At 30.9% G+C, this 52954-nt stretch overlaps 6 protein-coding genes across 8 annotated transcripts; all 6 read right to left on the bottom strand.

The window, feature by feature from the left end:
• Nucleotides 1–2427: 2427 nt before the first annotated feature.
• Nucleotides 2428–6294, bottom strand: LOC137837041 (receptor-like protein EIX1). Its single transcript, XM_068645867.1, has 2 exons — nt 3275–6294; nt 2428–2748 (listed from the first exon to the last, which is right to left on the bottom strand). Exon 1 carries the CDS (start codon nt 6164–6166, stop codon nt 3284–3286), a length of 2883 nt encoding a protein of 960 aa, XP_068501968.1. The 5' UTR covers nt 6167–6294; the 3' UTR covers nt 2428–2748; nt 3275–3283.
• Nucleotides 6295–16707: 10413 nt separating this feature from the next.
• LOC137837040 (receptor-like protein EIX1) lies at nt 16708–20444 on the bottom strand. Its single transcript, XM_068645865.1, has 2 exons — nt 17083–20444; nt 16708–16912 (listed from the first exon to the last, which is right to left on the bottom strand). The coding sequence occupies exon 1, from the start codon at nt 20020–20022 to the stop codon at nt 17092–17094; it is 2931 nt and encodes a 976-aa protein (XP_068501966.1). The 5' UTR covers nt 20023–20444; the 3' UTR covers nt 16708–16912; nt 17083–17091.
• Nucleotides 20445–21424: 980 nt separating this feature from the next.
• LOC137837039 (biogenesis of lysosome-related organelles complex 1 subunit 2) lies at nt 21425–22981 on the bottom strand. Of its 2 annotated transcripts, none has more exons than XM_068645863.1 (3): nt 22798–22981; nt 22033–22213; nt 21425–21876 (listed from the first exon to the last, which is right to left on the bottom strand). In XM_068645863.1, exons 2-3 carry the CDS (start codon nt 22141–22143, stop codon nt 21595–21597), a joined length of 393 nt encoding a protein of 130 aa, XP_068501964.1. In that variant the 5' UTR covers nt 22144–22213; nt 22798–22981; the 3' UTR covers nt 21425–21594. The 2 variants fall into 2 exon arrangements, with proteins under 2 accessions (XP_068501964.1, XP_068501965.1); XM_068645864.1 differs by having other exon boundaries at nt 22033–22334; nt 22798–22928.
• A 2680-nt stretch (nt 22982–25661) lies between these two features.
• Nucleotides 25662–31670, bottom strand: LOC137837049 (uncharacterized). Its single transcript, XM_068645904.1, has 6 exons — nt 31452–31670; nt 30979–31078; nt 30136–30209; nt 29944–30047; nt 29691–29756; nt 25662–26105 (listed from the first exon to the last, which is right to left on the bottom strand). The coding sequence occupies exons 2-6, from the start codon at nt 31041–31043 to the stop codon at nt 25842–25844; spliced, it is 573 nt and encodes a 190-aa protein (XP_068502005.1). The 5' UTR covers nt 31044–31078; nt 31452–31670; the 3' UTR covers nt 25662–25841.
• An 899-nt stretch (nt 31671–32569) lies between these two features.
• On the bottom strand, nt 32570–34955 carry LOC137837048 (ribosomal RNA-processing protein 8). The gene is made up of 9 exons (XM_068645903.1): nt 34730–34955; nt 34582–34643; nt 34396–34447; nt 33638–33752; nt 33448–33542; nt 33196–33302; nt 32995–33109; nt 32881–32925; nt 32570–32769 (listed from the first exon to the last, which is right to left on the bottom strand). The coding sequence occupies exons 1-9, from the start codon at nt 34850–34852 to the stop codon at nt 32698–32700; spliced, it is 786 nt and encodes a 261-aa protein (XP_068502004.1). The 5' UTR covers nt 34853–34955; the 3' UTR covers nt 32570–32697.
• Nucleotides 34956–39668: 4713 nt separating this feature from the next.
• LOC137837037 (uncharacterized) lies at nt 39669–44505 on the bottom strand. 2 transcript variants are annotated; one of them, XR_011085357.1, is made up of 6 exons: nt 43916–44505; nt 43270–43306; nt 41521–41757; nt 41181–41429; nt 40141–40589; nt 39669–40046 (listed from the first exon to the last, which is right to left on the bottom strand). XR_011085357.1 is itself a non-coding variant. In XM_068645862.1 (6 exons), the coding sequence occupies exons 1-6, from the start codon at nt 44212–44214 to the stop codon at nt 39974–39976; spliced, it is 1143 nt and encodes a 380-aa protein (XP_068501963.1). In that variant the 5' UTR covers nt 44215–44505; the 3' UTR covers nt 39669–39973. The 2 variants fall into 2 exon arrangements, 1 of the variants encoding a protein (XP_068501963.1); XM_068645862.1 differs by having other exon boundaries at nt 41382–41429.
• Between the last annotated feature and the right edge of the window lie 8449 nt (nt 44506–52954).

The raw sequence follows: 52954 nt of genomic DNA, 5'->3' as shown, positions 1-52954 counted from the left end.
TGGTGTTAGTTCAATTCATACCTCTCTAGAACTCGGTCTTCAAAAACTATCATATTTCAATCAAATCTAAAAGTGTATCATTTAAAGGTCATTGATGAACATAGTTTTACTCACACTTTCAAGTTTTAATCATAGATTTTTATGACTCTAATCATGAATAAATTTGATCTTTTAACTAATATTCATCTAATTGGGTTTATTTAGACCTAAATCGTTATTTATCCTAATTTTTTGTTTTTAGACGCAATAAATCGTCTAATATTTCACTAGATAAAAGGTATGACTAGACGGTCTAGTGGTTACACATAGTAGATGGTTCAATGACACATCTACCAAGGTTCAAGTAAAGAAAACACCTTAGAAACATCAAGTGTAATAAAGATAAAAAGAGTTTGATGCAAATTATGAAGATTAGACAATTTGTTAGATGGTCTAAAGGAAATGTCTACCACTGATAAAGTAAAAGATCAAGTTTCTTCTTTGAATCAAAATGAAAAGCAAAATCTAAGTAGGAGAATAAAAGAACAAAATCCATAATATCTCAGAAATAGAATTAGAAGCAAGTCATCTGCGAAAATACGAAGAAAAAAAATCGCAATACAAGACAAAAAAAAATGAATTTTCTAGAAAATTGAAAACTAAGACTATATTTTCTAGATCCTTGGAGAAGAAAACTTTAAAAATGATTCAATCCCCAAGAAGAAGAAGAAAAGTCTCCATAGCGGAACACGTTCGAAAAACTTAGCATAATAGTTTTCTTAATTTTCTTCGTTGTAATTATTTTGTTTTGCCTTCTTCGTATGGAAGACTAAATCTTTTGAGTTGATTCTCCTGTGATTTCACAATGAATTTTGAGATTACTATTCAATAAAGTTTTGTTCTTCAATTTAGTCTTTCTAAAATCTGATTTATGTTACAAAATTTGTTTTTTTTATCGCTTATTGATAATTTAGTTATTTTCTTTAATTAGATATGTTTGTTTGTTCGCTTAGTTTTAGTTAATCTCTTGTTTGATTAGTTACGTTTCACAAATATACTCACAGATAAGTTAGATACAAAAATGTATCACTAGACATTTGTTTCAATTTGATCACCTATTATAATTATGTGTGAGAAGACATATGACATTTTAGAAAATTGAAACTCTTCCTATCACCTCCTTTTTAATTAAAAATATAAATTTTAATTATTCAAACAAAAGTTTCTAAGCAGGTTTTTCAAATTAACAAAATATATATATAAAGCATTTAGTTATGGCGAGTCGATTGATGTATAATTTGAGTAATTTATACAAGTTATAAATTAAAATATATGGTTATTGAATCCAATAACATATAATTGCTTAAAAATCACAGTTTATTTTACATAAGGTTTTTTCATTAGCCAAATAAATTCTTTGTTCATGTACAGAAAATTAAAACCTGTATAACAGGTTTCATATGATATAAATCTTTAAATAGACTAACAGATTAATAATTTCAAATAAGTTAGAACTAAAAATAAAAACCTATAATAAATAACAAACTAGAATCAAATTTGTAATTGATACCTATGAGGCTCAGACACCCATCTTAAATGTGTCGGACACACGTATCAGACACTGACACTCGTACAACATTTATAGGATACGCATAGGATGAAGTGTCAAATTTAAAAAATATTTGTTGAATTTCTGACAATTTTAGCACGGTTTTAACACAATTTTAAAAAGAAGAAATACATTAATTTTATAAAAACTCAAACTTATTGTATAAATTTTTATTATGATTATAAAAATAAGGAATAAATCTTTTTGAACCAGTCATGAGAAACATCTTTCTGCTAAAAAAAGAAAACTAAAACATACTTGTGCGCATAAATCTTTATTATTAATTTATATGATTCATAATTATATAATATATAGATTTGTGTCCTCGTGTCCTACATTTTTGAGTTTATACTATATGTATCTCTGTGTTCATGTTTGTGTTGTATCGGTGTCTGTGATATATATTGATACCTTTTAAAAAAGAATGCCACCAACAAGATATATTATTTTCTCAAAGCATATTAGATAAAATGTCACTACACTATTTTTAACGATATACAATATATTTTAATAATAAAATAAATTTATTAGTTTTTTATTTATGAAACCGATTATAAGAGTATGTAACATATGTGAGTTTCACAATATTTATTTTCATTTTAGTTATTAATATAAAAACTTATATTCATCACCATTTTTTTCAATTTAATGAGTATGGACTTTATATTTCATCTTGTTCTCTTTGAGTATCATCTCTTTTTATACTCGTATTTTTTTTAAAATAATAACCACTTTCAAAGAAAACATATTATAAAAATTATAATGATAAAAAAATATGCATTTTATTCCGATATCAAATAAGTTGAAATGATATTAATCATCACATCTGAGGTGTTGACCACTTTGAAGTTCAGAGAGTACTGGTTTTATCCTTAAAAAGCATCATAATGAAGTTAAGAAGAAATGTGTATATAAATTATCATTGACTTTGATTCTTAAACTATGTGGGACTATCAAACATACCAGAACAATATAGTCTCATATCACATAGGAAAAGAGTTCAAAAACAATTTATATACATTTGTCTTCTTTAATCATCTGATGCGTCTTTTAAACATAAAATCGTGACGGAACACTGCACTTCAAAATGTACAATACTTCGGATGTCTTCCTTCAAATCAACCCAAACATTGCTTTATATCCCTCTCACCATGCTTTCCCTACCAAATATTAAAAAAATGGAATCTCATCATTTCAAATTATAAACAAGCATTACTCATTGAGTGCAAGTTTACTAGTAGATTTCAAGCTTATCAACAAATCTTCTTTTGTCACCCCATACTAAATGTAAAAATACCATTTTCTCCTTTTTTTTTTGTCACCTCCATACATAATTCAGAAGTGTTCTTGAGATTTATAAAATCTGGAACTTTTTTTTGCATTTGAAATAAGCCTATGAATTATGTAATCAGGAAGCTAATCACACATCTGAAAAAAAGACTTCTGGAATACATAATCCGGAAGCTAATTTTATGTATAGAAAAGACTTCCAATTATGTAATCCGGAAGCTAATCAAAAAAGGCTTCCGATTATATAATCCGAAAACTAATTCTGGATCTAGAAAAAGACTTCAAAATTATGTAATCTGATATATTGAAAAATGATAGTTTTGAAATATAAAAAACATATGGGAGTGGCGCAAGAAGGAATGGAGGTGGAGGAATAAGAGATGCCAAAATCTTTACCTTTAGGTGTTAAATTCGGAATCTTGTTTTCACTCTGGCTGTAAAGATAACAACTGTCGCATACATCCAATCGCTTACGGTGATGAACAACTGAAAATAAGCACGTCTCCATGAACTTTTTACCATTAGAGTTCCACAAACACTCCAAAATCCAACACAAAATCCCAATCCCAGACTGAGATAAAACTCAAAGCTTAAGACTTGATCCTCATTTTTTTCAACTCTTCCTCTTGGTGGAATCACATCTCCTGGGCATTGGTTTTCGAGTGGCAAGCCACAAAGCCCGATGTTCTCAACATACGAAGAGTTATCAAAGGTGTCTAGTTGGGGGCCTACAGGAACCAATCCTGTTAAGTTGTTGAAAGACAAGTTCAAGACCGTGAGAAAATGCAATTGTGAAAAGCTTGATGGAATTCTACCATGAAGATGGTTTCTTGACAAGTCAAGTGATTCCAAGTTCACCAAACGACCAAAGCTGTCGGGAATGAATCCTGTAAGATTATTTCTTGAAAGATTTAAGGCTATTAAACCCACTAGTGATGTTATACTTTGCGGTATCTCTCCTGTTAAATGGTTATCAGAAATATCAATGCTTTTAAAAATTATTGGAAGATCATAAAATTTCCCAATTCCACTATCATGAAATATTAAAGGTGCAGACGTTCCAAAGAAAGTGTAATCTACTCCAAATTCCACATATGACATCTCATTTATGTCACCGATGCATTGTGGTATTTCCCCTGTAATATTGTTTGATGAGAAATCCAATAATTTAAGAGATAATATATTGCATAGACTTGTGGGTATGCTTCCTCGGATCCTGTTACCTCCTAGAAGCAATACTTCCAAATGATCCAACTCTAACAGTGTTTGTAATGTTCCTTCAAGATTATTATCCCCAAAATCAATGAATCTTATTCTTTTACAAAGACTCAGAGACGGAATCTCACCAGAGAAGTTATTGCTATTTAGCTGCATCCACAAAATACTTTGTAAATTGCCAAATGACTCTGGCACTGTCCCTGATAAACTGTTATTTGCCAAATTCAGAATCTCCAAATTTTGAAATTTCTGCCAACAATTTGGAAGGGGGCCCGTGAGTGCGTTACTATAGAGTTCAAGATAAGTTACAAACAGTGGGGATGTTTCACAAAAGGAGGATTCAAACCCCGTGAACATATTATTTGAGAGAAAGAGTTTATATACTTTTGGAGGAAAAGGAGGTAATGGGCCAGACAAATTGTTGAAACTAAAATCCCATGTACACATAATCCCTGTTTTAATACCTGATAGTGATTTTGGTAAGACTCCACTAAGTTTATTATGGGAAACATTTATGTATAACAAACTTGATGATATGTCCCCAAACCATTCAGGAAATACATCCATAATGTGGGTATTAGAGATTTGCAGCACCTGAAGTTTCCTTTGCTGTTTAAGCCACATTGGAAATTGAGGCCCCAAAATGCAGGATGATGCATACAATGCCACCAATTGGAAAGGTGGAACCCAATCTGAACTCAAGTTAAATGAAAGAGAATTTTGACTCACATCAAATATCTTCAATCCAGATAGTTTCAATAAATGCTCTTCACTAATGTTCCCATTAAACTCATTTGAGGAGATGGACAAAAACCAGAGATTAGAAAGTTGTCCAATAGTATACGGAAGTGTCCCACTCAATTTGTTGTGTGAAAGATCCAAAAAATGCAATGAGGAAAATTTGGTAACCTCGAATACAGGCAATGATCCACTCAAATTGTTTAAACTAAGATCCAAAGCTTTAAGACGAGGCAAGTGACCAAATGATAATGGCCCAACAATACTGGTATTTTCAAGTGATAGTCTTTCCAAGGATGAAAACATTGAAAAATCAGGAAGCGACCCATTACCAAATGGGTTGTGGTCGAGATTCAACACCTCTAAATCTTTTGCAGAACAAAATTCTGGTAAGTAATCACTGAGTAGATCAGACAATTTGTTGGAACCCAGGTACAACTTCTTCAGTTGACACAAAGAGTTAAAGGACTTTATTATGCCACCATCAAGTTCATTATGTGAGAGATCAAGAACTGTGAGGACTTTGCTAACATTCAACACCCATGACAGAATTGAAGAGTCAAAATTATTTCCTGATAGACTGAGGATTTGGAGGAAAGTGGAAGAATTGACGTGGGAGATTGATTTAGGATTGACTTGAGGGAGTCCACAGTCATTTAAATAGAGTTCAGATAGAAAAGGGATTTTACTTATTGATGATGGCCAATCAATAACTGCACCAAGATTGTTATTTGAAAGATCAAGGTATCTCAAAGTAGAAAGGTGAGAAAGCCAATTAAGGTCACTTGCAACAAAATCATTTTTCCTAAGGTCAAGATATTGCAAATTAGAAAGATTTGACAAAGCATCTGAAACGGAATTAAGACCATTCCATGCAAGTTTTAGATGTGTCAATTGACCAAGTGAACCAATGCATTTTGGGATCTCTCCCACTAAGTCATTATGACTGAGATCTAAGAAACTGAGATGCTGCAGTTCACATATTGAAGAATCTATCCTACCTCCCAATGCTGTAGTGCCACTGAAAAATTCCATCACTGGCATTGTGTCTAGAAGATAGTTTAAATCTTCAACTTTTGTAAAATTTGAAAATGTGAGATGAAGTGAGGTTACATGACCTGTTAAATTATTGCATGAAACTCCTTTCCATTTGCAACAATCATCACCGTTCCAGGAGGATAGAAGCTCCGTTTGATGAACAAAACCTTCCTTCAACTTGAGAAGAGCTTGCTTCTCTGTCTCCGCACACATCTCTGCATGGAAACTTGCATGAGATAAAAAGATGCATAAAATGGTGGCCACACAAAACTGATAGAGTCTGCTACTAAACATGGTGATGAGCTCTAACTTTTGTGAAGATTGTAAGAAGTAGATATGAAGAGAAAGTAGTGAGGGCAAGAGATTTATAGACAGCAATTAGAAGAAGCTGAGAAAAAATGCATGAAAAATGCTCATTTATGTTACAGTTGGAAGATGTTTGATTTTAGGGTGTTGTGTAAGTTCTCCCTATATTCCTAGTATTTTCCAAGTCTACTTAATCAGTCACCTAAACATGTGCTGCTCGGGGCAAGACTTTTCTGCAATACGACACCAATAGCTGACCAAAAATCCATATCCGTTTATCATTATTAATAAATTTTATTTAGATATTTTAAAACAAATTAAGTAATCAAAATGAAGGTATCCATGAAGTATTGAAGAATTATTTAATATTATTTAAACTTAAGAAATTGAAGTTGTTTTTAAAAGGATTAATTTTTTAAAATTTATATTTCATGGTGCAACTTATTTACATTTATCTTTTAAAGAAACCAAATTTATCTATATCAATATTTTATTATGTAATTTTATTTTAATTATATTTCAAAATTAATTTTTTATCCAAATTTATATTTTAAAGAATTGTTTTCAAATAATTTTATTTAAAATTATAAGGTAAAAATAAAGATATATGCAAGTATCTAAGCGTGATATAAACAAAATTTCAAGTATTTTTTCAATGGTAGAAGATAATTTTTTAAATGGAATGGATGACAGATAAATAGTAAGCAAGCAAGATATTCCTAGACCCTATTTGTAGGGATATTGTGTCTGGAAGCATGATAATTTCAACCAAAGAGTGTGAGGAATTAAAGTAACAAGAAAAAGAGAATGATACCAGAATTTTTAGGTGGAAACTCCTTTAAATAGAGGAAACAAGTTTATGTTTCTATTTGTTGTGTTACATTAATTGAAAGAAGCCACTATATATAGTGGTTCTAGGAGACAACAATAATAAAAACAATTAATGGTAAGTAACCTCTCTTTGATAACAATGAATTGTGGTAAGTAACCTCCCAATTATGCCAAGAAAACAAAAAATGTGAGTCATAACCCACACTATCATCATTAAATTTTTTTTTAAATCACCTGGATTTGAAAATCTGAAGTTCAAAAACAAAAAAAATCACAAGTCAAAATTTAGATTTGGAAAATGAAATCCAAAATGCCAAAAATACATTTTGAAGAAAAAAATGCAAAACAAAAATCTGAAAAAACATTTTAGAAAAAAAATTCTGGAATTAAAAAAAGTAATAGTTTATTTTGACGACCTTATCCAACGTACCATCGTTATGTTTGTGGGTTATGACTCACCTTTTCGTTTTTTTGGCATAATTGGGAGGTTACTTGCCACAATTAATTGTAATCAAATGAAGGTTTCTTACTACAATTAATTGTCATCAAAGGGAGGTTAATTACCATTAATTGTCTTTATTATTGTTGTCTCCTAGAACCACTATATATAGTGACTTCCTTCTAGCAATGTAACACACACAACAACACACATTTGTTTTCTCTCTCTTTTCCTATACTCTCTATTTCTTCTCTTGGGTGTAAGTGTATAACCCATATAGAGAGAATTTGTTTTGGGGCTATTTATCTATTAGCCTTAGAGGAATTCATTGTACTCCCAATACCATTATAGTGGAAGTTTTGGCTCTCTCGTCGATGGTTTTTTACCTCTATTCAAAGGGGTTTTCCACCTAAAAATTTCTGGTATCATTCTCATTTTTCCTTGTTACTTTAATTTCACATAATCTTTTGGTTGAAATTATCACGCTTCCGCACACGATATCCCTACAAATTGGCATCAGAGCTTTTCGATAATTCAACCAAATCTGTTGTTCAATAATGTCAAAATTGGATATTGAGAAATTTGATGGTAAAATCAGCTTTGCTATCTGGCGAGTCCAGATGCTAGCTGTTCTCACCAAGAATGGTTTAAAGAAAGTTTTAACAGGTAAAATGATGAGACCAACCACTATGACGAAGGAGCAGTGGGATGAGATGGATGAAAAGGCATTGTCTGCAATCCAGTTATGCTTGTCCCGTGAGGTGTTGCGTGAGGTCATCAACGAGAAAACTACAACAGGCATATGGAGTAAATTGGAGTCTCTATACATGACCAAAAGTCTTGCAAACAAACTCCGGTTAAAGGAGCGACTCTTTACACTCCGAATGTCTGAAGGTACTCCCATCCAATCTCACCTTGACGAATTTAATTCCATCATAATTGATTTGGAAAATTTGGATGTTAAAATTGATGATGAGGATAAAGTCGTTCTACTTATTGTTTCTCTACCACCCTCACATCGACAATTCAAAGAAATTATGTTATACGGTAATTATCTTACCTTAAGCTTTGATGATGTCAAGACTAATTTACTAGCCAAAGAAAAATTTGATACTCACTTTCATTATGAGAGTTCTGGTGAAGGATTAGTAGTTAGAGGGAGAAACCAAGAGAAAGATAGGAACAATAAGTATAAATCTAGGTCAAAATCTAGAGGCAAGAACTCCAAATATTGTCGTTATTGCAAGAAAAAGGGACACGAGATCTCTGAATGTTATAAATTGAAAAATAAGCAAGATAGAGAAGATAAGGGAAATGGTAAACAACCAGAAAAATTTGTCGAAGCTAGTATTGTTGAAACTGAATCTGATGGGGATTGTTTTGTAGCTTCCAACATTAAACAAAGGTATAAAAATGAATGGATTCTTGATTTTGGTTGTACTTTTCACATGCCTCACTATAGAGATTGGTTTACCACATATGAACCAGATTATAATGGTCTTTTTTTGATGGGAAACTATGCTCAATGCAAAGTTGTTGGTGAAGGAACAATCAAAATCAAGACACATGATGGAATTGTTAGAACTTTAACAGGTGTCAGATATGTCCCTGAGTTGAAACGAAATCTCATTTCCTTAGGCACCCTTGAATCTCATGGGTGTAGATACTCAGCTGAAGGTGGAGTTTTAAAAGTGTCTAAAGGAGCTCTTGTGTTACTAAAGGCAATTCGATGTGATAGTTTGTATGTGCTGCAGGGTTCAACAGTTACAGGTTCTGCAGCTGTTGCCTCACCCAACAAAGATAACACCAAGTTGTGGCATATGAGATTAGGCAACATGAGTGAGAAGGGAATTCTAATCCTCAAGAAGAAAGGTCACCTTGGTAACCACTGTACTGGAAAGGTTGATTTCTGTGAACATTGCCTTTTTGGTAAGCAGAAAAAGGTTAGTTTTTCTAAAGCCATACACATAACCAAAAGTACTTTGGATTATATTCAATCGGATCTTTGAGGTCCGTCAAAAGTTCCTTCCAGAGGTAAATGTCGTTATATGATAACAATTATTGATGATTTCTCACGAAAACTGTGGGTGTATTTTCTCAAACATAAGAATGAAGCATTTTCCACTTTTAAAGAGTGAAAATTATTGATTGAGAATTAGACTGGCAAGAAGATAAAAAGGCTAAGGGCAGACAATGGCCTTGAGTTCTGTTCGAATGAATTTAATGACTTCTGCAAGAAAGAAGACATTTCCAGACACCTCACCATCCCAGAGACTCCACAACAAAACGGGGTTGCAGAAAGAATGAATAGAACTATCCTAGAGAGAGTTTGTTGCATGCTCTCCCATTCTGGTTTGAACAAATCTTTTTGGGCTGAAGCGAATTCAACGACATGTTATCTGATAAATCGTTCTCCTAACAGATCAATTGATTGCAACATTCTAGAAGAAGTTTGGTTAGGTAACCCTGTTGATTATTCTAATCTTAAAATATTTGGTTGCCCTGCTTATTCTCATGTAAACGAGGGAAAATTAGAACCTCGTGCTAAGAAGTGCATTTTCTTGGGTTATGGCTCAGGGGTTAAAGGCTATCGTTTATATGACCCAGAATCTCATAAAGTAATTCACAGTCGGAATGAGACCTTTAATGAAAATGTTATGCTTTCTTCTGTAAAAGATACTGTCATTTCCTCAATTGATACAGGTGACCAGGAAGATGCTTGAGAGAAGGTGGAGTTTGAGATTAAAACACCCGCTCATGAGGAAGACGTTCCCAATTCCTCCAGTACTCAAGGTGATCAAGTCACTGCTATTGATGGTACAAATGAACATTTGAGTCCACATGAGCAATGTCCACCTAAACGACGAGGGTTACCACAGTCATGGTCTGTGGCTCAAGAACTTCCACAACAGAGACCAAGAAAACCAACTCAAAGATTAATTGCAGAATCTACCAACATTGCTTATTTTTTAACTCTTGCACAAGAGATGGGTGAAGAAGGTGAACCCAAGAATTACTTTGAAGCTATCTCTAGTGACGACTCAACAAAGTGGATTGCTGCTATGCAAGAAGAAGTTGAGAGTCTTCTCAAAAACGAAACATGGGAATTGGTGAAGTTACCAAAAGGAAAATGAGTCATTAGTTGCAAGTGGATCTTTAAGAGAAAAGAAGGGATCCCTGGTTGAGAGTACAAGGAATAAAGCAAGATTTGTTGTAAGAGGTTTTGATCAAGAGAAAGGTTTCATTCTTCCATGGCCATTGGATGCATAACTAACATTGTCCTCACTTGACATCTCTTCTCCATGTTAAACCCATATTGTGTAGTTAGGCTTAAAACCATATTGTAGCAAATGAGCCCTCACATGAGATGGTGGAAGAATTTTCTCACAGACACACTTTATGCAAGGACACCTTATCCCTCATTCCAAAGTAAAAAAAGTTTGATCCATTGCCTTTGAAACAAATTCACTCACTCCAATAATGAATGGTTTGCTAAGTCTCCTTGAAGGATCAAGTCATTCATACATCCAACTTCGATCCATTTTTCTGCATGGAATATATGTATATAGTATTGATGAAACTATTAGCCAATATAACACTGCTCTATGAGTAATGATATATAAGAATTATCAAACAAAACTATCATACCATGTCACAATGGTGTGAAATCAGTTTTGACTTGTAAAGTGATTTTCAACTCAAAATATTGGTAATAAATTGGTTGTAATCCGGTTTTTTTTAATTGGAGGGTCTTGTGAAGCCACAAGATTTGTGTGTTTGCTTCAATAATATATTAGATGGAATAAACAAAACCTAAATACTTATCTCAATAGAAAAACTACAAAATTGACCTGAAGGGCTTACCACTGGAGGAATCTTATAAGTGATTTTTGAAGGAGTTGAAGTCCTTATGTGTTTAAGAGACTCGACAGTCACTTCAAATTTGCACCTGCTAACCTGTAAGTATAAACAAGATATAAAAAATTCATTGAAGGAGTTGAAGTCCTTATGTATTTATGCATTCCTCTAAAAACTAAAGTTAGACCTGATCAACAACCATGTGTTACTTGTACAATAACCATGCACTTGCACTTGTTGCATGCATCAAATTCTTTTACCAAACATAGTCAAACTTTGATACAAAAGATAGACTTAAGAGATGGATAAAAGAAAACAAGAAAAAAAAGGAACCTCATAATTTTCAAACTCCTCCACTGAACAAAATCTCAAGCATGTAGCTCATTGGAGCTAGTTGCCTCTTTGAGTTGCTTGAAATAAATTTTCTAATATCAGATCAAATAAAAATATTTTGATATAATGATCATAAAATATATATTTTTCATCTTCTTTAGCATAATATAACTGAACTCGTGATTAAAGAGTCATAGCTTTAGTATATTAAATTTCGTAACAAATCATGAATTGCAATAACAAACTGACAGTAGTGAAATTGTTGAGAGACATGCATGCTTAAATAGTTGCCCTGATCTTGGTGACGTGGCCTTACAATAACATTACAAACATTGTGCTCTAAAGGGTGATTATTTACTGAACAAGAATATTACTTGTTGATTCATTCTCTATAGTTATTTTTTCAATATATAAATAAGAGGAAAGAAAAACGAGAAGAACAAAAAAAATAGAAAACGTGCTGTTAATTTTTTTTATACAAAGAAGAGAACTCATTATATACCTACCTTTCCTCCTATTCTACTTTATATTTCAGGTATAGTGAAAGATAAATTAGGAAGTATATTGCATTAATTTTTGTGAAATAAAAAAAGAAAAAGAAAAATAAAATTTCTCTGAACTTTCTGTTCCTTTTTTTTTTCTACTCTTTCTTCTATTTTATTTTCCATCATGAAGAATATGCTTTTACAGAAGCCAAGGAAAGTTGAAGACAACAAGCATGAAGATGAAGACAATGAGACCGAGGAAAGTGACCATGAAGATGATTACTATGTTGAGTCTGGTGTTGGAAGTGGGTTTGGTGAAGGATACAGTGGAGAGCAGGGTTATGAGAATGAGAAGCAAGTGGCTCCTCAGTATCCTAGTGGATATGGGTTGGAAGCTGTGGACATTTGTGAAAGCTAACCTAATCTTATTCATATACCCTCATGTAATTAAATACTCACAAGCCATTTTCTATTTTACATTTTAGTCTAAAAAAATATGATCAACATCAAACACAGAATAAAATTCAGCACTAACCTGCTATCTTGGCCCTCTGATGTCAGGTATTTGTCCTCAGACTTCTAGCAACAATCACTACATCACTGGATTGTATAAGTAGACACAATCTGAAATCAAGAAGCTAGGGTTAGTGCGAAAGATTAAGAAAGGAGAAGGAAAACTCACTATGAGTACAATCGCTCAATCGCTCTCGCTCAAATGCTCACGGTCCACTGCTCAATCACGTTCACGGTCACGTTTCACTACTCTCGCTCAAATGCTCCACTGCTCAATTACGCTCCATTGCTCAAATGCTCTCATTCACTCAAATGCTCTCAGTCACGTCCACTACTCAGTTGCTCAAATGTTGAAGCTCAAATTCAAAATGAGTTTACGCCCTCAAAAATGGAACCGTTTGTTGCGTACTTTGATTTTCACAAATTGTTTATTTAAATTTAATTTTAAAATGCATAGGGCTAAACCTTCAAAAATTAAAATGGAGATAGTGTGGACTTAAACTTCAAATTTAAGTAGGTATAGCGTGGCTTAACCTTCAATTTTATTATTATTAATTTTTTTATTTTTTTTTAAGTTTGTGTGAGGATAACCCACACTTTCCCACACTTTATTTTATTTTCTTTAATTGTGAAGGTTAAGCTGACACTATTTAGTGTCCACAAATGACACCATCACTTTTTTTTTCAGCTAAATGTAATTTTCCTTGTAGTGAATTATATTATGAAACTTAAATGAATAATAGTATCTTAACCAAACCGGTACCAAACTCAAAGATTCAAAACTGTTTTCAAATACTAAACATATATAATTTTTTGGTTATGCTAAGTTTTTAATTTAGGAATCTAAATATCTATAAATACATACTAATGTTAAAAAGAGTATCTTCTTATAAGTGTTCACGTTTCAAAATATCAAACTTAAATTCTCAAAGATCTCACTCTTTTCGACCGGAAAGAACAATACTTGACCATAAGAATAATCAATAGATAAATCATCAATAGAATGCTGAAACAATTTGATTAAATTAATTTTTCTTTCATAATAAATATATTACTTTTATTTTGCTTATTCGTGTATTTCTTTTTCTATAAGGAGTTTTTAACAATTGAGTCATCATTTTCGATGAACATGATAACATTTATCTTATCATGAGCATAATTTAACTCATACTTTCAAACTTTAATCATAAATTTTTATGAGTCTAATTATGAATAAATTTGGTGTTTTAACTAAGATTAATCTAATTGAGTTTATTTAGGTCTAAATTGTTATTTATCCTAATCTTTTATTTTTATACACAGTAAATGGTCTAATATTTCACTAGATAGAAGGTCTGACTAAACAGTCTAGAGGTTACACATAGTAAATGGTTTAACAACACATCTACGAGAGTTCAAGCAAAGAAAACACCTTAGAATCATCAAGTGTAATAAGATAAAGGTGTAGAACGAGTCTGATGCAAATTATGAAGATTAGGCACTTTTGTAGATGGTCTGGAGGAAGCGGCTACAGATGATCAAGAAAAAATCCAAGTTTCTTCTTTGAATCAAAAGGTAGCGTGACATGCAAATCATTAAAAAGACAAACATATACAAAGAAGAAATCTTGTGGGGCGTTTTCCCGACCATGACAGACCTGATCGGTGTGATTACAACTATCAGCTGCAACCACGTTCGAGGGGGAGTCGAGCTTCAAAATCGACACTTTAGACAAAAAAAAACCCGTCTAAAGCATTAGGATCCCTACAACAAGTAGGGATGTCCAAAACGTGTGGGTTAACTCACTCATAGTTCGGACCATCAGACGGTCAGCTATCAAGGTTGACCACCTGATCTGAACCGCTTACATCTCTCAAACCGCCAGATGCGGAGTGAGTACACTCGGAAGACGAAGAAGAACTTGAAACAATACTAGCAGACCCAGCGAGAAAAGACATTACTAACCTTTTTGAATGAAAGTGCGAAAGGAAGAAAGTTGAACAAAGACTCGACACTTGGACAAACTCTTGATAACTCAATCATCGTGAAAGTGACAGTAAACATTGCAAGTTCACCAAACGTTTCTATTTATAAAGAAGCAATGAAGAAAGAGAGTGAGACGCTCGCCTCTCGGCACCGTTAGATTGCTTTTCATCCAAGGGCACACAATACTCGACATTCGAAATGACATGACTTCACCACCGTTAGATCTCTTTGATCAAACAGTGCACGCTCAAACGACGTGTTGAAAAGACGCACTTCACGTCTCTGACAGTGCTGCATTTAATGGGTCCTAGTCACGTCTCACCTCGAGCATCCAAAAGTCATATCTTGACTCTTCAAAAATAATCATTCCTCAAGCCAGGGGACAAGTGTCTCGGTTGGTACCGATCGAGCCAGTCACTCGACCTCAGTGACCAACTGACTGCATCAGGGTACATTTAAGATGCTTAATAAATGACATCAATGACAATTATGGAAATTCCATATGAATCGAGATCATGTTCCACCAAATCCGGATGATATTCTCGAAAAGTCAGCAAACACTGATTTAGTGGAAGATATTGATTTATTAAAGATATTATCAAAATATACCTCCCTATAAATCAGGGAATATTGCTAGAAATCAGGCAACACTGATATTTGACAGATTTGATTCCATCACAGCATAGGCCCATAATTAAACACTATAAATAAACCTTCCACAGAGGTGTAAGGTACATTTTAATTAGTTTTTCACTATATACTCTTAACACATAGTACTTACTTGATCGTCGGAGGGTCAACCCTGACCGAGCATCAACAATTTAAGGAGAAGACTTGGAACGAAGAACGAAGAAACAATTGACACATCAACAATTATAGGTACTATCCCCACTTTTTCTATACAGTACAAGTACAAGACTCATATGTAAGACTCATATATGATCTTTTGTACTCAATTTTAACGATTCTTGCTTCTTGCAACACTTTCGTCTGATATTTATACTAAATATATACAATCTTCATAAATATGTGTCTAAAATTAGAAATACATCCAACACTTGTGAGACATCGTCTAGACTTTACTTGTGCCATTTTGGCTTAAAAAATATCGTCCAATCAACAAATTTGTGTGTAGAAATTTGAATTCATATTTCACCTAATCAATACTTGTTATGATTATGCTTATTTAATCAAGTCTCATACTTGTTCCATACTAAATGATTTTGGATAAACATAATTTTTTTTTATCTTATTTATTATCATCATATCAAGCTGATAAAAAAAAAATTGTCATCATATCAAAATATGAGTGTTATATATACGGTATATCTAATTATGACAAAATTCATCTATGCATTATCAATAAATATGATCAAATGTTTTTTTTTCTATTTTTTATTTGATAACCTAATCAAATCGAAGATCAGTTAAATCTAGGCAACCAAATGATACCAAGAAATATACCTTTTATACCTCATTTCTACATTGTACGGCAAAGTAGAATTCCAACCTTTGAGGGATAAAAACAAATAATTTTTTTATAAGAACCAAAGTTGAATTTCATTAATTTATGGAAATAAAGATATAATTAAGTCATTTTAATTAAAAATATAAATTTTAATTATCTAAGCAGGTTTTTAAAATTAACAAAGATATATATATATATATATATATATAACATTTAGTTTTGGCTGGTAGATTGATAGATTGATGTATATTCGAGTAATTTATACAAGTTCTAAATTAAAATATATGGTCATTGAATCCAAAAACATATAATTGTTGCTTGTTTAAAGATCGCAGTTTATTTTACATAAGGTGTTTTCATTGGCCAAAGAAATTCCTTGCCATGTAGACAAAATTAAGCACGTCTCCATGAACTTTTTATTTATTTGTTTAATAAAATTAATAATATTGAATAGCTTTTCTTTATTTTAAAATAATTATTTTTTTATTTAAAATAATAGCTATATAAATTTTTAATACTATTTTTACAAAATTATATATATTGAAATATCCTACTTTTTAAAATTAATTATTTATAAAAATAATAAACTATAAAATTATAAAATTAAATTTTAATATAATAAAAATAGAAATACACATACCCAATAGCACATTTAAAATATAATAATACCACATAAACTATATAGAGAGAGACACACTCATAATGTCTTAACGATGAAACAGTTTGGGAGATTAGGCACAACTAGAAACTTATTTGTGATTCCTGTGAAGTTGAAATGGAATTTATGTCTTCCTTGAAAATCAACCAAAACATTGCTTCATATCCCTCTCACCATGCTTTCCCTACCAAATATTAAAAAAATGGAATCTCAATCATTTCAAATTATAAACAAGCATTACTCAAAGGGTGCAAGTTTACTACCAGATTTCAAGCTTTTCAACAAATTTCATCGTGTACTACAAGAATTAAAAAAGGATATGGTATTATAACAAAGAGATGCCAAAATCTTTACCTTTTGGAGTCAAATTCGGAATCTTCTTTTCATTCTGGCTATAAAGACAACAACAATCACATACATCCAATCGCTTACGGTGATGAACAACTGAAAATAAGCACGTCTCCATGAACTTTTTACGATTAAAGTTCCACAAACACTACAAAATCCAACACAAAATCCCAACCCCAGACTGAGATAAAACTCAAAGCTTAAGACTTTATCCTCATTTTTTTCAACTCTTCCTCTTGGTGGAATCACATCTCCTGGGCATTGGTTTTCGAGTGGCAAGCCACAAAGCCCGATGTTCTCAACATACGAAGAGTTATCAAAGGTGTCTAGTTGGGGGCCTACAGGAACCAATCCTGTTAAGTTGTTGAAAGACAAGTTCAAGACCATGAGAAAATGCAATTGTGAAAAGCTTGATGGAATTCTACCATGAAGATGGTTTCTTGACAAGTCAAGTGATTCCAAGTTCACCAAACGACCAAAGCTGTCGGGAATGAATGCTGTAAGATTATTTCTTGAAAGATTTAAGAAGAATAAACCCACTAGTGATGTTATACTTTGCGGTATCTCTCCTGTTAAATGGTTATTAGAAATATCAATGGCTTTTAAAAATCCAAAAAATCTCCGAAATTCAGAGTTTCTTCCTTTCCATGTCAATGATAATTTATCACTAAAAAACCCAATTCCACTGTCATGAAATATTAAAGGTGCAGACGTTCCATAGAAAATGGTTTCATCTTCAAATCCATTATCTGACATAGCACTTATGTCACCGATGCATTGTGGTATTTCCCCTGTAATGTTGTTTGATGAGAGATCCAATACTTGAAGAGATAATATATTACATAGACTGGTGGGTATGCTTCCTCGGATCCTGTTACCTCGTAGACGTAATACAACCAAATGATCCAACTCTAACAATGTTTTCAATGTTTCTTCAAGATTATTATCCCCAAAATCAACGAATCTTAAGCTACTTTTACAAAGAGTCAGAGATGGAATCTCACCGGAGAAGTTATTGCTATTTAGATGCATTGCCGAAATCCTTTGTAAATTGCCCAATGACTCTGGCACTCTCCCTGATAAACTGTTATTTGCCAAATTCAGAACCTCCAAATTTTGAAATTTCTGCCAACAATTTGGAAGGGGGCCTGTGAGTGCGTTACTAGAGAGGTCAAGATAAGTTACAGACAGTGGGGATGTTTCACAAAAGGAGGATACAAACCCTCTGAACATATTATTTGAGAGAAAGAGTTCATATACTTTTGGAGGAAAAGGAGGCAATGGGCCAGACAAATTGTTGAAACTAAAATCCCATGTACTCAGAATCCCTGTTTTAATACCAGATAATGATTTTGGTAAGACTCCACTAAGTTTATTACGGGAAACATTTATGTATAACAAACTTGATGATATGTCCCCAAACCATTCAGGAAATACATCCATAATGTGGGTATTAGAGATTTGCAGAACCTGAAGTTTCCTTTGCTGTTTAAGCCACATTGGAAATTGAGGCCCCAAAATGCAGGATGATGCATACAATCCCACCAGTTGGAAAGGTGGAACCCAATCTGAATTCAAGTTAAATGAAAGAGAATTTTGACTCACATCAAGTATCTTCAATCCAGATAGTTTCAATAAATGCTCTTCACTAATGTTCCCATTCAACTCATTTGAGGAGATGGACAAAAACCAGAGATTAGAAAGTTGTCCAATAGTATATGGAAGTGTCCCACTCAATTTGTTGTGTGAAAGATCCAAAAAATGCAATGAGGAAAATTTAGTAACCTCGAATACAGGCAATGATCCACTCAAATAGTTTAAACTAAGATCCAAAGCTTTAAGACGAGGCAAGTGACCAAATGATAATGGCCCAACAATACTGGTATTTTGAAGTGATAGTCTTTCCAAGGATGAAAACATTGAAAAATCAGGAAGTGACCCATTAACAAATGAGTTGTGGTCGAGATTCAACACCTCTAAATCTTTTGCAGAACAAAATTCTGGTAAGTAATCACTGAGTTGATCAGACAATTTATTGGAACCCAGGTACAACTTCTTAAGTTGACACAAAGAGTTAAAGGACATTATTATGCTACCATCAAGTTCATTATGTGAGAGATCAAGAACTGTGAGGACTTTGCTAACATTCAACACCCATGACAGAATTGAAGAGTCAAAATTATTTCCTGATAGACTGAGGATTTGGAGGAAAGTGGAAGAATTGATGTGGGAGATTGATTTAGGATTGACTTGAGGGAGTCTACAATCATTTAAATAGAGTTCAGATAGAAAAGGGATTTTACTTATTGATGATGGCCAATCAATAACTGCACCAAGATTGTTATTTGAAAGATCAAGGTATCTCAAAGTAGAAAGGTGAGAAAGCCAATTAAGGTCACTTGCAACAAAATCATTTTTCTCAAGGTCAAGATATTGCAAATTGGAAAGATTTGACAAAGCATCTGAAACGGAATTAAGACCATTCCATGCAAGTTTTAGATGTGTCAATTGACCAAGTGAACCAATGCATTTTGGGATCTCTCCCACTAAGTCATTATGACTGAGATCTAAGAAACTGAGATGCTGCAGTTCACATATTGAAGAATCTATCCTACCTCCCAATGCTCTAGGGCCACTGAAAAATTCCATCACTGGCATTGTGTCCACAAGATAGTTTAAATCTTCAACTTTTGTAAAATTTGAAAATGTGAGATGAAGTGAGGTTACATGACCTGTTAAATTATTGCATGAAACTCCTTTCCATTTGCAACAATCATCACCGTTCCAGGAGGATAGAAGCTCCGTTTCATGAACAAAACCTTCCTTCAACTTGAGAAGAGCTTGCTTCTCTATCTCCGCACACATCTCTGCATGGAAACTTGCATGAGATAAAAAGATGCATAAAATGGTTGCCACACAAAAGTGATAGAGTCTGCTACTAAACATGGTGATGAGCTCTAACTTTTGTTGAAATGTTTTGGGATATCAAATGTGAAGAATGTAAGAAGGAAATATGAAGTGAAAAGTAGCGAGGGCAAGAGATTTATAGACAGCAATGAGAAAAAGATGACAAGAAGTCAGTGAAAAATGGTGATTCACGTGTAAGTTCTCTCCATATTCCTAGTATTTTCCAAATCTGCTTTATTAGTATAGTCACCTAAACTTGAGCTGAGGGACAAGACTTTTCTGCAATACAAAAGCAAAAAGCTGACAAAAACTTCCATATTCATGGCTACAATTCACACTTCTTTTCTTGAGAGGGTGGCTCTCGGCTCGGATTCAACCCTACCCACAGATACTTACTACATGCTCACTGCTATTATTGTTGTTAATAAATTTTATTGAAATATATTAAAAATAAATTAAATAATCAAAATAAAGTTATTGGTGAAATATCGATGAATTGTTTAGAATATAATTTATATATTTTTAATTTAAACTAAAGAAATTGAAGTTGTTTTTAAAAGGATTGTTTTCATGGTGCAGCTTGTTTAAATTTATCTTTTAAAGAAACCAAATCTACCTATATCAATATTTTCTTATGTAATTTCATTTGAATTATATTTTAAAATTATTATTTTTATCTAAGTTTATATTTTAAAGAATTGTTTTCGAATAATTTTATTAAACATTAGAAGGTAAAAATAAAAATATCTGCAAGTATCTAACCGTGGATATAAAAAAATCATAAGTTTTTTTCAATGAAAGTAGGAGGATGAATAATAGAAGATAATTTTTTAAAAATGGATAACACCTATACAGGAATGTGTATAGGAAATTGCTTCCTGCACCCCCCAATGTGGAAGTTACTGAAATGATTGTGATTCTAACACAACTTAGACCACTATAAGAATTACATAAATTTCATTTCCCACAATTTCATTCGTCTTTCATACATCTACCTAAATTTACTTAGCCTTAAAATTGATTTTGAGCTATAATTTCATTATAAAATTTAGTAGCTTTTCTATAAGAAAAAACAAAGGTTCAAAATGGGATCAACCTTACATCACAAAAGTTCACAACAAAGTTTTGAATCAAAAGTTTACAAATATTGGTGAGTTCATTATAATCTAAGAGATTTAATAATGTGATGTGAATTTTGTTTTTGTCAATCTACATATGTTAGTTTATTCATCATCTAAGAGTTTATAACTATTTTTGCAAGGATGATCACTAGTGGAGGAACAAAAAAGATGAAAGATTGCAATACATGCTTTAATTAACCATTGTACAATGTTGGTCTTGTGTTTACATATGGAAAGTAAGATTGATATTTAAACATGATTTTCTTGATGTATTTAATTATATATTCTGTTGGATGCTAGTGTTCGGATCTTTGAATGAGTTTAAGAAAGAGAAAGATTATTGAATACATAAATCATGGTAGGCCTTTCAAAACATTTTGTTTTGACAAAGGTGAACATATGAAATCTACAAGATTGTAAATCTAGCAATTCATTCACTTGAGACTAGGAAACAATTTAAATGTTAATAACGAAAAGTAAAAGTTTTACATTATTGTTGATTAGGAAGATGGACTTTGGGTAGGTACACAGATTGCACTTTTGATTCCAACAAAGCGACATACTTGTCAAGCATAGACACCACAGCTTCAAACTCAGTCACCTGCTTCTCTATGTTATCAATCTGCTCAACATATTCATTGAAGTTACCACTCTTGCATTTCAACTGCTCCACAAAAACCCTCAACCCTGAAGCCAAGTCACCAAACCCTTTGTACTCTTCTCCCACCCTTACATTCATCTTCTCCAACAGCTCTAGGTGATTATTTGTCCCCTAACATAAAATCTCATCACACTATAACGAAACAAGTAAATAAAAATCACAATAAACTTTTCAAACAACGATACATTTCAATTCACCAAGTGTTTCATTGAGAACATATGAAAAATAGGATGTCAGAGGGAAGGAAGAAAGAATTTGGAGTTTCACCTGAAGCTCGGATTTGATCATGGTGGAAATGCTACAGAATAGATCATCGAGTGATTCAGCAAGTTGATCTTGCTTCCCATCTTGAGGTTCTTCTTTCTTCATGTTATCCATAGTTGGAGAGCATATATTTGACCAATTGACAAGCCGACAATCAAACCAAGAGTTGGTTTTGAGGTCCAAACTGCAGTAATTTGAAAACAACAACAACCCAATGTAATTGCAAGCTCAGAAATCGAACACTAACAATCTTCTCATAAATTGGATGAAGAGTTTCCATACTGCACCAAAACCCCATTCTGCTTCTAAAAATTTAACAGAATAAAGGGATCAAAACATATAACATCATATCATATAACGCACAATTCATTCACTAATAGATAATTGCAATTCAAACAAATTAATAGCGACGATTTAGGGTAGTGGCCTATGCAGTTCTGCTAAAATACTCTTTAAACGCTAAGATAGAGAATTGAAATCCAACATTCAGCTACGGACACTCTCGCAATTCACACAAACACCAATGCTAAAGTCTGAGCCCGATTCAGGAAGTGAAACCCGATCAATTGACTAGAAATTGTTAATTTAGTTCAACACAGAAGCGTAAGAAATACACAGAGCAATCTCTCAATAACCAGCTAAAATCGACTTGGAGTTGCCATTATTTGAATCGAAAATTGCGAATCAAATCCGATTCGAAAGAAATATGAGCGATTGAAAAAAACAACGATACCGGATTTAAGAAACGAACTACTGAAAAACCTTTACCTTCTACGACGCTGTTTGATAAATTGTTGTTACGCGGTGCGCGAAGAACACACACTTCACACCACCCTTAATTTTAACAGATCTTCTAAACATAGGGAGAATCTCCAGAATGTGTGACACGCCGATGAAATACGATCTGGTACCGTTAGATATATTTATATATTATAATAAACGGTTGTGATATTATTACACCTGCAACTGGTTTGGTGAAATGTATAGAGGGTTCCATGTTATCCTTTGTTTTTGTTACGAGAAAGAAAATCAATTTTTGAAGTTTTAAATATTTATTAATATTTTTTAAATAACTCAAATTTAAAAAATTGAATTAAATGGTAAATTATTTAAAATCATTTCTGATAAAATCAAATAGTGCAAATTCTTCTTCTATGCATTTTGCTCTGCTCACCACACTAATGCTAGGGTTCTTTTATAGAAAATAAAAATCTATAATTTTTTATTAAAGTACAAGTTGTTTTACTTATCATTCTCATATTTGTTCTTTTTCCACTTAATTCTATCAATGGATAGAAGTATATATTTATCATTAAAAAGGTTGCCATGAATTATTCTAAAAAAAAATATTCTATTTATATCTTAACATTTATTATCTCAAATTTATTTTCACTACTAAACAATGGTAAGTGAAATCAAGCATTAACGAAAGTGTTGATGTTTCTGAATTTTAGAGTTTATTTTTTTCCATGCCTAAATAATTTTTCGATCCCTACTTCCTTCTTCAATTTTTTCTTTTATAGATAATTTTTTTCTTCATCCAAAAATTTCTTCATTTTTCTTTTTTAACCGACTAGGATCATGGATGAAAACTACTTTTCTTCTTTCATAGTTGATTCAATCCTTTTTTTTTTCGTTATTATTGCATTTAAACAATAAAGAAAATCATGTTTTTGTATTTCTGCTTTTTTAAACAAGATATTGGGATTGATATTATTTTGTTTTGAGAATATATTGATCGCCTAACCTTCGTTTCCTTGTGTTGTTCATCATCGACCTTTGTCTACTCATGTCCTAGGTTTTATTCGAATAAGGGTTTTTAAGTCTCGGACCTCCTTAATACCGACCAGGGACAGGATAACATAGAAAGTAATTGTGTTTGCAAATGATCAAAATCACGAAGGTGTATACTACATAAATTATGATACTTCTAAACCAATCTACAACAAGTTCTTCCACAAACCTCAACATATCACTTCTACCGTAATAATAGTTTACTTCGACGACTATATCATTATGTCCTTACTTACAAATGTTGTAACCTTAGAATGAAGTCCATTTAGTACTGGTTCGGAGTTTAGGGTTTAGTCTTTCTCTCAATTGTTTCACAAAGTCACTCAAGTACTAAACTATGAAAATTGTAAAAAAGTGACAAAAATCAACTACCAACATTGGATTCAAATTGCAAATAAAAAAATTATTCATGACGCAATAGAAATCAAAACTAACATTAATGTCACACATTTAATAAAAAAAAATACAAGCTCTTCACCAAAGTTTAGAATGTGAAGAATCACGAGACAAGATTAAATTACTTATCCAAATAAAAAATTTATAAAGATTGACACTTAAAAAACTTAAGAAGATGATTTATGACTTAAAAAAGAAGATAAAAAATTTATAAAGATTGACTTAAGAAGATGATTTATGACTTAGAAAGGAAGATGTTTCGTGACTTAAAAGACAATATACATTGACAAACACACGATAAAAAGGTCAATATTTATAAATATAATTTCAATCATATTTTCAAATTTCTTTAAATTTTTCAAATTACATTTTTGTTATTTCAATTTCATTTTTTTATATGTATCTTTTACTTTAAGAAAACGTTAATTGATATAGTCTTATATTTTAGTATTCTGTATGTTAAATAATTATTTTATGCAACTTAAATGAATAATAGTATACCAGACTCAAAGATTCAAAATGTTGCCAAATACTAAACATAGTCAACTATAACTTTTTGGTTATCTAAGTTTTTAATTTAGGAATCTAAAAATCTATAAATAAATAACAATGTCAAAAAGAGTATCTTCTTATAAGTTGACGTCTCAAAAGATCAAACTTAAATTCTCAAAGACCTCACTCTTTTCATTTGGAAAGAACAATACTTGCTCGTAAGAATAATTTTCAAAATCATTAAAGTTTAAGAATTTTTTTCATATAAATCATCAATAGATATATTGAAACAATTTGATTAAATTAATTTTCCTTTCATAGTAAATACATTACTTTTATTTCGCATATTCGTGTAATTTTTTTTCTATTTGTAGAGATTGAAGAGTAGTTTATAACAATCCAGTCATCATATTCAATCAACAAAGTTGAATCTGTTAACATTTATCTTATTACTTAAAGAGAAACTATAAATAAAATAATTAATAATATATACAGATTTTCTTTTTCACATCTAATAACATTTTATAGTTATAATACAAAATTCACAATAAAAAATATTAATATAAAAAATAAAGCATAATGAAGCAACTGAGGAACTAGAAAAAAAAAAACTATTATATCTTGTACTTTTTTTATTTGATAAATGAGTCACCTTAATTTCTAACTCATTAGCTTTAGAGGTCCCAACTTAGGTGTGGTTTAATAGGTTTCTATACATAGTAATACAGTCTAATATGAATAGTAGAATAAAAAAAAAGATAAATATATATATTCGTAATTAAAAATTAAAATTTTTAAAAATAATATATTTATTTACATCATTTTATATTTTTCAGCTACATTAACATATATATAACATCTATATATACCAAATTACTTACCATATGATAAGCCAAGTTAATTCAACGTTTTAGTTTTCAACAAACCTTGCAGCTAGTTCTTGCCGATCATAGCCAATGCCTCTTGAAATATAATGAATTATTGTTTGACGAAACAAAAATGCAACAAATCTTACATTCTACACCATATACATCAAAATATCCATGCAAACAAATAGCTTTCATGACACTGGAATTAGCATGAACACCAATTGGCATGTCCTACCTTATATGGATATTATTATTATTGTCTCAACAAACCCACAGGCTTCCAAGGGCTTCTTCATGTGCCCGTTTCCTACTTATTTCTACACTCCATCCTCCAGCTCTTGCTCCTCTCTCAGCTTGTAGCCTCTTTGCTTCCTTTTCATCACCTGCAAATCCCAGCATGTCACCTCCCAGTGGTAAAGGTTGTGGAGCCATACCTGTGGGTCTAGGCTGTCCTCCTGCAAATGTAGGTGCATACTGTCCCTGAGGAACAGCACCAAATCCTGTTTGAGAATTTTGGTTTGTGGCCTGCATCAAGAGTATAGAGAGTTGTTAGTAGGATATTAAATATACTACTAGAAGCGTCCTAATAACTATCAGGATCTTAAATGTAATAGTAGAAGTTCATAGAAGTTGTAGAAGATTCTAAAGATCTCTTTGGAATAATTACTTTAGGTTTAGAGTTCTCTATATATCAAGACTGGTGTACTATTTCAATTAATTCAATTGAATAAAAAAAAATCTTCTTTCATTCAAATTATTGCCTTTCAAGTTAGTAGAGCTCCCGATCTTGGGAACATTTCTTCTTTACCATTTTAGATACTATTCTTTTTAGGGTTGCTTGAAGTGCACCCATTTCCTTTGATTATTGGGCTTGCCTAAAGTGCACCCAACTAGTGGTTCTATCACCACCCACAGCCATCATTGCTGCAAGATCTGTCACCAGCACCAGAGTATTTTTTTTTTTGTCTTACTATTTCAATTTACTGAGGGAGACTAAGAAATCCATATTATTTATCTTAGCATCGCAACTCCACTAAGCAATGCTGATTTTCCTTCATCCTCTTCAATTGAAGATGAAATGTCTGCATTACGTGCTGACATTGAACATCTAAAATCTCTCTTGAAGTCTATCGGTAAACCACCTTCTGGTACTCACTCTCTAACCATGACTAGTAAGAACTCCAATTCCTCTTTTAATGTTTCAAAAATCTTATATAAGGACTCTGGGGTTTTAGACTCTAGTGCTATAGACCATATATGACCCCTCACTCATCTCTTCTAACATCATGTTTCCCTTATTGGTAATCACATTATTATTGTCAATGGGACTTGTATCACAATAGCTAGACATGGTAATATTTCTCTTATGTCATCTCTCAACCTTAAAGATGTCCTCAATATTCCAAAACATTCTAATAACCTCATTTACGTTCAAAAACTTACTCATGACCTAAACCGTTCTGGAACCTTCTTTCCCACTCATTCTGTTTTTCAAACACTTGTCACGGGGAAGACGATTGGAACTGTTAAGGAACAAGGAAGGTTGTACAGCTTTAACAACTTGGGAACTAAGAATAGAATCAATAGACAAGCACCTAAGGAATCGGTCTTGTACCAAGTATCCCATTTCTTATTTTGTGACCACTAAACACCTTTCTACGCAACACCAGGGTTTCCTTTCTGCCATTGATGCAATTAGAGTCCCTACATCAGTTCAAGAAGCATTGAAGGATGAGGATTGGGTTCAAGCCAAGAAATGAATAGATGTGTGCCTTAGAAAAGAACTAGACATGGGAAATTGTTGACAAGCCACAGAAGAAAAATGCAGTCAAATGCAGATGAGTTTATAATGCAAAATATAAAAATGATGACTCATTAGACCGTTACAAAGCAAGGTTAGTTGCTAAAGGATATACTTGAACTTATGGTGTTGATTATGAAGAAAAATTTGCTCTAGTGGCAAAGACGAATAATATTAGAATCATTCTCTCATTATCAGCCTATTTTGGTTGGGAATTACTACAATTTGATGTGAAAAATGCTTTCCTGCATGGACAATTAGAGGAAGAAGTCTACAGGGAAATCTCTCCATGTTTTAGGTCTTCAGAAGAAGGGAATAAAGTGTACAGGTTGAAGAAAGCCTTGTACAGACTCAAGCAGTCTCCCCGTGCTTGGTTTGGTCAACTCACTTAGGTTATTATCTCCTTAGGGTATCGACAAAATCAAGGTGCCATACCCTGTTCATCAAGCATTCCCCGTAAGGTAAACTCACTTTACTCTAGGTCTATGTTGATGATATGATTGTTGCAGGAGAAGATGAACATGAGAAACAAATCTTGAAAGAAAAGCTTGCTACTAAGCTTGAAATGAGTGTAGTTAGTCAATTTATGCATGATCCAAGGGAGAGACACTTACAAGTTGTGAACATAATCCTTCAATATTTGAAAACAAGTCCAGGAAAGGGATTATTGTACAAGAGGAATGAAAATTTAAGAATGGAAGTATATACTGATGCGGATTATGCATGGTCTATCACAGATAGGAAATCCACCTAAGAATATTGCATGTTATTGGGTGGAAATTTGGTGACTTGGAGAAGCAAGAAACAAAATGTTGTTGCTAGGTATAGATAGTACAGAGGCTGAATTCCGAGCTATGGCACATGGGGTGTGTGAATTGTAATCGTTGAGAATTATTCTGAAAGATCTTAAAGTGGCATGTGAAGAGTTTATGATTCTTCATTGTCAAAATAAGTCAGCTATTAGCATTGCTCACAATCTAGTTCTACGTATAGGACCAAGCTTATAGAGATAGATCAGCACTTTAGTAACGAGGAAAAGGATAGTGGCCTTATCACTACTTCTTATGACCCATCTAGGCTTAAGTTAGCAGACTTGTTTACAAAAGGTCTTTCCATTGAATGATTTGATAGATATCCATTCACTAGCCTAGGGGAGTGTTGTTAGTAGGATATTAAATATACTACTAGATGTTGTTAGAAGCTGTATATTTTAGAGATCTCTTTGTAATAATTACTTTAGGATTCAAGTTCTCTACATATAGAGGCTGGTGTATGTTAGGCTGTCTGGGAACCTAACAGTGTACTATTTCAATTGAATAAAAAAAATCTTTCATTCAGATTATTCCTTTCAAGTTAGAGAATAGAGTAAGTTAGGTGTGTTCTTAAAACTGTTGAAATCCAGTTGAAAGGACAATTTCCACTTTTCAATGCAAAAGTGTTAAGGCGAGAGTGTTAGATGAGGTTTACCTTCAACATAGCTGCAACACAACACTTTTGAAATCTCACATATTAATATTAAATTTCGCAAATGTGCTCCATGATTGTGTAGCAAACTAGATATTGGAACAAAACAGAGAAAACACTTTAACGTGCAAATCATATTGGCTAATTCAAACATAGTTAACCAAAATAAAACTGCTAAAAGAAAGAAAAGGCTTCAAGCAAAAGTTTTACTGGTATTGAAGGCCACAGTGATAAAAAATTTAATTATACTGGTTATTATAAAAGTTTCAAATTAAAAATCTCACAGCTGGGGTATGCTAGCAAACCACAATAATAATATATGTTATCGTTATACACACTTGCATCTACAATGAATCCAAATTTTCACAGTTGCTTCATATATAGACACGAGCAACCCATCAACCATTAAATGTCCTAGAGTTTTTTATGTAACTGTTGGCCAATTTATGCCCCAGAGCTTGTTATGTAGTGATAATTTGGCTCATTTTATCTTTTTTAACAACCATATGTTTTTCTTTTTAAGGGAATCTGATTGTGTTGTATGGGATTTCGAGGATTCATACTTTTTTCCTGTCAAATGTGGATCAAAAAGACACCAAATGCTGACTTAAGGAAACACAAACAACAATTTTCACAAATGAAACAGAGGAAGTAGTTGTATTAAGAATCAGTTAGTGCAAATATATATATATATACACACACACACACACACACACACACATATATATAGAGGAAGTAACATGATAAAACTAAAGCCCAATCCCATATAACAGTCTAAGCTAAAGAAAGTTTGAATACTGTGCCAAAAAGCAATACTAATCAATTTATAGAAGTTCAATGCTCACCACATCGTTATCAGTTAGTGCAGGTTGTCCCTTACTTGCTGTCAGAGCTGCAGCCAACTCTTCAGCCTGATTAAGTAATATCACATTAACAACATATTAAAAATAATGACAGGAAACTATACTTGCATAACAAACTTAAATTGCACTCTTTTTGTGATTGAGGAAAAGATTCGTATGATTCTACATTTTACTGAGATGTATAAAGAGCATGTATGAAAGAGACCATAAATGAAGAGTCTAATCTTAAATGTACCTTCCGAGCTCGATTAATCATTATTTGTTCTGCATTTTCTTCCTGGTATTTAGCAATTTTTTCTTCAATGGTTGAAACATCTATTCCTTCAATCAAGTTAAATGCTGCAATGGGGAAAAAGTGCGAAAAATCATGAAAAGAAAGCAAAAGTTATCAAGTGAAACAGATGTTAACAAGACAATAGAAGCTTACTCATGTCCTCTACTTCCTCCAAGTAATCATTATATTCTTTCAAAGATGGGAAATCATCTTCACGTTTATTAAATCTATAAATTTAGAGTTTAGTTAGCACAATTAGACAATTGAATGAATTTGAATTAAAATGGCCAAACACAGTAAGAATTAAAATGCTGAATATAGTGCCATAACAAGATCATGATACTTATTTCTATAGTACAAAATATGTGTAATTTAGTATATCTATTCATTAAGACCTCTAAATATGATTGAGAAAATAAGTTAGAAGGCATGGCTCTCGAAACAAAAAAAAAAACTCTACATTTCATGCCAATATCCCAGCTCTTCATTTCCAAGACACAAAACCAACCAAAGTAACCAAGCATATGGTCCTATGCCCTGCACAATTGGACCCTTCAGCAATGAGTAAACACATTCTGCAAATTTGTATAGGTTTTTCTATTTGAATTGATTAATTTAATTGGAATTTTTTTATGTGAAAATTGGTGGGGAATCAGTGCAGCATATTATAACATGAAATAAAGAAAGAAACGAAAGCAATAACTAATGCAATACTACCTACCAATAAATGACATTATTCTAATATACGCTATATCAACTTCTCCAACAACTGCAACTTCAATATTTTTCATAAGAAAGTAACAATTTACCGTGAAAATTCTGCAGAAATATTTTAGTCTAAATTAAATGTGTTTGCATTATTTTCGTTCTACAGGATGAAAACCAAAGAGACACATCACATCCGATGCATTATTAATTTCGCATGTCAGATATACTAAACAAGCAAAGAACAATCATTACAATGCAATAGAAGATAAATAAAAAGAAAACAATTACATGCTACAAATCCTCCTCCTGATGGCTATCTCCTTGTTGTGGGGATTTGTACTAGAGACCACCATACCGTTAATGTGAACTTCTTCTGTGAATACCTTTCCTGTTTACGAAACAATTAAGTATTGTGAATGCAACGAAAATAATCAAGATATAAAAATCTAGGTAACAAAGGCCTCAACAAAACGGAGAGCACAATACATTGAGTTCTAAGTTCAATATTCAATATCCAGAACAATTGTGCTGATAACATGTAATTTCAAAGGGATGGTGGAACATAAACAAGATGGATCACAAACTCACGACCACTGACCTAAGTAAGTTGTGTCATTAACAACAAGGACGCTAGACTCGCACACAAAATGGGAAAACGAAATTAAAATTAAACAACTGGAACTCAAATCATCCCAACTAGGGCAAATAAATAATCCATGTTTATTGGGGAATTACAGAAACAGACCGATAAGGTAACAAACCTAGAGAATAGGACTCGGCGCGACGGAGGGAGGGCGGCGGAGGCGAAATGCGGCGGAGGGAGAAGAGATGATTAGATCTTGCGAAATCGCCACTTAGCCATCTACCACATTAAACCCTCCAATTTTTCTCCCAGATAAACCTTTTCTTCAAAAAGTTTTCCCAACCCAGATTTTTACCCAATTCACCTCTTTCTTTTTTTTCAACTACATTTAAAACTCGCTTAACTTCAAGTACACTTCCAATTTTTAGAATCCATCATTAATGTGTACAATGAAAAATAATTTAATTTAATTCACATTAAGAAAGTACTAGCACATTTTTTAATTTATATTTTGATATAAAGTTATTCAGAATTTAAAACATTTTATAATGTTATTATTATTATTATCAAAATGTATTTATAAAGTAATTATTGATGTTGAATCCGAATTATTTTATTTAACCATTTTTAGATTATTGACATAATTATTGATTCAAATCATTTTTATGACCATAACAAATATTTTTTTTAAATATTTATTATAATAAAAGTTATGTAAGTATCAAATAAAAAGTATAAAACGTTCAATTAAAAAATAAAAAATAAAATTTTTAATATACTTGAAGAATTTTGAATTTATACTTAAATAAAGAATTAGCAATTTTGCTGTTATTAATTTAAACTAATTTATAAAGTTATTATTATTAAGCTAAATGTACTTCTATTATTCAATTTGTCATGTCAATATTAAAGGTAAAAATATTGATAAATATTATTACTAAATATTTTTTTTTATTATTATTATTAAATTATATTTTATACGTTTCTCACAAATAATTTTTTTATTGAGTTAAATTAAATTACTTTACTAAGTGTTACTTTTAGCCCTATATCATGTAAAATGGTTTGTTATGAATATTATAACTAAGCCTTTTCATACTAAAATTTGCTTTTTTAAATTATAGTTTTGCTTAATTTTAAATATTCCTTTCCCTGCTCACACCTAAATATATATTTTTATGTAAGAAATAACCATTTTAAATAACAATTTGATACTAAACACAACAATATATACAAACTATATTCATTGTTAACAAATAATTAATTTATACATTTATACAAACACAAGTTAAAAAATTGTAAAAATAATTGTTTATTACGTTTTAATTTATATAGTATTCTAACGTTAAAAAAAGATGAACCATTTAACTGATCCAGGTAACACTTGAGTACATCAGAGAAAAGGAAAAAAAATTATTGAAGTATCATCGACGCTTATACAAACAAGGTTTAAGTGATGGCCATTCAATCTCCTTCCTATTAGGAATTTGCTTTTCCTACACACATAACAGTGAGCTGAATCAGTTCGAGGATTACATGCTGCAAATATATATAACAGAAGAGAGAAAAAAACAATGAAATCATATTCAGTGCAATTTTCTGCATACCTTTTTTGTAAAGTAGAACAAAATAAACATTTTATTTGAGAAGTCCTGCATAGCAAATACCAGTTAGCACAACTCAAATCCAAGTTAATTGTAAGGAAATGAACATATCCACACCTTCTTTACAGAGTTGAAACCAAGCTCAGAAATGGCATTTGAAAACTTTTCAGGGTCTGCTCCTCCAGTATTTGGATCAAACCTACTCTTTACTTCTGCTATCAAAAGCCAGCCACTGTTAAAAAAACTACACAAGTCAGATCCTCAGTGGAGAAGCAATGTCCACCAAGAGAAGTTAAGATCAGACAAAAGAAAACAAACCCTGGTTTTAACACCCTATTTGATTCTTCAATGTAAGTTTGATAGTTGGTTCCCATCAATGAAAGACAGAAGACCGCAACATTAACAGATTTGGAGACAAGGGGAGTCTGCCAATATTTCACAGAAGCACTAGTAAGTAATCTGGTTATAACCATAAAGTATTCAAATAAATGCTTAGAGACAGTTCTACTTCACATATTTTGAAACTCACAAAATATGCAAACCTGAAGCCTTACAAGAAGGAAAACATACATTTGCCATGTCACAAGCAATTACATTTGGATCATTGGAGACAAGATCCAGAGAGAAGACTTTATTCTTCACACTTTTAGCAATGAGTGCATCCCCTAGAACAGAAACATGACGGTACTAAATATGAGCAAAAGAACTTAGGCATTTGGTAAAAGTTAAAATTTGCAATAAGATCAGAGTAACTTCTCACCACAACCAAAATCAGCAATAACAAAAGAAGGGCTCTGTTTTTTCAGCCACTTGATAATTACATTAACCGGCTGTTCAGGCCAGTTGGACATCTGAGATTGGTATCCTGCATGATACTAGCCAGATAAATGAAAGACAAATTGAGACAGACAATAAGAATGGACTGTATAAAAAACATTAAAATCCATGCCAGAAAAATTGAAGCAAGTTTCAAGGATAAGACTAACAAAGAAGAGGTTATGCAGTTCAATCACTAGTCTAGCAAGACAAAACAAATCTGACCCAAAAAATTAATTCATCTGTGAATTTCAAATCCAGTTTAATGAAACTTCAACCAAAACCCCTCCCTTCTTTCACTCTACACAAACCTCTTTTAATTTATATAATAAAAAGCAAATCATACTGCTCCCAGTAACAGAAACCTCTCCTTATTCTCAAGAACTACAAGGACTGTGCTAGGCCAATGTAATGTAATCGGTCAAAGTTTGAATAAACCTCAAGGAAAGTGAGTTTAATTAGCCCTTTATATCAATAACAACATACATTTTTGCACTTTAAACAACAAATACAGGTCATTATATTTTTGGAGTCTAAAATTGTCACAACCTTTCAGTTTAATGTTCTTCCATTGATCGAACTACATTATCCATTTTGAAGGCTAGGGCATGGCCTTAGATTCAACAAGGTGATACGTTCAATCAGACAAGAAATAGTGAGCTTTTTTTTTATCTAAAGAAGGTAAACTAAAACAGCCCTTACCATGTTAAATAGCGATGGTTCTTCCTGGAAATAATCTAGAGCCTCCTTCCCACTGAAAAGACATGACACAACACAACAAACAACATATGACAAATAATCTAAATTTCAGGGTTCACAAAAGCATTGAAAATGCAGAAATCAAAGAAGAAAATAAAACCGGCGTACAAACAACAGAAAAGAACATACGTGCAAGTGTAGAGCTTCTCGTTAATCATCCTGAAGTGCCCACCAGACAACCTCGCTCTCATCTGCGACAAAGAACCCATTCTCATCAAACCCAGAAAAAAAAACACAAATTTATCAAATAAAAGGTTGTGTTTTGGTTATGCAGTACCTTTTCCAAAAAGGTGGAGGATTCCTTCGACTTTGTGCGCTTAGCAGAAGGAGAAGGAATAGTCTGCTTCTCCTCCTTACCCTTTTGGCTTCCGCGTCTCTTTCGTTTCTTACTTTCACCCATTGTTGAGATTTTGATTTAGCTCTGCAAATTCTTCTTCTCTGCCCTTTGCTAGGGTTCTTCTATTGAAAACAAAAACCTATTATGTTTTATTAAAATAAATGTCGCTTTGCTTATCATTATCATATTTGTTCTTTTTCCACTTAATTTTATCAATGGATAGAAGTATATATTTATCACACAAAAAATGGTCTCATGCATCATTTTCAAATTTATTTATTCTATCTATATCTTAACATTCTTTTAATTCTGAAAATATAACTATAATGAAAAACATTTATAATAAATGTATGCCTAATTAAGTTAATCAGTTGAATTTTTTAAATAATAAACAGATATTGATTTTATGATTAAGACAATATTTATATCACAATTTTATAACAGTTTATTGTAATAAAACTAAAATCAGGTTAAACATTAATTGATTAAATAAATCTTTAAAATCTATCTTTATTCATATATTTTTAAGTAAAATTACCATATTTTAAAAATAAAATATATTCATATATTCTAATTAAATTCTTTTATACAACTGAAAGGAAAAAATAGAATAAAGAGAGACTAAAGAGCTAATGTGAGTGACTACACTTATTTCACTAAGCATAATGGAAGCTATGGTAGAAGGGTAATGTGACCATGAATGAATACATTCTTCATGATAAGAAGAAGCACACATATGGATGAAAGTTTCTAATTTTTTTATCAACCATTTCCAATGGCAACTTCGAATCAATTTCTGAATTCCATAAAATAAAGTGATAAGAAATCTATAGGTAGGTATATGTTTTACATAGTTTATTAGAAATTTTGTACCTTAATGTTAGGATCAAGTATTTTAAAAAAAATAGCTTGGTAACTATTTTTAGAATACATATATTGGAAGAACTTTTATTAGTTTTAAAAAAATAAAATTGTTTATTTGTAAAGTAGACAACACTTTTGATTGTAACTTTTAGAATTAAAATTTATTTTTTATTATATTTTCTTTCATTTGTAAAATTGGTATAAATATCAATTTTTGTTTGAGCTTAAATATTGTTCACGAAGAGAGTTATAATTAGTGAGGAGATCATCAAAAGAAATATCATTAAACGATAAACATGATGTATCATATGTAATATCAAGGTACAAATCAATTTTAGACGACGTCTTTTATTTGTTTGCCATAAGACAAATGTTGGCATATTCATTTGTGTGAGTCAAAGTTTTCCTACGTAGTCATTAGACTTTGCTTACTTGGCCCATGCTTTCTTCTTATCTAGAGACATTCATGTTTCATGTATCCAGGCTAATTGAATTTGAAGTAGAAAATGTCTTCTAACGAGTCTTCATCCTTTTGCCTATAAAAGTATTATTTTCTTTTAATAGGAAATATTTTGTTTCTTTGTTCCCTTCTTTTAAGCGATTGCTTAAACCTTTTGTATATGAGAGAGACTTTGTCAAATGTTGAATAATTTAACTCCTTTTCATATAAGTCCCTTGTTTTCCTTTCGATTGGTGATTGTATGTTTTGAGAAGGATTTTTCTTGTAGTCATTTCTCTATAATGGTCATAGTCTCCTTCTATTCTTTGTCTTGTATGTGGATTTCATGAACTCTCAAAATGCAAATAAGTTCGTCCTATTTAAGCTTCTTAAAGTATAGCCTCAACAATGGTTGTTGTCTTGTTCTCCTATAGTGACTCTTTTTGTCTTTTGCTTTCGGTCTTCACGGCATACAAGTGCAATGATATTTGATTGGTTCTTCCCTTCACCGAATGAGTTGGGTGAAACCTGAAAAGGCACTCTGATGATCAAGTTAGTCCAAGTACAATGTGCAGGTGAGTCGAGAGAAAAAATTACCTTAGTCGCTTGGCTTCTTATGATATTTATACCTTTTGGATGGGCTTTAGCTGTCATAGGTCTGCTCGTGGGTCCAAAAGAGGGTTCAATCGTGCCTTAATCACCATTTACAACTAAATTGACTTAATTATGGTTAACTGTAGGTTTACGGGATGTGTTTGGATTAAGAGAGTCATTTGACCATGTCGGTCTTCTCGGCTATCCGGTAGTACACAATTTCAGATTTATCTAAACCTTGAAATAGTTATGTCCAAGGGCTTCCAAACCATTTAGAAGAATCTAGATTCTTCTAAACATGTCATCCACACTTTCTTCTTCCTTCTTGGTGAAGGATTCATATTGTCGAGTCTTCATTTCCTTCATAGTTGACCACTAAGGACTCTCATATCTCCTTTGTAGTTTTCAATCTACACACTTTCTTGTATTCGTTTTTTGCAAAGCACACAAATAAGTGTATACTTATCTTTATTGTTAAGTTGCATCTTATTGTAGTCTTCTTCATCCCAATCCTCTTTTGAAGTTGTGATTTTTATATTTCCTTTTATAATGATCTACCACACCACAGTTGATATGTGAATCTTATGTACATTTCCATTCTATCTTTTCAATGTGGAAAGTCCTCTTCAAGGAATGTAGGAGGTATGGATAGTGAAGTTCCTTCTTTAATTAGTTGTGGTTTCATGATTACAAAAAGGATCTTTTTCCTCGACTCAACCTTTTTAGAGGTCGAGCTCTAATACCAAATGTGAAAAACAAGAAATAACACAAGAAGGAAGAGTTGAATTGTGTTTTGAAAATTTTACCATTTTTCGTTAATATCGTTTGTTAAAATGTTGTCAAGCGATAAACATATAAGTAGAAGATTTGAGAAATCTTGTAAGAATTAGTTTAAATTCTTCCTTCCTTCTTTTAGTCCGTTAAACAACAAAATAACTTATTCAATAAAGAAAGAAAAAAAGTTACTCAATATTTCTTAGAATCTGTTTTTTTAGTCTACACAAAAGATAATATCTTCTCACTAGATGTAGCTTGATCTCTTTTGAGCTTTTCATTTTCTAAAGTTAAAAATTTAAACTTTGTTTTAGTTTAAGATGTTTGTTAGAGATAGAGTTAAAACTAGTGAAGAGATCCTAATAAGACATATCATTTTGATGTCTTAGTACGCTAACTTAATGCATTTGTTATTAGGGCTCTTAAACCCTATTCTGAAACTAGATTCCTTCTTCTTCTCCTGCTCAGCTTCCACCATACTTATTTACAACATGTTAACATAAGAACAACGATGAAACAACATATTTGAATCCATAAAAGAGATACAAACTTTTGTAATTGTTTTTTATACGTTTTTCTTTTTCTTTGTCATCTAATTAATTTTTTTTTCATTGAATTTAAAAAATAAAATACACTTTTCAATCTCTATTCACGTTACACTTGTTGATGAGTAAAAATCTTCTTTTACTAAATATTTAGTACCCAAAATTTAGATTAACTTTTATTTTAGTTACCCAAATTTGCTACTGGTGTTTTTAGTCCTTCGTATTTTAAAATTGATATTTTAAGTCGATCAAATTTAGAGTGATTTTTTTAGTCCTCCAAATTATAAAGTTATACTTCTCAAATTTATGAGTGGCTTTTAGAGTTTTCTAATTTGAAAACAATTCATTTTAATTTTTAAAGTTAGTATTGTTGTTCACTTAGCTAAAACGTTTTTTTATTTGAAAAAGATTATTATAATCGTGTTCGAAATATCTTTATTACGTCTCTCTTTGAAAAATCATTTTTGTTTTTAATTTGAGGGAATACAACTTCAATTTTAATTTTCGTGGACTAAAAAAATCAAATTTAAAGTTTGAAGAACTAAGAAAATCATTTTTAAATTTGAGAGATTAAAATAAAATTTTACCTAAATTCAGTGAATTAAAAAAATATTTTAACCAACAAATGAAAAAGTGAATTTTCATGTTATTATTTTAGTTATATCTATCATTATTAATGTGGAAATGGTTAGTCTCACCAACAACAAGAGCAACACCTACAGTGCCAAGGGGCCAATGTGAGTATTTTAAGAAATTAAGAACTAAAAAAGATAATTTCTAATATGAATGACTAAAAGAAAAGGTGACCTAAATTTAAAGGCTAAAAGCATGTTTAAACCTAGATCAATTATTAATAAATTGAAAAAACACTTTGCACTATGATTGTAATTAAAAACATAAAAAACAGAGAAATAGAAGGCTATTCCAAAGTGCTCAAGCCAGGTTAATACAACAAGCTTTGTTGTACAAACTAACTTGTACCAATTGAAATAGACACAACTTTCGTTGTCCTTATCGCCAAAGGCAATGAAGAACAAGAACTTGTAGTTGTAGTTTATATGTCAGTGGTCACATCAGTACAAACACAATTTTACACCATCTGCTAGTTTTCTCAGTTCATTTATTGTTGAGTTGATATAATAAACGGGTCATCTTTGACTCTTGGCAATTGAGGATATCATAGATTTGTACTACACTGTGTGCATGGAAATATAGTGCTTCACCAAACCAAAATATCAACATCTTTGCACAAGTTCATAATATTAGATATTCTATAGAGGATAAAACACCATAGTGCTTGACCAGTGCAGGTTTCACCTGTTGAGAGGGTTCACATTTTTAATTTGTTGAATTTGCTGATAATATATATTGAAACATACTCCTTTCTTTCTGTTTTTGGCTCAAGAACATATTCCTTCTTTATGGCAACAAACATTAAGTCTACAACATAAGATTATAAATTTTTCTTTAACCAAAATTAACCCAATAAACGAAAAGCACCTGGGTAGAGGCAACCCCTTGCTATAAGATTTTGATCCCACATTCGGTTGGTCAGACAGCCAAAATCATCGTGGTAAACTACTAAGACTAGAATGTTTGGCAAAGCTCGTTTCAATTGAAAAAACAAAAAATGAACTTATGTAAAGCTAATTTAACCCAAGAATAGAATCAAACTCAATGCATATATGTTAGCATGACCACAAAGGTTAGATTATTAGCTTGAACTCGAAGGTGATTTTTGGGCTACATGATCTACTTGGTTAAATTACTTTCCTATCAATCAGACACAATGAAACATATACCTAACCCCAGACAACCCACCAACCAATCATATATATATTGGGAAAGAGAAAAAGTTAAAGGGTAGGCTACCTCTTTCCAAGGTAAGGGCACAAAGCCTTGGCAAAGGCAACCAATCAAATAATTAATGAGAAAAATACAAGCTCTGCATACGCTCCACCATCTTCTTTATGCATGAGTGGCTGTGGGCCTGAAACAATCGATGTTGCACAATCCAACAGATCTCACCATCTCCCCAAAGCTGCAACCACAAAACAGAAAAGTAAAAAAAAAAAAACATCATCACTGCATCAATTTAACTCGCTAAACTACATTGAACAAGGTTTGTATCTGACCGGTCAATACTATTTCTAGCTTTTTCAGGTATATCTGCTCCATGATATGCCTTCTCAGGGCGATCTATACTCTTCCTTGATTTATCTCTCCGGTCTATGCTGGCTCTTGACTTCTCTTTATGGTCTGTGACTGTGCTTGCACCAGGCTTTTCTTTGTGATCAATACTCCTCAAATTCTCCCTAAGATCCATGCTCGGTCTGGATTTCTCCCGAAAATCTATGCTGTTCCTAGGTTTGTCCTGTGGATCAGGAATATGACCAGATCCAGTTTTTTGATGTAGTGACTTCTCGATGACTGTAACGAATTTCTTGAGGTGCTTTATATATTGAGGGTAAAGTTCCAAATCACAGTGATTTCCTCCTTTAATCCACAAGGGCTCATACTTTTGTTTACAATTTTCCCAAAGTTGCTTCCCATGGGAGCAATCCACTACATCATCAGCTGTTCCCTAAAATATAAAAGGCAATACAAAGAACCATCACACTCTATAAACACAAGTGAAGTTGAAACACAACCTTTAGTTGCATCTCACAATTCGTATGCACACTTACATAGTTGAGCAAGGAAAGAAACAATCTAACCCATAAATATGTTACCAAATATCTAAATAAATACTGACCATATGCACGCAATTGGTGTACTCACATCACAGTTGATCACTCAAAAGAACATTCTAACCCATAAATATTTCCAAAATATATAAATACAAAGACTGGCTGAAACGCTGACCAATAACATGATACCATCATACTAATTGGAGCATGAATTTCAAATACTTTGGCCTATTTGAGACAGACAAGTTAATTGTGGCTGGAAAATGCATATAGGAAGCTCAATCAGTGATCAGCAACAACAATGGTCAAGAATCAGCAATTGACCACCTAATTTATAATCAGAATATCTAAAATAACATTAGCAAGTTCATATGGTCCAATGAATTTATTAAGTGGGAATGATAAGAGCATGTACAGAAACCAAACCAAAATTATAAACACCAGCTACAAATATAAGTTAGGGAGAAGTAGGAGGAGAAAGTGACCTAGTGCACAAGGCTCCTTCATATTGGGGTCTGGGGAGAGTAGACGTAAGCAAAATACACACTGACCAAAGAAGTATTTAACAAGAAACTATAGAAAAGAAGTCATATAATTACTCCAATATTGCAGCATCTTCTATGCAATGGTATATCTACTTTCTAACTATAAATATAAGTACCGTCAGAAATGAGAAGAATACTCACGTGAATCACAAGAACGGGACAACTCACCAAGGGAATTTTATCGATGTTCTGCATCAAAAGCAGATCAATAATATTAAAATGGACGAAAATTGAACATTGTCGATTATGTCAAACCGATTAGCATTGAAATAGGTTAAACCTTATAAATGTCAAACCAGTATGTGCGCTTCACAGGATACATAACACGAAGACCAGATAAGATTGGACTGTGGAGAATCACTGCCCTAAGGTTTGGTAAACGAGAAGCCAAATCTATAGTTGGTCCACTACCAACAGATTGCCCATACAAAACAATATCTTCCTCTTTTGCACCATACTTCTCCTGCAGGCATTTATAAACAGCTTCTATATCTGCATAAGTGTTCTGCTCACTAGGCTGCCCAGAAGAAAAAGTATCAAATTGTTAACCCATGCTATGCTACCATGCAGGAACCAATCTCTCATTGATTTATATACCCAATTTCTTTCTTCATTTTTCCTCTTCTGTCATTATTAAATTTTTTCAGTCAAAAAACTTTATTAAATTTAAAACAAATTACTTATCTTTTTCCTAAGAGATTCTAAAATTATACTCTCCCTCCTTTTCCTTTAAATATACTGTCCCCCTAAGAGATGAATGAGTTACACTTTAATCCTTTTCAATACATACGAGCTTCTTAAAAGGAAGTGAATAATATTTCTCCTAATGACATTTGATCTTGTTTCAACTTTCAGTGCCATCAACAACTAGTTCTAAACACCATATTACTGATTTTACTATTTTAGAAGATATAATAAAGTTTTAAATACATTTAACATCGACTTTGAAATTTGTCTACAATCACAAAATTGATGGTAGCTGTTCAAGACTAATTATAATTAATCGAGTCAGGAATCAACATTAGGTGGGGAAATCTCTCTAAAACTTACTTACATTAAAATGAACTCAAATATTTGTATTTCATGAGAGCTGTGTATTCTAAAATATAACGGGAAGAGGATGTAATACAAACATCTTTAAGGGAGGGGAATACAGTTTCCGTTGAAGTTACTTAAGTAAAATCTGAGTAAAATTTTATTATTATAAAGATTTCATTAAACAGTCATGAAAATCTCTGTGTTAATACAATAATTTATTGCACTTATTTAAATTAAAGCTTACTATTAAATTAAAATGATAGTCAAAATAACGGTTAGTATTTGAAGTTTAAATGAAATAATGTGTTTGAATACCAGTTGACAGTTCCAAACCAACTTTAATCTTCCATCGCACGTTATGTCAAACATATTTGACATTTTTTTTTCTCCATCATATTAGAAACAAAAAGCAAAATTGACCCGAACTTTAATTTAATTAAACGCTACAATGAGTTACTTTCTCTTAACTCTCATTAAGTTCAACTCATGTCAAGTTCCTAACTATTATCCAACACACACTAAGGAGTATAGTATTTTTAAAATTCAGAAAATCTGCCTGAAAAAAATTCTTATATTATAAATAAATTATAAATAAAAATACACAACTTGGAAAGCAATACTCTCACTCTCAATGAGATATTTTCAATATTCTTTCTTTTGAATGCCAGCACCTAAACAAAAAAACTCTCAAACTAAATCATCTCAACCTAGTTTCCTTTTTCCCCCATACAAAACAGTTTTTCTTTTATTTTATTAATTAATATTAATGTATTTATATATTAATTTTTGAATTACATGTACCTAATTCTAAATTAAATTTCAATACTTTTTTACAGAAAAACTACCAACAGTTAAAATAACCTTATATCATAGTTTAAAAATTAAATTAGTTATTCTAAATATAAAATATTGTTTTATATATTTAAGAATAACTAATAGATTCTTACATATTAAACTTACTAATACAAATATATAATACAAGTATGCATACCTTCCCAGATGACTGTCCATATCCAGAATAGTCATAACTACAGAGAGGAAAACAACAGACATTTTTTCAGAAATTGCCATAGGCTTCCGGTTAGGTGCAGAAATAGAACAAACAAAACCCCATTTCAGCCACCTCTCTAAAAAGAGGAATGGGTGTAGTCTAAAATTCAATCCTTAAAGAAGAAAATCAGGTCCCCAAATACAATTAATCAAAGGTATAATTCGATCAACAAATGCTATTTCAGGAAACCATGTGACAATTTCAATTTTCCAAAAATTTAAGAAAACTATGCTATCTCTCTCACAATTCACGACCTAATTTTGCCATTTAAGAAATTATTCGGTCTTTTGCCAATATAGTGAAAGAGGAACAAATTTGACTTGAAACATGAAAAGTAGAAGTTCTTTCCCCCCAAAACTAGCTTCAGTTTCCTTAAAATTTCATTCAGAACCATGTGGATGAAAAAAACTTTAATTGTTTGCACTACGAAGTAATTAAGAAACAAATAAAAAGTCTAAAATGGTAAAGATAATCTAAATATGGAAGCAAAATTACATAAATAAGATAACAAATAACCAAAATTGCTTTATAACTGAATGAACAAATGGATAAAGGAAAAAAAAAATGAAAGGTTTGAGAAAATAACCCCATGAGGTTAACTCGGAGGTGGAGACTCAGTTCGCTGAACAACTCGTACATCTGACCCAGATCAGCGGCGTTACCGTGCGAGTAAAGCAAAGTCAACGACGCTGTCGGGTTCTTAATATACATCGCCACAACGCTGTTCCCTCTCTCCGTGCGCACCTTCAAAACGTCGACGTTTTCCCTCGTCGCCACCTCCACCATCTTCGCCCTCCCCTCCGCCTCCTCCGCCACCGTGTACGACGGCGGATCCGGCGGAAAGAACGCAAACTTGGCCGCCATGGACGACGTGACCGCTCCCATCGAAACACGGAGAAAAAAAAGGAAAGAAACAGAATATTTTAAAAATTAAAAAGTAAAATTAAAAATTAAACTTTAGGCTAATTTTGAAACACTGAAGCTGATTGTTGAGAATGAATTAATAATGGAAGGTTTTGGAGTGTGAGTGGAGGTGAGTGATTATATTCATGTGGTGGCCTAGGGAGTGTTTGGTTCCAGAGACAAACACAAAAGGAAAGTAGCGTTTTAACGTCTTATTTTAGGGTTTTTCTTTTTGGATAATCACTCACTTCTCTTCTTTTCCAAAGTCTATTCATTCTTTCTTAAAAGTATCAAAACTCAAAAACAATCTCAAATATTCATTTTCGAAATAAATCAATGTAAAAGACCTTATATATAAATTAACTTTTACTTGTAGAAAAAATTATCTTACTTTTCTTTTTTTCCTAAAAATACTTATAAGAATGTATTTAAGTATATGTTTAATGTTCACATTTGCATAACATATTTTTTGTAATACTCTAATTCTAAATTTAATCAATTTTCTCTAAAAAAAAAAACATTATAAGATTTGATAAAACATAAATATTTCATATAAAAGAATTAAGATATTGTTTCTAATTTAAAATTATAGATATTTAGATGTTCTTCTTATTTTAAAATTATATTCTTATGTTCAAGAAGTGTATAATTTATGTATAAAAATTTGACTATCCTGAAATGGTTCATATATATTTATTTATTTATTTATTTATTTTTATTGATTAAAAATAAATAAATATGAGAAACATATATTTCAAATCCCTAAACTAATTCTCAAATATATTTTTAATTTGTTAAGTTTAAATTTTAAAATTAAAATTGTAGATAAAATATTCTTCAAGAAATCAATTTTTATATATATATTTTTTGGATTTTGGTGTGAATGAGCTGTGTTGGGGAGCGTGGATTTTGAGAGGAGGGATTTCTGGCGCTGATAAAGAAGGTGGCACGTGCGAGAGGAGGGAATGATTGCGTGCAACGCGACTCATGGTCACAGTCTCTCTATGTTCGCCACGTGTCCATTTTTAAATTGGGTTGTTTTTGGAAGTTGAATCGAACAAAAGATTCTGCACCTTTTACTTAAATCATTACTACCTGATAACACATACCTTTAATTTTTACTTTTCTTATGTATAAATTAAAGATTTAAATAAGTAACTTAATTTCTCCCTTTTTAAAAAATTTATTTTTCAGTCCATATTAAAATTTGTATATTTTTTTTTCTTTAGGTTTATATTATATATATATATATATGTGTTTGTTTTTAGACCAACATTTTTTAAATTAAAAATAATAATTAGTTTTCCATAAATTAAAATAAATTTATGTGAGTTAAAATAAAAGTTTTAAAAAATTATATCAGATATTTTTTATATATTAACTTATATGTAAGTTAATTTAAACTTTTTTATTGTTCTTTTAAAAAATTCTGCGGAAGTTTATCCAATGAGACAAAATAAAGTTATACATATATAAATGTATACAATAGTTTTAATCTTTGTTTTTTTAATTTATAAAGATTAAAAAATAATAAATAATATATAAGAACTAGAAATTAATTCTTAGTATGGAAATTAAAAGACAAAATATATACAACTGTACAATCTTATGAGTAATTAAACTAAAATAAAATTAGTAATTATTTTGAAAAAAAAATAGTTATATACAATCTCTAAAGTGATGTTTTGACCATTATTCATTCAGGGGTTTCTGAGCATAGTTTTGATAAGATTATTATTATTTATACACAAAAATGTAAAATATAATGAAATGTCAAGATAAATAAAAACTAAAATATCTTTAAGCTAAAGAAATACAAAATATAAAAAAGAAACTAGTCAATAAAACATAAATTTTGACAGCATCATTAAAATGGTCAGATAATTTATAATACAACTTTTTCTCTAAATTACTCTTATATGGAATTATATTTTCTAACTACAAGAGACATAAAATTAACTATTCTTCAATTACTTTATTAAAATTTTATTTTTAAATATTTTTACATTGAATAAACACAAAAGATAAATTAAAATATACTAAAATAAAATTATTTAATCACTTTTTTAGTTACAATATTTAATAAAAAAATTATAATATTTTTTAAGTTTAAAAAAAATCAACACAGGCAACATTCACCTCTGTTTTTTTTAATACAAATAAAGGGGGGAATAATATTATTAATATAATTCAAAATTCAAAATAAGAGAGAGTTTTTCTCCAAATTATATATATATATATATATAATTTTAATAAATATCTAATAAAAAGTATTACTCCTTTAAAAAAAAATATTTTAAAAGTTCATCTCTAATGCCCAATTAGAATATATCTAAGTTCACTTAAAATTAATATAAAAAGTAATAGCTGTTGTTGATATACATAATATTTTTAGTTAAAAACTTAAGATTATATAATTCTTACTTATTTATTCATATGAAACAAATGATAGATAAATTGGTTGAATGAATTTTATCTAGCTTTTCTTTCTTATAAAGATAATAAAACATACTATTATATGAAATTAAATACAATAATTAATTACATTATGTTAGATTACTTTAAATATAAAGAAGGTTTTCAAAGTTAAAATATATAAAAATATTTTTTAATTATTTAAACAATACAAAGCATGAAATTAATCCTCTACCTATGTCAGATTAAAAAAAGTTTTTTTTTCCAAAATTATAACTAAAAATAAAATAAAAGGGTAAATTTAAATTTTTAATTTTAAAATTCAACTGCTCTCTTCTTTTCATTAAACAAAATAAATCATAATAATTAATATCTTTTAAGATTTCTCTTCTTTTCGTTAAACAAAATAAATCATAACAATTATTATCTTCTAAGATTTCTCTCTGAAACATAATGTAAGAGAATATATGTTTAAATTGTATGTGATATCAATTTATTTCAAATATAATCATTTATAATATATATATATATATAAATCATTTTTTAAAAATAAAGAAAAATTAATTATTAGATATCTTATAATTATCTATACCTATATATAATATATAATTTATATGATGATTCTTTTTAATTGATATGAATTCTTTTTCTAGTTTATTTTTATATTAATATTTAATTTTATTATTATATTATGGTTATTGTGTTATTTTTTATTTTTTCTAAAATATATTAAAACCGTTAGTAATTTTGAATGTAGAGTAGTTTTTTTTAGTTTAATTTTCTGAAATATATTACATTTCTTCTATTTTCAAACTGTTGCTGTTTTTCAAGCTGTTTTTCAATTTGAATTTTTGGGATTTTAGCAGTATTCTTTCTCTCTTCGTTCTTTCTCACTTTATTTCTCATATTTCTCAAATCTCTTAAAACTTAATAATATGACTCGCATGCTCTATGTGTCTCTCGTATATACAGATACATATAAATCTATATTTCATTTAAGATTGAGAAAGTAATTGTCAACTGAATAATTGGGTTTTTTTTATTTTAATTTTTTTTCTTTTTCTCCTAATGTTCGATTTCAGGTTTATGATCAATAATCTATTTGTAAAAAATTCTCTAATATTATAATAAATATTTGATATTCTGCACAATTAATATTATAATAATAATATATATTTATTTAATTTGTTGTGCAATTTATAGATTATGTGGATCGACCGACATTCAATATCAATATTCTGATTTTATCCGCTAAACCGGACAAGAGAAGAAAATACGTTTCTATAGGAAAATAAATTATAATGTGTTTAAAGTAAAAATAAAAATTATATTATATATGATATTATAATGAATATTTATATGTGGTGTGTAGAATGTGTTTGAATAATGTAAGAGTTAATTTATGTGTTCATATTTGGAGGTTTTCATTGTTGGTCGGATTGAAAATGGAAACACTCTGTTTTTTTAATTAATAATTATTTTTCTGTTTTTTTTATTAACTAATCTAAGAAAAGTTGTCACTTCATGTCTTGTTTTGTTTGTAGTTTTGCAGTGGAATTTGAATGAAACTTTGTTTGTTTCCTTTTTTTACTTTAATAATTTTGTTGCACATTTTAAGTTGGGCTGTAACGTGTTGTACCGACATGACCAAACACAGTTTGCAAAGAAAATCCAAACTAAAAACATATCAAAGTCAATCCATAACATTATAAGTTATTTTTCTTATTTTTATAAGAAAAAATATATTTATTTTTCTATATATTTAAATTTCGGTTTTATTTAATCATTTTGATTTTTAAAAACCATAATATGCTGTGAATTTAATTCCTGAAAACATAAAAAAATAGCATTTCAATGTGTACAAAAATAAAAACTGACTTTTTGTAACAATATTTATCATTAAAATTAAACTTAAGTATTAGTCATATCAGGTTAGGTCGGAATCATATATTTCTAACTCGATTTTAAATGAGTCTGGTCGTTTTACGCTGAAATCAGCTAGGACTTTTTTCTTGGATCCAGGAGTTCCATGTGGTTGGGGCAAATTTATTTTATCTTCATATCTTCCGCCTTCCAAAACTCTGGTTCTTTGGAAAGTTTTTCGTGGGTGACTTACTACAGATCAACATATTAAAAATAAATGTTAACATATTTGTTCTATGTGTACGCTTTGTGAATAGCACGAAGAATCTATTCAACATTTATTTTTTGAATGTTCTAATGCTTTGCGTATTTGGAGTTGGGTTCGACAGATTTTTCCTACTTCTCATTTCTTTAATAAGGATGATCTTCTCTCTTTTATTAAGAGTGATGATAGTCCTTTGATTAAATTGACTAAGTTTGCTGTGATAACTTTTTCTATTTGGATGACATGGCGTATGAGGAATTATGCTTGTTTTCAGGATAAGATTGAGGTTTATACGACAATTTCAGTTATTAAAGATTTAACTTGTCTAGTGGGTAATTCATCTAAAGCTTCAATGAAATGAAGAATGATATGTTGGATTTCAATGTGATCAAGTTTTTTTTGTATTAATACTCGTACTGGTAAAGTTCTTCGTCCTCTTCCTATTATATGGGAGTTTCCTTCACTAGGCTGGGTTAAAACTAACACTGATGGAGCTGCTAGGAGATATCATGGTCTTGCTACTTGTGGAGGTATTTTTCATGAGAGTATGAGAGAATTTATTGGAACTTTCTCTGTGTTTTTTGAAGTTCAGACTGATTACTGTGTTTTATGGGGTTATACATGTTATGGAGGAAGCTCAAAAGATGGAGTTTTCTAATGTCTGGCTAGAATGTGATTCTGCTTTGGTTTGTGTTGCGTTTGTTGCTAGGACAAATGTTGCTTCGTAATCGATAGAGTACTTGTCTTAATTACTGTGGGAAAATCAGGTTTAGGGTTACTCATATTTTCCGTGAAGGGATGTGTGTGCTGATAAATTGGCTAATTTTGGATTTATTCATAGAGAATCTTTTAATTGGTATAGTCTGTTATTAGAATTCTTTATGAATAAATATAATCTACCTATGTATCGTTTTTGTTAATATATGAGTTTTGGTTTAGTCCCCCATATTTTTGTATTTTTTTTTCTTTTTTAATAATATATTTTTTTATCTGATAACAAATGATTGTTGTTACTTGAGGTGTCAAAATAACTGAGACGTCAAGTTTCATAGTGATGCCTAATATGAAAACTTTTATTTAAAAAAACTTAAGAATCAATTTGATACTAACTTATATTTTTTAAGGATTATAATTGGATATTATGTAATAATAAAGTTTAGAAACCAATTTTTATTTATTTACACATTTAAAGATTAAATTAGTTTTTGTTTTTCAATAACTAAATCAATACTAGTTTACAATTATAATGATAAAAACACTCGTTTGCCCATTAGTTTAGTTATTTCAGAAAAAAAAGTTGTCCAATTTTTTATTTATTTCTAAAATGCGTCATATATATTTTTTTTTAAATCTAAACACTTTTTAAACTATTATTTTATTTTATTTTATAAAGTACTATTTAAAAAATTTAAAATATAAAAAGTGATATATTTAAAAATTATAAAAACCATAAAAAATATTTTTCTTTGTAAAAGTTAAAATTAAATTTTAAATAAATGTTAGTAAACCTATTATCTGTTTGCAATAAATAAAACATATTTTATATATATATATAAATTACAAACCAACATATTAAACTTTTAAAATATAAAACATAACTATATACATAAAATATAAAAGACACATCTCTTTATTAATGTTTAAATGAGTGTCTTTCATTTGTATATGTATTTATTTATATTGTAAAACATGATCATGCAATTAGAAAATAATATAAAAGAAGAAAATGGGCAGTTAGTGTTTTAAATCATTGCATATTAATTAATTAATAATAATAATCTGACATATTTATTATTTACTAAAAACATAAAAAACATTAATTAAATGTTCAAATATTTGACTATTCTTAAAAGATGATATTAAGTTCAAACTTATAACTAATTTGTTATGTATATCTAATGTATAATGTAGACCATTAATGATTTTTTAATGCATAAAATGTTGCTATGAAACAATTTAAAGTTAAAGGCTTTTAGATTTTTAAAAATATTATTGATTAGATTCTCATAGTCAAGTTTTGTATAAGAGCGTGTTTTATAAAAATAAAATTGAAAAGCCTTAATCTTGACACTTATTTGATGGCAATTGCTACTTGCACCATATCATTGCACCCACAGGGGAAAAAACCGAAAATATTCTTAAAAAAATAGGGTACATATAAAATTGTATTCCGGATCCCTTTTCTGGAACACAATAATCTCTTTCGGATAATTTTTTTTGGAATATATTATTTTCAGTTCTGGATTTTTTTTATCCAGAATGGGATTTTGATTTTCTTTTTCTGGATTTTTATATCCGAAACACAAAAAGTTATTCTGGATTTATTTTCCAGAATGCATTATTTTTAATTCCGGATTTTTATTTCCAGAATAAAGGGTATTTTCGGAATTTTTGAAATTATATTGGGTGGTTCAAAAGTGTTGGGTGTAGGAAGCATTTGCCTTATTTGATTAGGAAGTGGATGTTAAAGGCTTTTATTTTAATGTTGGGCTTGACCCATTTTGTATTCTCTTTCAGTTTTGCTTCTAGGCTCTTCATTTTCTATATATGTACTCTTGCAATTGATTAATGAATACACACGAGCCTATTAGGTTTTCCTAATTAAACTTTCTATCTTTCCCTTATACTCTATCTCTATCTCTTTCTCTGCTCTTTGTGTTATGCTCTATCTCTTTCCCTGCTCTTTGTGTTCACAATGCATAGGGTTTGCCATTAACCATTTTTTGCACACACAGTTTCTTACCTTTTTTCTTCCCTTTGTTTTTCTTTCTGCTCTGCACCTTCAACCTTCAACCTTCAATATGGTACACCTTCAACCTTCAACCTTCAATATTATATCAGAGCTGTTCGGATAATATGGTATCAGAGCTGTTCGGATACCTTTGTTTGTTTAACGAGCTTATACAGTTATAGAGACTCAACTACTTAAAACAAAAATACATAAATAAAATATTTTAACATAAACTTTATTGATCAGACATTAGGAGGGTGTACAATTTACACAAGATTTGTTTGCCTTGATAAACTGCAAACTTTGAATAAACCAAAAGCAACTAAAATTTTTGGTTTGAAATTTTTTACATGTCTGAACTGAATACAATATTTACAAGATATGCTCCTCCTGCAATCACTCCTGTTTAGAAAAACTTTCAGAAGATGCGAAAGTATCAAAACAAGTTGTCGAAAAGAACCAGAAACATGAACTTAAAAGGTGTCATGATCATCCATCGTTATCAGTGTGCAGTCACATCTCCATTTCACCATCTTCATCCTCATCCATTTGCTCAATCTTCAACTTCTTCACTGCCTGGGCAGCATCAGATCGTTGCAGCAGTGGTCCATTAGGCATCTGAATCAGAATATATAGCTTCCTTGCATCCTTGGGTAATTACCATGTGTTTGACTTTTGTAGTAAACAATGCTACAACATTTTTTAACTTAGATAACCAACTTATTGTGCATCCTGAAAGTATAAACACATAGCCAATAATAGATCTCATTTTACCAAGATAACCTCTAAACTTTGAACCAACATAGCCCCTAACAACTAATTTGGATCCTCCAAAACATAATGTCACACTTGAAGTTCTTTTAATGTATTTAAGGATCCTCTTAATAACATTTCACTACTTTCCACCAGGATATTTTTCATAAATCTACTAATGAATACGATACTCAAGACATTTCCATCCTCTATGCTTTATTGTTAGGACCCATACTTGACAATAACTTATAATTGATAGGAATTTAGGTAGAAATTTGCTTACAATCTGACATTTTGAAGCGCCATGATGGAATTGTATAGTCGCGTCCAGTCTCAAAATAAAACTAAGAATATATATTTAATAGATTTTGGATCCAACTTGATTCTTTATTCTTTCTTGGTTGTGTACATCACGTACAAGGACAACTGAATAGACCTAAGAAAGATCAGTAAGATGGTTTTCCTATCTAAATCTTCATCGGTGTCTTCAAGCCAATAGTTATTGATGGTAATAGATTTATCACCTAACACACTATTTTAACTCCTTGTTCCTAGAAAGAGTTGGTCACTCGTGTTATTCTTAGCATAACCCTTGTTCTATTAAGGAAACTTCTACCCACTCGTTCTATCACCCCCATTTGGTTTAGGTGTGTGTAAAATAGAAAATTGTATCATAATACAATTTTGCTTGCAGA

This window comes from Phaseolus vulgaris, chromosome 4 (assembly GCF_000499845.2).
Source record: "Phaseolus vulgaris cultivar G19833 chromosome 4, P. vulgaris v2.0, whole genome shotgun sequence".
Classification (NCBI taxonomy): domain Eukaryota; kingdom Viridiplantae; phylum Streptophyta; class Magnoliopsida; order Fabales; family Fabaceae; genus Phaseolus; species Phaseolus vulgaris.
This window is presented reverse-complemented; position numbering and strand designations above follow the sequence as displayed.

Excerpts from the sequence above, each read along its gene's own strand:
- LOC137837048 (XM_068645903.1), bottom strand. The coding sequence starts at position 34,852 with ATGGGTGAAAGTAAGAAACGAAAGAGACGCGGAAGCCAAAAGGGTAAG. Across the intron at positions 34,448-34,581 it reads GAGAAGCTCTACACTTGCAC|TGGGAAGGAGGCTCTAGATT; the intron begins GTATGTTCTTTT and ends ATGTCTTTTCAG. Across the intron at positions 33,753-34,395 it reads AACCATCGCTATTTAACATG|TATCATGCAGGATACCAATC; the intron begins GTAAGGGCTGTT and ends TTATCTGGCTAG.
- LOC137837039 (XM_068645863.1), bottom strand. The coding sequence starts at position 22,143 with ATGGATAACATGAAGAAAGAAGAACCTCAAGATGGGAAGCAAGATCAA. Across the intron at positions 21,877-22,032 it reads TGATCAAATCCGAGCTTCAG|GGGACAAATAATCACCTAGA; the intron begins GTGAAACTCCAA and ends ATTTTATGTTAG.
- LOC137837041 (XM_068645867.1), bottom strand. The coding sequence starts at position 6,166 with ATGTTTAGTAGCAGACTCTATCAGTTTTGTGTGGCCACCATTTTATGC.
- LOC137837049 (XM_068645904.1), bottom strand. The coding sequence starts at position 31,043 with ATGGTGGTCTCTAGTACAAATCCCCACAACAAGGAGATAGCCATCAGG. Across the intron at positions 30,210-30,978 it reads AGGAGGAGGATTTGTAGCAT|ATTTAATAAACGTGAAGATG; the intron begins GTAATTGTTTTC and ends CTAAATTTATAG. Across the intron at positions 29,757-29,943 it reads TGATTAATCGAGCTCGGAAG|GCTGAAGAGTTGGCTGCAGC; the intron begins GTACATTTAAGA and ends TTACTTAATCAG.
- LOC137837040 (XM_068645865.1), bottom strand. The coding sequence starts at position 20,022 with ATGTTTAGTAGCAGACTCTATCACTTTTGTGTGGCAACCATTTTATGC.
- LOC137837037 (XM_068645862.1), bottom strand. The coding sequence starts at position 44,214 with ATGGGAGCGGTCACGTCGTCCATGGCGGCCAAGTTTGCGTTCTTTCCG. Across the intron at positions 43,307-43,915 it reads CTCCGAGTTAACCTCATGGG|TTATGACTATTCTGGATATG; the intron begins GTTATTTTCTCA and ends TCCTCTCTGTAG. Across the intron at positions 40,047-40,140 it reads GCTAGAAATAGTATTGACCG|CTTTGGGGAGATGGTGAGAT; the intron begins GTCAGATACAAA and ends TTGTGGTTGCAG.